Here is a 65,631-nt window from a genome sequence, read left to right as displayed (position 1 = left end):
TTTTGAAATTGAAGACAACTTTCCAAGGGAACTTGTATCTCAAGTTTTAGGAAATTGTGTGGATAGTTCGATTTTCGTCATGTTTATTGTTGTTTATTGAAAAAGATTATAGAATATCGATTTCTCTAATTGGTGCAATGAATAAATATTAAATAAAATATAATATTATGAAAAGTTCGTAAAATTTATTCATATATAATATTATCTTTTCAAAAATTATATTAAACTTTTTGTTTTTTCATAAATATTTTACGATCTTTTCATAATAATGAATATTGCACTGGTTAGAAAAATCGATACATATATATTATACCCAAAAATATAATATATTGTATATATGGTAAAGCATTTGGTCATCCAAGGCTGCAGTCAAACACGATCATATATATCTCCATTTGTGCTGTTTTGGAGTTGAAGTGATAAGTACGAAATGGTTCAATTTCTGGCAAATTGATTGTCCAAATTGAGGTTTCAATTTCTCAGAAATTGAAAGTCCAATTTGAGTGTTCAATAGCTCCCAACCCATAATAGATAACAAGCTCACGAGCTTTTCAATTTCTTTTCACAAATCAACTCAAAGTTTACTGTAATTTTTACCCGTAAAACAGTTTTTGCCCAACTCTTCTCTTTTCGTGTTTTTGTTATTGGCATCCACTCCCGCTGCTCCAAAACTCCATCAACTAGTATCAGAGCCGACAATACATTTCTAAAAGATAGTTCCTGAAAATTCAGCCGATAATATTTTGTACTTTTGCCGAATTTTTTCTTTTTAATAATATATCAAAAATATTGATTATATTTTTCTCTTATATTTTTATAAATAAAATAGGATTGCATCAAATATTTCAATTAATTAAAGTACTGCGATGAATAATAACATTTCACGTGAATTAATCAGCAGCATCAATAGTTCTAGTTCAAGACTTCAAGAGTCGGATTCTCCCTAATTTGTTTTTTAAGATAAATTCTTTATTTATTTTGAATAGTCATGATTTAATTCTGATGAAGAGGATCGCCTCAATTAGAATTTTAGTTATGAATGTACTTGATTTGCAATTAACTAAGAAAAAGGAATATATCCAAGGCGAAGAACATGTGGTTGAAACTGACAAATGAAATGAATGAAGATGAAGTTTGTTGTAATTATGTATATATGTTGGTCATAAATAAACTATATACACAAAGTTATATATTTTACAAGTGATTGTAATGTAGCACGAAGTTTCCTTCTATCTTCAGCCGGAATGCACCATCAAAATCTCTCCTATAAATTGCTTTAACTACCTGGTTATATATATTTTCTATCTCTCAATTTCTCATGCAAACGATTCGTGTTAGTATTATCATTCTCTCTCAAACACAACAACAATAATAACAATAATAATTAGAAAAATGATGAAGAATGGCGCAACGACAGTTCATCGACAACGTCTACCTCCGGTAAGAGGGAGAATAAAGCGCAGGATTTTTGCTCTGCTCTACTTCAACCTCAAGAATTTTGCTCATCTCTTTCTTGATCATCTCATTAGTAAATTACCATACAGTTAAACTACCATATATACTAATTATATATATATGTAAATTAAATTGGTGAGATAATATTATGCTCATTATATATATAAATATATCTCATAATTCCTTTTATTCCAACTCAATGTAAGAAATATGGCTTTCAATAATTGGACAAATACGATTTTCAGAATCAATGGGAAGAAGTTTAAAGCGAGTTGATATGAGAATTTCATTCATCGTTATATAGAGATATCTCGTACAGTATATAGTTTGGATTTTTTCTTATATATACTAGGAGTACTTGTTTCTTCATTGTAAATTAATTATGATGTGCATGGGGTTATGCATATAGTACGATATTTTATCTCGACTATGAATAATATAGTCTTTCTTTTTCTTATCGTATTGACTTCGAACTTTTACAAGATGATGCATCTTTATCTTTTGGTGTCCCAACCAAATAGTGTCAGATTCCAACTTCTTTTTATTTGTAGTTGTAGACGCGAAAATAATCACAAGAATATTAGGTTTGCAGATTATCCGCAATCACAAATTATTGATCGAAATCAACATATTTGATCAATTCTCAAAGCATTAAAAGTACGGTTACAACCTCTAACCGATAACCCTTGATTAACGCTAATTCGAGTTTGTCTTCTTCATAGCCTTCTTAGTGCCGAACGGTATGAAATAGCTATAGGAAAAGAATCAAGATTTATGTGTAATAGATAGAAAAACAGAATATTTTATCTGTTGGCAGCCCTTTCTTTAAAATATCAGCAGTCAACTTCAAAAAAAAAAAAAAAAAATATCAGCAGTCTGCAGCTTTCCTAAGCTAACAATTAAGAAACTGAACTTCGTTTTCAGCAATAAGCTCCCTGATGTAGTAATATTTGATTTTCATGTGTTTAGTTCATTACCGATGCACCGGATTTTCAGCAATGACTATATGGATGGCTTTGAATCGCTGAAAATCATGACACATTCATTGGACAGTTAGCCAAGTTCTTTCAATACCTTTTTCATATTACTTTTGAAAAAAAAAATTACATATTAATTTTCTAAGTATAAAAAAAGATATTATGTTATACTCCGTAGTAATATACTTGTGGGTCAAAGTAAAAGAAGCAATACACTGCAGCCCATATCCATGTAAAAGTACAAACACGAAATCTCAAAAAAAAAAAATTACAAACACGCTATTGCCGAAGCGCGGAGCTTCGATTTCACGACTGAATTGACAATGAAGAAAAGCTGGAGGTGGTGATGGGCGGTAGTGGCGGTGGTAGCGGTGAGAGTTGGAGATACGATGGTGCTTTCATCTGATTCGGAGAAAGAAGAAGAACACGTTCTTTTAAGTTACTGCATAATTGTTTTTAATTAAATGATTTTTTATGGGTTCGGTTCTATTTGGTTTTAAATTGTCTCGAATTTATAAGTAACAATTGTCGTTTGGTTTAATTAGGTGGAAGATGAGTAATCATTTATAAAGGTTCGTCCATGTCAGCTTCATTTAACTGATTTCGTTATTTAGGACTAACTTTCCATTAAATTTAAAACAATAGGACGAATTCGGTTCGTTAACTTTCTCGCTGCTAATTCGTTTTAAGATTAAAACGGTTTAAGTAAGTGGTCAACCGCTTCGGTTCAGGTGAACCCGATTCATGGTTTGTTGAGTAGATGCTTAGTGGACAAATGACTCGATGGTTAGTTGACAATTTAGCCATGTCAGTTTCCATGTAAATTGTTTTAACGGAGATTTAATAATAGGGACTCGATGATTATGATTTATATAAATTTAAGGATTCGATCATTAGAAGTTAAAGAATTTATTGGTTAATCTAAATAGAATTTAGGGATTTATGAGGATATTTTTTTTTTTTTTAAAAGAAAACATTTTTTTTTTCTAAAAGAACAATAATCAATCACGTTAAATTGTCTTCTCGTAATAGACATACAATTGAAAAAAAATAACTCAATCGATTAATCACCATACCTCTCTGTAAAATTGAAAAATCTATTCATTTAACACAACACACGAGAATCAATCAATATTCTCATGAAAAAAGAAAAACTCAACTCGTCGTTTATAAGATAAATTATTTATGAAGTGTTATTGCTTTACTATTTTTAATTAATGAGGCAAATATAGAGTAACAAATATGCATTATTATCGGGTGTAGTTATTTTATATCGTAATAGATGCACAACTCTAAGAGCTGAATTATCGTTAATGAGATAAATACAGAGTTATTTTGTTGTGTAGTTTGCCTAAATCCAAATGATGCATTCTTAACATTTGTAAGCTAAAGTTAATTCGGTGAAATTTATTCATCAGATTTTACATCCAATGAAGTTCTTGCTCTTAATAATCAATTGGAGAACTATATCTTAACATGCGATTGCATAAAGACTTTTCATATCTTAAAAGGGATTGAAGCTCTTGCCGATATTAATGAAAAAAAAATACATTGTTTACCTTTTAGTGTATCACATTGTGAAGCTACATTGATTTTTTGGTGGATACAACAACCGTAGAAAGAATATTCTCTACAATGAAGATGAAAACTCGCTTAAGGAATCGAATTAAAAATAAATGGATGAATTATTGTTTGATTTCATTCATCGAGAATAAATTTACTGACATTGACACAAAAAAGATAATTCAACGCTTTCAGAAAATGAAATATCGTCATGATCATCTATAAATATGAATTCTATGTCTAAATATTTAACGATCTTAAGATAATATTTTATTATTTATTTTTTTACTAATTGCACATATTTTTAACACCATAAAATAAATCCCAACTTCGCGACAACATTGTCAAACCTGAATCGATCCTGGCCATACCTTCACCACACGGTTCAGTCCCGTTTGATCCAGACTCAACATAAATACATTAATGAAGGTTTTTTTCTTCCAAAACAGTGCTTGCAGCTCAAAAATTATTCTTTTCTGCATTTTTCTAAGCTCATTCTTCTTTTATTTCGCACCATTATTCTTTGTATTGATTCTAGAGCTCAGCAAGCATTTAATCACTTCATGGTATGTAAGCTTCATGAAACAAGTAAATTTAATAGTTATAATATAAACAAAACGGACCAATGAAATATATGCAATTTCCAAATATGTGTTATATATATGTGCATAATATATTTTGTGCCTGAAGAGTGGTGGTGGTAGGTGCACTCAATTTCGGGAATTGATTGTTTGGGTGTGAAAGATTGATTTATCGTTTTAAAGATGTGTACCTCGACATTGTATATTATTGATTCTTTCTTGCACCACTACAATTGTACACTTTACAAGAGTTTTAAAGAAGCATACATGACCTAGCTTGAGACTCATCGGTCGGTCTCTATCCGTCGTCTCCGTTAAACTCCCTACATTTCCAAAAATATTGGATTCTGTCGGGTGGTGGTCGGGGGTGAAGAATCCTTTCCTCCTTCGCCACACTCGTTGCCATCCAAACTTGGATCACAAATATACCTTTTTCTTTTATAATTAATGAGAGTTTTTTTTTCTCTGATTTATTGGCTTGTATGCTTGTTTTTCCCTCTTTATACGTTTTTTGGCAGTCAATTGGTACTATGATGACCCGAAATTAGTGCTTTTCATTTCTCCTCATCGTGATAAGAATCAACTAAGAAGATTGTATATTCGTTTTGATTGTTAAATTTGTATGGCATGAATGAAGAAGAAGATAACAGAATTGAAGAAGAAGAAAGAATAACGTTGAAGGAGTATTGGAAAAGTCAAAATTCCCTTTGACTAGCTTTTGGATCAAGTGGGCTTGTCACATAGTGGGCCAAGTTCTTACGTTTGGGCCTCTATGATGTCGTGAAGCCCTACAAGTCTAAATCATCAGCCATGTTCTCTCAAATATCAGACATACTTTACCAGTCATTTCTTTTGCTTCACGCCATTGGAAATTCAGGCCATTCTGGCCTGACTTCCCACCATACCATAATCTCGTCTTTTTCACTAATTTTTAATTGATTTTGATTTGATTAGATTATGTTACTGTTTATTCAACAACTCTTAGAATAAAATCCAATGTAAAATTCTACTATAAAACAACTTGTACATGCTTTGCATTTTTCAATCGAAGTTAATAGAAAACAAAGAAATTCTCTCATCAATTGTGTTTATTTTCATTCTCAATATGGTACTAGAGCCATAAGAGATTTCTCTTTTGCTTTTTAACTTTCATTCACAATCAACATTATAATTCACTCAACTCAAAAATAAATTCTTTTCACTCAAAAATGTCTACATGATAATCTGCTCAAACTTTGGATCTTTCAGCAACCGCGAACTACTATGTCCATGCCAGCGAGAGTCTATCTCTTGTATTGGTTTCTCCTCCTATGGATGGTAACAACTACCATTCCTGGGCTCGCTCCATGAAAATGACGTTGCGCTCGAAAATCAAATTCAAATTTGTGGACGGAAGCATAAAAAAACCAGCAACCAATGATGACAAATTTCCTCACTAGGATCACTGCAATATCATGGTTTCATGCTGGCTAATGAACTCTTTCATCCCTTCAATCAAACTGAGCATTTCGAGGTTAGAAACGGCTCAAGAAATGTGGAAAGGCCTACACATTAAGATTTGCGAGGGGAGATATCACAAGAATAATAGATTTGCAGCAAGAAATATTCACTCTTTCACAAGGACACTTGAATGTCATAGACTACTATACGAAAAATGAAAACACCATGAGACGAGTATGAAGATTTAAGGCCAATTCCAGACTGTTTATGTGAAAAAACATGCAGTTGTGAGCTAATGCCAATCATGGTCTCATACTATCAAGCAGACAAGGTTATAAGATTTCTAAAGGGACTAAATGGAGTGTATGCTCACTCAAGATCTCAGATAATGATGATGGAGCCATTAACTTCATTACAAAAAGTCTTCTCGACCATATCACAGTTTGAGAGGCAGAATGTGACTCTCTCCTAGTAGCCAATATCCAGTCTTGCCGCCTACTCTTCTGCAAAAACTCAAAACCAGCAAAGCAACAATCAGACACAGTTCGAAAGGGCACCAGATGGCAGGCCAATATGTGCTCATTGTGGAAAAGTTGGCCACATTATCGCAAAGTGTTACAAAAAAGTTGGCTTTCCGCCCAACTTTAAATTCACAAAGAATGGGTCTGTAAATGCTGCAGATACTGTTCAAGAAGGTAACAATGAAAAGACCACAATCTCCATCTCAAAAGAGGAGTATGAGAACCTGAAAAAGCAAGCTCAGATTTCACGAAGCCAGACATCCTCCTGTAACATGGCAAGTACCTCACAAGCTTTCAACGATAAGTTGAATATTCTCAGTTCTCAAAAATCTATTTTTTGGCTATTAGATACAGGAGCTACTGATCACATTTGTTGTTCCAAAAATTCATTCAAATTTTTAAAACCTGTCTCAAATCATAAAATTCAGCTGCCAAACAAAGAGTTTATACCAGTAACACACATAGGAACCATAGTCTTAACACCAGAAATCACACTTCATAATGTTTTATATGCTCCTATTTTTGATTTCAACTTGATTTCTGCAAATAGGTTAACATATGATTCTAGTTGTGTGATAATGGTATTACTCTAAAAAGTATCTTGTGCAGGATTTGAAATCAATGAGGATGATTGGATCAGCTGATTAAAGGTAGAGATTATATTACATGAACTTGACAGAGTCTTTTGGAAATCATGATAGTTTTTTTAGTAAAAAATCTTCCTCTGTCAATGTAGTGTGTAATGAAATTAAGAAAACTTGTGATGTATGGCACTTTAGACTAGGACATCCGTTTAATGCCAGATTACCTTCCTTTAAGCAAATTAATGAAAAGATAAATTACAATCATGATCATGTGTGAGGTATGTTATTTTGCTAAACAAAGGAAGTTATCATTTCCTATCGGTCAATATATTGCCAAAGAATCTTTTGATTTAATTCACATGGATATATGGGGGCCGGTTGCATCTTCTATACATGGATATATATATTTTTTGACTATTGTTGATGATTTTAGTAGACACACTTGGATATATTTAATGAAACAAAAATCAGAGACAAGAGCATTGATTTCATAATTTTATAAAATGATTCAAATCCATTTCAAGAAAAACATCAAAACCATCAGAAGTGACAATGGTAAGGAATTTAATAATTGTGAATTTTATGCATCAAATGGGATTTTACATCAAACTTCTTGTGTTAAAACCCCTGAATAAAATGGGAAAGTTGAGCGAAAGCATCAACACATTTTAAATGTCGGGAGATGTTTACTATTTCAAAGTAAATTACCTTTGAAATTTTGGAGCTTTGCCATTTCACATGCAGTTCATTTAATAAACAGAACTCACACTCCTCTTTTGAAAAATAAAAATCCTTTTGAGCTTTTGCATAACAAAATACCTGACTTATCACATCTGAAGGTTTTTGGTTGTTTGTACTTTACATCAACTTTGAACAGAAATAAAACCAAATTCACTTCAAGATCATCTAAGTGTGTACTGCTAGGTTATCAATAAGGAATAAAGGGATACAAGGTTCTAAATCTAGACAATCATAGTATTCAGGTCAGAATGCATACCATTTTCTATGAGCATATTTTTCTATATAATGGACCTCACATGGATCTAGATAATATAGTCTTACCTTTTCCTTCAGTAGAGTCCAGTGAGTCATATGGAGATGACTTAGAAAATATTAATGCTGATTTCTTGTCATCCTTAGGACCTCCATCTGAGAGTTTGCCCGAGAAAACACATAATGCATAGAGCCTGTAGAAAATGAAAGTGAGCAACCACAAGTTAGGAGATCGACCAGGATTATATTCACACCTAGACATTTACAGGAATATCATTGTAATCTAATCAAAGCTTTGTCTAAGCAAGATCATCTTTCAGTCCTCAAGGATTCCAAATCCATCTCAATCATAGGTAATCCTCATCCTATTTTCAATCATTTTTCTCATTCAAAATTGTCTCGTAACCATCTGGCTTTTAGACTCAAAATTTGTTGTGAAAAAGGCCATACACATACAATCTAGCAATGGAAAGTGAGATTTGGCAGAATGCCATTGAAAGTGAATTGAGGGATTTATCTAACAATGGACATGGGAAATATTTGACTTGTCTAAGGGTAAACATGCTATCGATTGTATGTGGGTTTTCAAGCTTAAACACAAATCAGACGGATCAATAGAAAGACACAAAGCACGTCTAGTGGCAAAGGGCTATACTGAAAAGGAGGGGTTGGACTATTATGAGACATTTTTTCCAGTGGCGAAATTCATTAAAATTCGTGTACTACTCACCATTACTGCAATAAAGAATTGGCATCTTGCCCAACTCGACATCAACAATGCTTTTCTCCATGGTGATCTAGACGAAGAAGTATATATAAAGCCTCCTCCTGGATCCAACATCCCACTTGGAAAAGTGTGTAGGCTAGTTAAATCCCTTTATGGATTAAAATAAGCCAGCAGACAATGTAATTCCAAATTGACTCACTCATTGATAGATTTTGGCTACACACAATCAGGTTCTAATTATTCTCTTTTCATCAGAATTACAGGTCAATCTTTTACTACTATTTTGGTCTATATAGATGATTTAATTATAGCTAGAAATGATGATCATTTTATTATTGAGACAAAGGCATTTCTACACCAGACATTTAGCATAAAAGATTTGGGAGTCTTAAAGCATTTTTTGGGATTTGAAATTTCAAGATCTAAACAGGGGATACACATGTGCCAAAGAAAGTATGCATTAGAGCTACTTATTGAGTCTGGTTTTTTGGGTTGCAAGCATCTCCCACACCTATGTTACATTCACTGGAATTGTTAGAAAATTCTCCATCATTGGAGGATCCTTCTGTCTATCGAACACTGATCAACAAGCTATTATACCTAACACACACAAGACCAAATATTTCTCAGTCTACTCAATTTTTTATCACAATTCCTGCCAAATCCAACTCAGGCACATTTACAAGCAGGAAATAGAGTTTTGCGTCACCTGAAGAAATGCACTGGACAAGGTATTTTCTTCCCTGTCAACAATGAACTCTGACTCAGATCATACTTTGATGTAGACTGGGCAAAGTGCCCAGAAACTTGAAAATCCATCATCGGATTTTGCGTCTTCCTCGGCGAAGTTCTTATTTCCAGGAAATCAAAAAAGCAATCAACAGTTTCTAAATCATCAGCAGAAGCTGAATATCACGCAATGGTGATGACAACCTGTGAATTATAGTGGCTCCGCTTCTTATTGCAAGAATTCCACATCAGTCATCCTCACGCCGCAATTTTTTTTTGTGACAATCAATCGGCGATACATATTGCTCGCAATGCAGTATTCCATGAGCGGACAAAACACATCGAGATTGATTGCCACATTGCCAGGAATCAAGTAAAGGCTGGATCAATTCACCTAAAACCTATCCCGCCATCACTGCAAATTGTCGAATTCTTTACGAAAGCTCAGCGTGGACCGACGTTTAGGTTTTTCATGTCCAAGCTCGACCTTGTGGACGAATCCACGAATCCAGCTTACGGGGGGTGTTGAATTTGTATGGCATGAATGAAGAAGAAAATAGCAGAATCGAAGAAGAAGAAAGAATAACGTTGAAGGAGAATTGGAAAAGTCAAAATTCCCTTTGACTAGATTTTGGGTCAAGTGGGCTTGTCACACAATGGGCCAAGTTCTTGCGTTTGGGCTTCTATGATGTCGTAAAGTCCAACCAGTCTAAATCATCAGCCATACTCTCTCAGACCTCATACATACTTTACCAGTCATTTCTTTTGCTTCACGCCACCGGAAGTTCACGCCATTCCGGCTTGACTTCCCACCATACCCTAATCTCCTCTTTTCCACTAACTCCAGTTGATTTAGATTTGATTAGATTATGTTAATGTTTATTCAACAACTCGTAGAATAGAATCTAATGTAAAATTCTACTATAAACAACTTATACATGCTTTGTATTTTTCAATCGAAATTAATAGAAAATGGAGAAATTCTCTCATCAATTGTGTGTTTATTTTTATTTTCAATACTGATCATGACATTCCTTACATGTTAGGAATCTTTGTAGGAACATTGCTGAAATTCCATAACGTACACTGTACTTGTGATTCGTTAGGATCCATTTTAGTTAATTAGGATTTTTTTTTGGAAATAGTTAATTAGGATTCTATTCGTTAAGATTCTATTAGGGAGTATAATACTATTTCTGTCCCAAATTAAATGCAAATTTTTACATATAATTTACATGTAAAAATTTATATCTAATTTAGGCCGGAAGTAGTATATATACTTTCCTTTTGTTTTCTTTTTAATTTTCTTTTTGGAAGTAGTTAATTAGGATTCTATTAGGGAGTATAATATATACTTTCCTTTTTTTAATTTTTTCTTTTTAATTTAATAATGACACATTGTACCAGATGAAAATGAGGACCGATCAAATCTGGAAATATAAAATTGCCAAATTTAAATAGGGAAACAAAGCGATTAATTTGCCATAATCAATGCCCTAGTCAATTTCAGTTTGAAATTAATTAATACTATTGCCAAATATTTAAGAACCCCAAAGTGACCAACAAATCACTATAGTTATAGTCTCCATGGGAAAGTAAAAAGATAAATGGAGTAGCAGAGAAAAAATGGGTGAGAAATTTTGTCTGCGTAGAGTTTTAGCAATAATATTCTTGTTCATGTTTGTCAGGAAAGCCAAAGGTGGAGGTCCCGTTAAGTTTTTCGACGTTACAAAATATGGTGCGAAAACAGATGGCAAGACTGATAATACTCAAGTAATTTCTTCTCTCTAAAAACTTTACTAAAACTTGTCTAGCAGGTTTTTTCCCTTTATAAAATGAATCAATAATATCGATTCCGAAAGCAACGTTTGTAAGAATTGATTACTACTGATTTGTGATCAAGTAGCTGTGTTGTGATGATTTTCCAGGCGTTTATGAGAGTATGGGAAGAGGCATGCTCTTGGAAAGGGAAGGCTAGGTTTTTTATCCCAAAAGGAGATTACCTAATTGGCCACGTAACCTTTGTTGGTCAATGCAAGGGTTCAATGACTTTTTTGTTAAGAGGGAGACTAATAGCTCCTCCTGGTCTAGCTTCAAACGTTGACCATTGGATTCAATTCAGATACGTTGATGGTTTGATTATTACTGGGGGTGGAAGTTTAGATGGTCAAGGAAGTACAGCTTGGTCTTTCAATGATTGTAGTAAAAACCCTAATTGCAAACAGCTCCCTATTGTAAATCTCTCAAGCTAATATTCAATTATCTTCACGAAATTAATTGATTGTAAAATTTGTTTATAGATCTAGCACGATTTATTGGAATTGGTCGACATTTAATTTAATTTATGTAATGGGCAGTCTATGCGATTTGAATTCGTGAATAACGCGAGGGTGAAGTACATTCGATCAATCAATAGCAAGAATGGCCATTTCTTACTCTTTGGTTGCAACAATTTGAACATCAGCAATGTGAAAATAACCACTCCAGGTGACAGTCCAAATACAGACGGAATCAAAATCGGAAGCTCGACAAAGATCCAAATCACGGAAACTATAATCAGTACGGGAGATGATTGCATCTCTATTCTCCCTGGAACACGAAACTTGGAGATATCTGACGTCACGTGTGGGCCCGGTCATGGAATCAGCATCGGAAGCCTAGGAAAGTCCTTGAATGAAGATGACATAACGGGAGTACACGTTAGGGATTCCGAGTTTCGGAATACAACCTCGGGCGTTAGGATTAAGACATGGGCTACTCCTTACGCAAGCACGGTCTCCGATATCAAGTACGTGAACATCGAGATGATAGGTGTTCAGGTCCCTATAGTAATTGATCAGAAATACTGCCCACACGATGCTTGCGATCCCAAGGTAAACACTATCCATGACTATTGATACTAATTGTATTATTCATCCCTAGTTCGTTGTCCATTGTTGAAATGTACACGATATTTGTCTTGCAATATCCAATATATATTGATTCATGGGTCTTATATATGGAGGTGTATGTCCCGATTTCTCTGTGATTGTGAAAGTCGTCGCAATCACATAGAAATTGGGATATTCTATATATGTTGATGATAAGTGATATTTCTATCCATGGGCTTGATTAATTATTTTGTGGATTTGTAGGGGGAGTCACACGTACAATTGAAGAATATAAAATACGACAACATATGGGGAAGTTCAAGCGAGGAAGTAGCGGTAGAATTCAAGTGCAGCAAAAACGTCCCGTGTAAAGATGTAGAGCTAAGGGATATCAATTTAAGGTACGTAGGACCTCAGAAAAGGAAGGCCACTTCTGTTTGTTCTAATATTTATGGACGGACTTTTGGTGGACAAAATCCTTCTGCTTGCCTATAGTACTTATGTAGTTTACAATTTGGATGAGTCTTAATTTGCACCATCCTTTCTTTTGTAAAACATTTCTAATTCATCGAGAGTAGTCTAAGCTAGCTTTAAGAAAGCAAGAACTACTCCTGCTTTATCTTGGTGATCATTTCTTGAAACCATTTTACTATTGTAATCAAATAACTATTTTCTAAGCATTTACATGCTCTTTGGTGTTAATTTTGTCAATGGTGATCATTTACAATTGATTCAGTTACCTACTGATCAATCATATAAGAAAGAAAAAATGACTTAGAAAACAACTTCTAGCTACAAACACAAACACAAACACTAGGAGCTTGCAACACGGATATCAAATTTAAAAAGAGGTTTCTATAACGTACTGGTTAGAAAAACCGATTTACAATATATACATCACACATTATCGATGGAAAAATCGCATTTTGTCAAGTACACATACTATATCTGTTAAATGAATTCAAAACTGTCATACCTTCAATCTTATTAACTCATCACTGAATCTATAAGACAATCTATCTATTTATCAAGACAATGGGTCGAAGAACCAAAAATAAGCTGCAAATCGAAATTCAAAATATATGTCGCTATACAATTTTTTATAAAATGACCAAAAAAAAAAAAAAATTTTAATAAATGGAAACAAGTGAGCGCTGCGTCGCATTAAGCAAGTGCATCACAAGCATATATATTTTAATCGTAGATAACTTTTAATAGATAGTTTCATATATATAAGATAAATATATTTTTGTTCTAATAAGGATATAAAGATTATTTATAGAAATAAGTAGTATGTCTTTATATTATATAACATGATTTATTATATCTATTTTATTTTCGTATTTGATAGGGGAAGGATTTTCGCGTAAGACCAGCCAGTCAGGCAAGGCCCCGGCAAGACATGCGCCCGACAAGAAATGTCGGGCACACCTATTAGGCACGTTCTCCCATGTAGTCAAGGTCGTACAGTCAAGATTGTACAGGTCTCTGCAGGGCATGCGTCAGTCTCCCACTTGGGGGCAAACTAGTCTTTAGGGACAAAATCCGAGTGTTCTACTATATAAGACTAGACTTGACACTTGAGAAGAGATTCATTCAGACACCTTTCTACACTTGTCACAACTGATTACACATCAGATATACTTGAGTAGCAGATTTGAGCTTTCTCTCTCTACTCGAGTCGGGATCTCATCTAAACATGCCTAACGCCACTTGAGACCCGTAGGGCTCGTGTTGTGCCTCGTAGGTCAGGTGCAGACCGAAGACGCATAAATACTCCGAGCGAGTTCCTTGTTCCACGTAGATCCGTATCGCAACTTCAATAGCGAGAAGCGCGTGCTTCTCCACACTCTCACACATCCATCTTTGGATGAATCATTTAGCACCGACCATGGGGAGACGTTCTAAAGGTTTTCTTGTGTTTCTTGAAGCTTTGCTTTGCCCAGATCTGCCTTGCATTTTCTAGGCTTTGCTTTACTCAGATATGCCCTGCATTCTTGAAGCTTTGCTCTACTAGATATGTCCTATGTTTTTGAAGCTTTGCTCTATCCAAATCTGCCCTGCTTTTTTGAAGTTTTACTCTACCCAGATCTGGTTTTCTATCCAAATCTTTCTACTTTTAGAAATGCCTCCCAGGACACGCTCGGAGGTCGAGCCTTGTCGGGCTCCCCCTCCTTTGCACAGGCGTCGTGGTCGGCCTACTACCGATGCTGATAAGTGTTCTCAGACTGCTACTACCAACAATGTGTCTCATCCTCATGAAGACAAGGACCGACCACCACTATCTTGGTGGGATCCCGTTAATGCTCGTGTCGGGCTCTCTCCCAGACCAACCGAGAATGAAGTGTGTTCTCTTAGGACCAACCCCTTCAGGCAGTTTATGGCCGGAGAGTCATCCCAAAGTCCTCCCCCCATCTCGCCGATCAGAGAAGACCATCGCGACGATCTCAACAATCGTCGTCAGGAAGGCCTTCGTAATGAGCTCAACTAGCGCCGTAGAGAAGCCTATCGTGACGATCTACTTGACTTCCTTACTAAGTGTCGTGAGAGAGATGGAAGGTTACCAGCTATCCATGACGCGCATGGCCACGTGAGAAGGTTCGACGACTTGCGCGAGAGGTTGATAGCGAGAAGTCATAGGAACAACATCCTTAATGACCCTCAAAATTATGGTGATCTCAACGTGGAAACTGTTGAGAGTTGGCCACCCCGCTCTGGTTATCTCTGACATAGCTTGAGTCGTAGTCGTCCTGCCCCGTCTATCGCACGCTCTAGACTCTCGGATACTATTGATCGACTCCTTGAAGAAGAGATTCAGAGAAGAATCCGTAGCCGACCCGATCTACCCTATCTAGCACCACTGCTGCCACAGCGAGCTCCTGTCGGGCAGACCAAACTTTCCAACAGTCCGCCGCCCTGCCCTATGATCCCAAACCGTTGCCTATAGTTCAACAAGTGCTCCTATTTATTAGTAATAGCCTGTCTACGATAATATCCTAGCACCTGTAAGGGCAAATCCCTTGACGTTGGCAACTCATGCGTACATGATGGCCCCGTCATCTTTTACCCAACGGGTACTGAATGAGCCAACGCCCGATAGTTGACAAATGCCCAGCATTAAGTAGTTTATGGGTTCAGGACATCCTAAGAGCCACATCTTAGTTTTTGAGTCGGCGATGAGACTAAACGGAGTGTCCGACGCCATCCGCAGTGGGGCATTCCCAATCATGTTGGAAGATGCAACCCATATTTTGTTTCGTATGATACCACCAAACTCGATCGACAACCTCACTGACCTCGCCAACCATTTCTTGCACCGCTTCGTCAGGGGGCAGGTGCAGGGAAGGAGCTTGACATCACTATTTCTCATCAAGCAGCGTAGAGGCGAGAGCCCCCAATATTATGTAGCTTGTGTTATGGACGCCTGCAACAAAATTCCAGTCTTGGCCTCAGAAGTGAGTGTAGCCGCAATGACAACCGGTACAACAAATGAGTCTTTTACAACGGCTCTAGCGAAGAGACCTCCAAAGACAATGGTTGAGTTGTTGGCCAAGACAGGCGAAGAGATGTTGGTTAAGGATGTGATGCAAGAAGCCGACAGGGACAAAGATGCTAACAGGAAGCGGTAAGCCCGACGGCAAAGGTCAGGGGTAGAGAAAAATTGAGAAAAAGCGTAGGGATGAAAACAAAGACTCTAGTCAAGACATAGATGGTGCCCGATTAGAATATCCAACACGATATGCTCACACCCCTCTCAACGCACCGCATAGTTGGGTGCTCATAGCGATTGAAGAGTCTAACCAGTACATTTGCTATTCGAAAACCATGAAGCCGGGAGCAAATAGAAGCAACTTCGACTCCTTCTGTCAATTTCACAAAGACTATGGGCACACGATAGACGAGTGCAAACAACTAAAGAATGAGATTAAATATCTCATTCAAAATGGCAAGCTCGACAACTTCAAAGAAGGTCGCGACAATCGAGAGAAGGGTAACAACAAGTACAATGGTGGTCAACGAGACAATCATCGTAAAGGAAAGAAGCAAGACAACAAAAACAAGGATAAGACATCTCATAATGAGCCTGACATGCCTAAGGGAGGAGGTGTCGTGCATATGATTGTTGGGGAGGAGTTCCGTATGAGCAACAAGAAAAAGAAGGACAAAGTCAGGAAGGTGATGTCCGTCGACATACCTAAAAAAAAGAGAAAGGTCTCAACGAAGATACCAATCATCGGTTTCTCAGACGATGACCTCGAGAATGTGCTCTACCCCCATTCCGACCCGTTGGTCATGACAATGTCTATATCTGGCACGAACGTGTGGAGGATTCCGTCGACGATGGGAGTTCCATTGACATCCACTACTACCATGCCTACAGGAAAATGGGATTTGTCGACAAGAACCTAGCTCCTTCACCCGTACCAATCTCTGTCATCAACCAGATAGAAATGCCTATTGTCGGTACCATCAAATTGCTGGTGGCTTTAGGTTCATGCGATTGACGAGTCACCCAGTTCATTAATTGGCTCGTCACCAAAGGACCAACCCACTGCTTTTCGTGCGTGAAGGCATCACTGCTTTTCGTGGAGTACCCTCATTCTTATATCAGGCCTTTAAGTGCCCTACTCCCAATGGCATCAGCGTGGTCCGAGGAAACTAGCGAGCAGCCCTACAGTGCCATCTAGCCACCTTCAAGTCCAACGAGCACCGAGAACAGCTCGAATAGATCAAGTCGGGCTCATTTGTCAAGCCGACCGACGTATGACTGTCGGGAACTAAGGGAAATACAGTGAAGATTGAGTCCATCCGGTCCTCGAAAGGAAAGTAGAAAGTTGTTGGTTGCACCATGGCCATAGATTTTGATGCTTGTGATGACTTCACGACCCCTCGTGCCGAGCCCATAAAAGAGTTGGTCGAAATTCAAGTTGTCGATGGTCGTCCTGACAGGGTAACTTTCATCGGTGCTGAGCTAGAAGGTAAACTCAAAGATAATATGATCCAGTTTCTCCGAACCAACAATGACGTGTTTGCTTGGTTTGCTGAAAACATTCCAGGCATAGACCCGTCGATCATGGTACACAAGCTCCACGTCAACCCAACAAGGAAGCTTGTGAATCAGAAGAAGAGAAGTTATGCACCTGCCTGACACGTTGCTATTGCTCAGGAGGTCGACAAGCTTATGCAAGTAGGTTTCGTGCAAGAGATTGAATACCCCGAATGGCTATCGAACCTAGTGATGGTCAAGAAGGCTAATGGCAAGTGGCGCATCTGTATCGACTTTCGTGATCTCACTACCCCCTGCCAAGAATCGATATTTTGAGCTTTATTGACGCCTTTTCAGGCTATAATCAAATCCTAATACTCATGTCCGATGTCCCAAAGTTTTCTTCATGACCGACAAGGGGTTGTATTGCTATGTAGTGATGCCATTTGGTCTGAAGAATGCAGGGGAAACCTATCAAAGGCTTGTCAAAAGGATTTTGAAGTCGCAAATTGGAAGAAATATGGAGGTCTACATCGACGATATTCTCATCAAGAGCGTTTGTGGGGGAGGACCATAACGCCGACTTAGCTGAGTCCTTCGACGTCCTCTGCAAATACAACATGAAGCTGAACCCATCCAAATGTGCTTTTGGCGTGAAGTCGGGTAAATTCTTTGGCTTAATGGTGTCCCAACGAGGCATAAAAGCTAATTCCGACAAGATCCGAGCTATTAATGTCATGATGGAGCCGACCGACATGAAGGATGTCCAACGCCTCACTGGTCGGGTAGCTGCACTCGGGCGCTTAATATCACGCTCAGGCGACAAGTGTCTCCCCTTCTTCAACTCTTTAAAGAAAGCATTCGAGTGAACACTTGCTTGTCGAGAAGCCTTCCAAGATTTGAAACGTTATTTCGCTTCGCCCCCACTTTTGACGAAGCCGACGGAAGGCGAGCCCTTGTTGGTCTACCTCGCCATGTCGTAAGTGGTCGTCAGCGTCGTGTTGGTCAAGGAGGAAGGACAAGCTCAGAATGTCGTCTACTATGTTAGTAAAGTCCTACAAGGAGCAGAAATAAGGTATTCGAAGGTCGAAAAATTTGTCTTAGCATTGGTCACGGAAGCTAGGAAGTTCAGGCCCTACTTCCAAGCTCATTCAATCAGAGATCTCATCAAACAACGCTGCGCAAGATCCTTTACAACATCAAGTCGAGCGGAAGAATGATAAATTGGGCAGTGGAGTTAGGAGAGTTCGACATTTCCTACCATGCGCACCCAGCAATCAAAGGCCAAGCTTTGGCAGATTTTTTAGTCGAGTGCACTATCACAAATAGGGTGCTTGACGAGACCCAGCCCAACAACCACCCAGGTTCATCCAAGGAAATCATAATCTCCCCGACCGACTTGCCTATGCCCGACGTTGAGTATTGGAATTTATACTTCGACGGATCGTCCAACAAGTCTAGCAGTGGAGCAGGTGCTGTTTTCACTAGTCCCAACGGCTTTCGCGTCGAGTATGCTCCCGCTCTTTATTTTGAGTCGATCAACAACGAGGCCGAATATGAAGCCATGCTTGCTGGACTTAGCTTAGCACAAAACCTACAATTAAAGAACATTCGCATCCACAACGATTCTTAGCTAGTCATCAATCAAGTCTCAGGAGATTATGAAGCTCGAAAGGAAATAATGTCTAAGTATTTAGCTTTGATAAAGAACTTGCTCAACCAGTTTGACAACTACCAAGTAGTGAATGTCCCAAGAGATTAGAATACCCAGGCCGACACCCTTTCAAAGCTGGCGTCGGGCGACCTGGAGGATATCGTCCAACCCGTGTATGCAGAAGTGCTGAAGAAGCCATCCATCGACATACCTATGGTTGTGCCCATCAACTGCCAGCCCGACTAGATGATACCCATCCGAGAGTATATCGCCAAAGGCACGAGCCCGACGACCGGGAGGAAAGAATCAAGTTCATCTGTAAAGCTGCTAAATACACTCTTGTTGATGGGGTTCTCTACAAGAGGTCTCTGTCGTGTCCATTCCTTAAAAGCTTATCTCCGAAAGACGCTGACTATGCGCCCTACACGAGACTCATGAAGGCATCTATTGTCCGTACCAAGGTGGTCGGTCACTTGCTTATAAAATTCTTTGCCAAGGTTTCTACTGGCCAACAATCCATAAGCATGCAATGGAGTTTGTTAAACCGCTGTGAATCGTGCCAATGATTCGCCTCAATCCCAAGGCAGCTTGCTGAAGAGATCGCTCTGATTGTGTCTCCAATCCCTTTTGACATTTGGGGGATCGACATCCTGGGACCACTACCGTCGGGCAAGGGTCAGAAGAAGTTTATGGTAGTGGGTATCGACTACTTCACAAAATGGGTAGAGGTTGAGGCCTTGTCGACCATCACAACTGCAAAAATTGAGTCGTTCGTTTGGGAATCTATCATATGTCGTTTTTGTCTCCCACGCTTTATCATTTCCGATAATGGCAAACAATTCGATAGTACTCGATTTAGAGAGTTTCTAAAGAAGTATGACGTCGAGCAGTGATTCATGTCGGTAGCACACCCGTCTGCTAATGGTCAGGTCGAAGTCACCAACAGATCCATTGTTGATGGGCTCAAGAAAAAGTTGTTGGACCTACCAAACAAACAGTGGGTCGACGAGCTTGCAAAAGTCCTTTGGGCTTATAGAACAACTTACAAGGTCGCTGCAGGCGAGACTCCCTACAAACTGACCTATGGGACCGACGCCATCATGCCCCTTGACGTTAGCCTTGGCTTCCTATCGAATTAAACACTATAACCCAAGGCTGAATGAAGGACTCTTACTCAACTAGGATCTCATCGACGAAGTCCGTGATAATGCTGCAATCAAAATTGCCGAGCAAAAGTTGTTGACGGCTAAGTTTTATAACAACCGCGTCCGCGGTCGGGCTTTAAAGTAGGAGACTTCGTACTTAGAAAGATGGAAGCATAAAAACCACTTGACCTGTCGGGAAGTTGAGCCCCAACTGGGAAGGACCATACCGCATGGTGCGAGTGTCCCGACCAGGCTCATACCTCGTAGCTATGAAACTCCCCAGCCCATGCGGTCTTGGGTCGAGTAGGGCCGATACCTTTTGGGTAAGATTGTGAAACACTAACTTTTGTGATGAAACATTGTCATTCGGTCCCTTGAGGCAAAAACTTTAAGTATGTAAGCCCTGTTGTGGCACTTTGAATATTTTTTAAGTTTGTGTTAAGCCCTGCGAGGCACCTTTTGTTAATTAATTTGTGAGCACTACCACCTCTTCAATGGGATCGCCTCAACCCTTAGCCCAAAATGGACCCAAGAGTGTTAGCTAAGTGGCTCTCATCCTTAGCTTTTTAGCTAAACTCATGGAAAAAGGACAGAGCCCGACAAAGAGAGGCTAGGGTTCATCGACCGACAACCTACTAGAACCTTAGTCGCTCTGACGTGAAAAAGTTAAGTGCCCGACTATAATAAGTTAAGTCGAGACCGATAACACGCAAAACTCCTTACACTTTAGTCGCTCTAATTTTTTACGTATTTCCTTAAAAATCCACGGAGTATGAAATACCCAAGATGTAGAAAGTCGACGCGACGGGACTAGTCTAGTCATGTCGCCACTTTTCGTTCGGGCAACAGCGCGCGTTTATAACTTATACTCATCAAAATCAGTCTGGCCCACTTGGTCTGGCTCCTTTCGATGGGGGCAAAGAAAACAAACCAAAGCGCAAAAATCAAAGTCCCAACATAAAAAGCCAAGTCGTCAAGCATATAGCCGACCACTTCTTTTTGTTCCAGCAACTAAATCAAAGTCCTAGCGTGCAAAAGTCAAGTCGTCGGGCATATAGTCAACCACTTCTTTTTGTTCGGGCAACTACCATGCAAAGAACGGAATAACTTGATGCAAAATTAACTGAAATAAAAGGAAATTCATGCAGCGCAAATGAGGATTAAATCCAAAGAAATCCAGCAACATAGAGATAAAAGTGCAGAATCAAAGCATAAAAGTCTTACAATCGTCCAACAGAAATTAAAGATAGTTTGACAAATGTTCAACGACAGTGATAAAGCCAACAGAGCAAAGAGAATGCAATGGCAGTCGGGAGGCAAGGCTCAAATAGCGATCAAACAAGGGTTGGAGGATCCGAGCTCAACTTGTCGGGATCTTGGTCATTGTGGTAGCGCCTTTGCCGATCAAGGTCTCGTCAGGCTGGATCTCCTCCAAACGTGTCTGCCCAACGCCATTTGGGTCAACAACCCCCGCCTCAGTTGCTTCCTCTTCTAAGTCTTCAGCTTCCTCTTGAACTTTCTTGTCGACGTCGGGCAGCTCTTCTTCGTGAGCAAAATCGAAGTCGGCATCCTCCTAGATGATGGAAGCATCGGACACAAAGTATTGATTCATCACATTTGACTCAACACCTATGTCAGGGAATGCTTTCTTCACATCCTCAAGAGCCTCGACATAGATTTCCGACGCAATGCGAGCCCTAGCCTTCTCACTCAATGCCTTAACGTCAGCCTCATACTCCTCTGAAGCTTTATAGGCCTCGATAACATTGTCGGCCCCAGCCTTTGCATCTCGTAGCTCTGCCTTGAGATTGGCGACCGACGTCTTCAGCTTTTCGACCTTCTCTTTGCTCTCTACAGCTCCCTGTCAGCCTTGTTCTTAGCCAGCCTTAGCTCGTCGGCCTCTTCACTTTTCAGCTCTAGCTTCCTCTCGGCGGCTTTCAATTACTCTACCCACTGTTCATGATCTCGACGCAGAGCCTCGTAGCGAGAGCCCAACTTGTAGGTGTAGTCGAGCGCCTATGTAAAATGTCAGCATTAGATAAATCAAGTCATCAAGCTCGACAAAGAGAATATAACGCTCAATGAAATAAAAGAAAAGAAAGGAGACTGAGCACTTTTCTAATTCCACAAGCATGTGGGGGCATGTCCTCATCGATAATCATCGCCATCTTGGTTATATTCTTGGAGCAAAACTCGAGGGCCTCATCTAGATTTGACATCATACGAGTTTCGTTGTTGAAGGGCAGACTGATATTTTAGCAAGGAGCGCTAGCCTTCTTCAGTTTCTTGGAGGAAGGAGTGACAGACAAGGGAGGTTGGCGGAGCTAGAGGGCTCGACAGTTTTCCTCTTGAGTCCGCTAGACTCGACAGAAGTGGTCGCAGCAGCAGCGCTGTCGGGCGCGTCCCCAGCCTTCTTGCTATCATTCATCTTGAGCATTCGATCAAAAGCTTCTCTTTAGATCTGAGCCTACTTTTTCAGTTTGTCATTATCAGCAAGAAAAACAACGTTTGATCAAATTTTAGACGCAAAATAAGCACAATAAAAGAAATTTAATAGAACGCGACAATAAAAGAAAAACAACGTTTGATCAAATTTCAGTTGTCGGGATCACCCCACGGAAAGGAGGGTCCCGACAACTGAAGAAATGTTAGCGTATTGTCGGCGCTTAGCTGATCAAAGGACGAAGACCGACTCAATTCAGGTTCGCTGATTAATGGGATGAGAACCGATCATACCCTCGCGTAGTGCATATGAAAGGGAGTGCCCGACACTTACCTAGGTCGGTCACTCTTCTTCCCAACTTAAACAACGACTCTTCACTCAGCAAGGTTGTCTATTTCTCATTAGGCCAATATTCTTCGACAGAATGTAGAGACCTTTCCTCTCCGCTTTACTCAGTTCGTGCTCAGCTACAAACTTATCTTGGGGATTACTTCTGAATGTTCCTCTAAAGAGTTGATCAAAAGGGATTGGCCCCTTGAGCATGAGGAATTTGGAATGCCACTTTTTGGAGTAATCTTTCTTGATGAACGACATTAGTTGGGACGTCCCCTTCCTCTTCTCGACACCCAACCATCCCTTCCATGGACGTGCTCATCGGCCTTCTTGCCGACTGTCTCACTGCCCGACATGGTGGTTTTGCCCTTACATTTTTGGTCGGGTTTTGCATTCTTGATCCTGTCCCTGAACTCGTCGGGCTCCTTAGGATATGCTTTCACTAAGGCTTATTAGCTCTGAAACATCCTATGAGTAGGTACCATATCATACTTCAAGAATCTTGTCAGCTAGGCCAAGCTGCTTCCCGCCAGCCGCGGGAAGGGCAGGAGTTGTATTGGTCCCGACCTTTCCCTTGAAGGGACCTTTCTAAGCTTGTGTCGGGCGCACCTCCAGAGGCGTCGAGCCCTTAGGTTCCTTGATCTTGCCTACTGTGATCAACAACAACTGTTGGGTCAATATATCACCCACTCCAATCTGGACAGGAGTTGGGACCGAACTAGGCTGACGGGTCTTGCTTGTCGTCGTATTTTTGGGGTTTTGTTTCAGAGTTTGCTCCTCAAGAGATCGGCTCGACATATTCTTGGACGGAGAAAGATCGCCCGACAAGGAACCTTGTGGTTGTTGGGATCTCCTAGAAGACATGATTGGTTGTTGGGACGATGAGGATTGAAAGATAACAGCTGTCGAGATCACTGAAAGCTGTCGGGCAGATGATATAGCAGAGGACGAGAGTTTGCTCAATTTTGCTAAAAAAGTGAAAAATGAGAGCATCCTTCTCTCCTATTTATAGGGAGCGAAAAACATGATGAAATAACTTATACAAAAAGTGGAAGACGGAGATACTCGGTATATCTCATTAATACATGTATCCCATCAATGCATGTGTCCCATCAGTACCTGTACCCCATTAAAAGACACTTCACTAATCCCGAACTGCCTCTCCAGCATGCCTGACCTGAACTGGTCCAACCGATCGAGTCCGGCTCACCCTAAGCCAAATCGCTCCAATTAAAAAAAAATCAATTAGGTTCGCCTCAAATTCAAATTTGAAGAACGAATTTCCAAGTCGATATAGCCTCCCTCAACACATGTCGACATCCCTTTAGACCCATAGCCATATGGGCATAATCTCGACAGGATGCTCGGGGGCAACATAAATCGATGGGAATCCTGTTATACATTGGCATCACTCTCAAAGTGATCAAATCAAGCTCCGACGGGTTAAAACACCTATAGCACCTTAAAGGGATTAAAAACATCCCAAAGAGTCCTATGCATGTTCATTTCTTCCACGAAGAATACTCTTCGTACAAAAAAAGGGGGCAAATGATAGGGGAAGGACTTTTGGGTAAGACTGCCCGACAGGCAAGGCCCCGGCAAGACATGCACCTGACAAGAGATGTCTGACACACCTATCAAGCACGTTCTCCCATATAGTCAAGGCCGTACAGGTCTCTGTAGGGCATATGTCAGTCTCCCACTTGGGGGCAAACTAGTCTTTAGGGACAAAACCCTAGTGTTCTTCTATATAAGATTAGACTTGACCCTTGAGAAGAGATTCATTCAAATACCTTTCTGCACTTGTCACAACTGATTACACATCATATATATTTGAGTAGCAGATCTAAGCTTTCTCTCTCTACTCGACTCGGGATCTTCTTTCTAGAGTCGCCACTTGAGACCCGTAGGACTAGTGGTGTGCCTCGTAGGTCAGGTGCATACCGAAGACGCATCAATACTCCGAGCGAGTTCCTTGTTCCACGTAGATCCGTATCGCAACTTCAATAGCAAGAAGCGCGTGCTCTCCACACTCTCACACATCCATCTTTGGACAAATCAAGACTTTATACATGATATTATATTATATGACTTATAATATAGCATCTGACCTACATACTACCCTTGAACTTAAATGCGATGATTCATATAGCCGACTCCACTCAATGAAATTGAGGCTAGTTGGATTGATTTGGTATGGTTTAGTTGACCATCAAAAATTTAATATCGAACTTGGATCTCTGTTGTATATCTTCAATTTAACAATTTTTTTTTTCCTTTTGAAGTTAATTTAACAATTATTTAAGTTTCCTTGAAAGAAAATACTTTAGAAAGAGTATAATATAGTTATATAGGAGTATTATTTTTTATTTCGTAAACTTTACATTAATTTTTTTAAATTAAAAAAATAAATTTTGTCGATGTCGAGTCAGTTGCGGTTCGATCAAAATGTGATTCAATGGACCACTCAGACCGATCTGGGGCTGGCGGATAGCTATTTCCAAAGAAAACGAACAGAACAAGAGAACTTACTTAATGAACCGGATGAATGTCAATCCAATCCGCCTGAATTTAGTTCGAATCGATTTCTATCGATTCAGAGTGTGACGGACCGAGTTCGCACTTTTTTTTTAGCTGCCGGGAGACATTTTGGCAGCAAAAATTACACTAAAAAAGAAAAATTATGATTGTTTAATCAATTTATTTTAGCAGGAAAAACGAGTGAAGATATTCTCATTTTCCAGCTAATGAAAGAAAGATCTAGTATTTGTTTTTTAGTTCAAAGTAAGTATTTCGTTTTGTCAAGAGTTGCTTGCTGCTAATTAGCTTGCTAAACTAATTCTTCTAATTACTTGCTGAATCACGCTACAAATGATTGAACAACCCAGTTGTTGAATTCTTCAAATCGTTGCAGCTTCTCCAAAAAAATCTTATTCAAAGAAAATCACCAAGGTACATTTGCTTTGACCTTTCTTGAAATTTTCAGTTTTTTGTTAAGAGTATTGTGTTCAATCCATTGCTTATCGCCAAGTGCTTGTAGATTTTTGCCGAATTTTATGGTTTAGTTTGTTTATTCTACCAAGAATGAAAGTTGGGTTTTGTTTCTTCAGACCCCAAGTTTCATTATCTGAGATTTAGATTGTTGTTTCTGTTCTTGTGACTGATATATCTTTCTTTGCTTGTTATGGCTATGCTTAATCATACTTATTATGCTTCTTAATTAACAATTAGCTAACTGGAGATTGATATATCGATGTTTGCAGATTTGTAGTCCGCATAGGAAATTTCTGTTTCTTTTTAAACATGCCTATGGGGGGGAGGTATTCTCGAGTTGATGGGAGGAAGTCATCGAATTACTGTTCAATGGTGACGATAGTTATGTTTGTGTCCTTGTGTTTAGTTGGGGCTTGGATGCTAATGTCAACTTCGGGCATTCAAGCTCCAAGTTTTGATCGGTACCAAAAAATAGTTATCAACACTCTGAAAATGGTTCGGGTGATTTATCTGATAATTCAATAGATGGGAGATGGTAAAACCAATGGTGATGTTCGAGATGACCAAAATGGAGTTGAAAATGATAGCGAGAGTATTAGTGAAAATAATCGACTGAATAATTCTGAAGAGAATTTTGGTGATAGGAGCGAGTCTCAAGAGAAAACAAAGGCAGTGGTAAAAAAACAATGGGGGAGATGAGACTGAAAGCAGGGAATTCAACACGGGAGGGACTGACGCTGAGACTGGGGAAACTAACAAGGGTGAGGACTCAGAGGAGAGATCAGATGAAACTAAACCTGATTCTAACGAGGATGAAAAGAATTCGGGAGTCAGGGGAAAGAGGAGACGACGAGAAGATTGATGCACATATCGTGAAAAGTCATGGAAAAGACTGAGGGTTCTAATGATGGTTTGCAGTCTGAACTTTTGGAAGAAACTAATCCCTTGTCAACTCAAGCTGAGGAGTCACAAAATGGAAATGAAACACCACAATCTAAACGAAATATCTATAGCTGGAAAGTGTGTAAAACCAGTGCTGGACCAGACTACATTCCTTGTCTTGACAATAGGCAAGCTATTAAAAAACTCAATAGCACAAGCCACTATGAGCATCGAGAGAGCTGTGTCCTCAAGAGGCTCCCACCTGTCTTGTTCCGTTAACTGAAGGATATAGACGATCAGTTCAATGGCCTATGAGTAGGGATAAGGTATATTTGTCAGGTGTCTCTCAAACTCAGGTATAATAGATTAATTAGCTTATACTGATTTATTCTTCTTTTCGGGTTACGCAGGTATGGTACAACAATGTGCCTCATACCAAGCTTGCTGTATACAAGAGTAGTCAAAACTGGGTTAAAGTTACTGGTGAATATCTCACTTTTCCCAGGCGGTGGAACTCAATTTAAGCATGGGGCTCTTCATTACATTGAATTCATTCAAAAAGTAAGCTCCTCCTCCATGGTTTTTCATATTTCTTTACTGTTTGATCCACGAATGCTGACATTTTAATATCACTTATTCACTTATCTATGAAAAGAATTGTAAATTAGTGTGTTTACTTATTATTTGCTCTGTAGGTTATGTACATATTACTCCATTCTTCAGTCGATTTATGCGAAATTCAATTTCTTATCTCACTTTAATTAATTCTATTACAGTCCATCCCTAAAATTGCCTGGGGGAAAAGAAGCCGTGTAATACTGGATGTTGGTTGTGGAGTAGCTAGTTTCGGAGGTTACCTTTTCGAGAAAGGGGTTGTTGCAATGTCATTTGCTCCCAAGGACGAGCACGAAGCACAAGTGCAATTTGCGCTTGAACGAGGAATACCAGCTTTCTCATCAGTTATGGGCACCAAGAGGCTTCCTTTTCCTAGCTCAGTTTTCGACGTTGTCCACTGTGCGCGTTGTAGGGTTCCTTGGCATGTTGAAGGTAACCGTCTTCAGCAGTTACTCTCGAACACTCTACTCTACATTTAATTCATCTGTGTGCTTATGCAATTTTTTGTTTTGTTGCAGGTGGTAAACTTCTGTTAGAGCTGAATCGAGTTTTGCGTCCTGGTGGTTACTTCGTCTGGTCAGCTACTCCTGTTTACCAAAAGCTGCCGGAAGATGTTGGGATTTGGAAAGGTTGACTGCCGCTTTTTTCAGTTTATGAGTCTGTAGATTAATTCTAACTGGCCTCATGGTTTAAATATTGACAGCAATGACTGAGCGAACTAAGTCAATGTGCTGGGATCTGGTGGTGATTAGAAAGGACAGACTAAATGGTATAGGTGCTGCAATATACCAAAAACCAACTTCCAATGATTGCTATGCTAGGAGGCCCAAAAATGATCCCCCACTCTGTGAACAATCTGATGACAGGGATGCCGCCTGGTACCTACTTTTTCTTTTTACCCCGTTTCATGGCATTGGTGATTGATTCTGGTCATATAAGTGCAAAAACGTCTGAAATACAGAAAAAATTTCAGGTTGAAGGTGGCCTCTTTTATACCATATGCATAATATCTTAGGTTCTGAAGAGCACTCATGCTTAATTGTATGTCTATAATATTCCAAATTACTACTAATAATCACCACAACGGCCCATTTTCTCAGGAATGTGCCTCTTCAAGCATGCATGCATAGAGTGCCGACAGGGGAATCAGAACGTGGGTCCTGCTGGCCTGAGCAATGGCCTCAAAGGTTGAAGACACCGCCTTACTGGTTAAATGGTAAGGATGGAGTATATGGCAAACCTGCACCTGAAGATTTTGCTTCAGACTACAACCATTGGAAGAGTCTCGTCTCACACTCTTATCTGAATGGTTTGGGCGTTAACTGGTCTTCAGTGAGGAACGTCATGGACATGAGAGCTGTATATGGAGGGTAGACAATTCTTTTTCCTTTTCGAATCACAAAATCTCCCCTCATTGTGAATGTATGGATTTTCTGTATTTTTATAATGTTTTACTCACCCTGTGCCACTATTTAGGTTTGCTGCTGCACTAAAAGACTTGAAGGTGTGGGTGATGAATGTGGTCCCCACAGACTCACCCGATACACTGCCCATAATCTACGAGCGTGGATTATTCGGGATGTACCATGACTGGTGCGAATCATTCAGCACTTACCCGAGGACCTACGATCTTCTCCATGCAGATCATCTCTTCTCCAATATCAAAAAGAGGTATGTAATCTTATTTCACGTTAAAAGTATTGGATGTACGCCCTCCGTGCCAAAAATACTTGAAGCTTTTCCTTGCAAAATCCTGGTTGTTAAAATATTCTGTCTGTTCTGGTCAATAGGTGCAACTTACTGGCAGTTTTCGCAGAAGTCGATAGAATTCTGAGGCCAGAGGGAAAACTTATAGTCCGGGACAATGCCGAATCATTAGTGAGATTGAAAGCATGGCTAAATCGATGCAGTGGGAGGTCCGTATGAGCTTCTCGAAAGACAATGAGGGATTACTTTGCGTTCAAAGACGTATTGGCGGCCGAAGGAGACAGAGGCAGTGAAATCGGCCATTGGTTAGATCATTCAACAGTTCTCGTCTTGGACAATCATTCTGCTCACAGCCGGAGTTCAATGTTTGGAGGAAGATATGGGATATTGGAATTGAACCTTTTGCATGTGGGTACGGACTAGACTTATGTACTTTGACAATCGTTCTGCTAACCACCACAAAACATAATATTCTAAGAAGTTCATACACTACCAAATTTTTACCCGGTAATTTTGAAGTGGAATAATTTTGAAATTTTGTGTTATTACTCCAATTATTAGGAAGAGATGGGACATTGGGAATTGTAAATTTGAGCGTCCAAATGACAAGCAATTCTGTAGCTTTGTAAACACGTCAGATAGTTTTCCAAATTTCCTCTGAAAAATAAAACCTTGCGAACATTTCATAGTCATGATAAAAACTAACAATAACCACTTAAATAAACAAAAGAAGAAGGGGATTTGAGAGAGAAAAAAAATTCAGGTATACAATCCAACACATGATTGAAATTACCTGAATACATAAACAAATACTCGATAAGTTCTTAAACTTGAAAACAATAGCTAGCACTCAACTAGCTAACTAGTTGTCGACGACAACTTGTTCAGCTGGATTAACGCCAGGAGAGGATCGGAACCATTCTGTGAACCTTTCAAGATTGTCTTGTTCGCTTCGGCAAACATTTTGAGTGAAATGGTAAAAACTGGGACCAGGTGAAGTCAGGGGAACATCCTTATTCCATCTTGGAGCACAATTTCATCAGGTGCTCTAACAATCTTGTCTTTCTTTGGGTTCAGAAAGAATGCAAAATGATTTCCTATCCTTTTCCTTATTCAGCCATACCCTATGGAGGCAGCTCTTGTATCTTCCATTTGACAGTGCCTGCATGTATATACAACCCTCATTACCTAATTATATACTCCCTCCCTCCCCATTTAATTGTCACTTTTTGATATTTCAAATAGATTAAGGAAGCTAGGATAGAAGTAGTAATTTATCAATATAACTTTAATGAAGTTTAACATATGATGTATATACAATACAAAATGTGTTAAAAAAATTGGTGGTCAACCTAATTTTGACCAAAATTTTCCAATAAAGTCCGTTCTTTATTTTGTCCAAAACAACAATGAAACGTGTGTTTATGTATGTAGATGAATATTATATATTCACTTATAAAATTTGACTGTAAAACGAATTAAAAATTATGTGTTCAAATAAATTGTTTAATGTATATATAAAGTGCAAAGTGCACATAATTATAAAAGTTGATAAAATGGATAGAATATGTCATTCTTAGGTGACACTTAAATAGGGACGGAGAGAGAGTGTACCTATACATAAAAAAAGTAATTATATATGTATGCATTGAACTTACCGCGAATGTGTCACCAATGTTAATGACAATGGCACCAGGATGAGGAGAAACATTTTGCCAGTTGCTATCAGCGAAAACCTGGAGACCTCCAACGTCGTCTTGGGTAAGTAAGGTTAGCGAAATCGGATCTCGGTGAGGTCCGACTCCGAGTGTAGAGTTTGGATCCGGGCATGGAGCATAGGAGATGCATGTCATTATGGCTTCACTATCTTCAAAGAATTCTCTGTAGTGACGACGATCAACTCCCAAGCTCATTCCCAATAGCTCCATTATTGACAGCGATAACCTCTTCATTGCTTCACAATACTTTTGAAATATCATCCTAATTAAATATAACATATGTAATCAAGATTATAAAATGTAATATATTGTACACTAATTATTACTTTTTTTCTCGATAACTACACTAAATATTACCAGTAGTTAAGATAAATTTTTTATTTTTTTCAATTTTTAGTTTTTCTTCAAAGAAATTAGCACTCAACAAATAAAAGAATAAAATAAATCATACAAGTAATTAATTTCACGTAACAACAAAAGCAGTTTCAACTTTTTATTTATGAAAGACACAAATTGACAAACAGTGTCATGTAACGCAAATTGGATAGCGACGAAATAACACGCGCAAGCGCAACGCCGGTCGGTTTAAGAAAACATGTTTTATTCTATATTTAATTTTAAATCTAAAATTAATTAATAAAATCTAATCAAAATTACTTTGGCTATTGATTTGAAATTTTTCAAGAGATAATAAAAATAATTTTGCGAGTTATAATTTCATATTTATGTCACCTTTTTTCAATTAAAAAAAAAGTAGTGAATGATCACTTTCACTCACAATTCAGTAAAAAATCACCGGGACACACTGTAACTAAATAAAATAAAATAAAATCATATAAAGTTCAAATAGTACTAAGTTTTAGATTTGAAGTAATTCTCTCTAAAAAAAAAAAGTTTGAGGTAATTAAATATCGACAAATTAATTAAATTTTAAGTTGTGCTGGCTATATACCGTTTTTTTATTTACACCATACACCATTTATGTAACATGCTGTGCACAAAAATGAAAAATATATAATCTTACCCAATTTCAAAAAAAAAAAAGAAAAAAAAATTAATCTTACCCATGCTGTTCATAATCTTTGCCGAACTTTGATTTGAAGAATTCAACAACGACAGGATTTGGAGAATTCTGATAAAAATTGAAATATAAGGTTTCCTTCCATGGCAATCTGGATGGGAAACGTGTTTGCATGTGCTCCATCATAGCCGGTACGATCTTCCGGCGTCATCTTGAACTTTAATTTCTCTCTTCAAATGGAAGCTTAAAGAAGTTTCCTGCTTTTTCATAAGCACTTCCAATGAGATTAGCATCAACTCCATGATTAATCACTTGGAAAAACCGTGGCTTAAACAAGCCTTGTTAATTTTTCTCAACAATTTGCTTTGTTGATGCTTCATCACCATTGAAGAAACCTTCAAGGTCTACTATTGGAGCATTAAGCTCGCCAATAGCCGGGATTAAGTCGGTCTCCGGCCAACGAAACTGAGGGGGTACGTTGTCTAATTGTTGGGGAGAGATATCAAATGAACCCATTGCTATATATAGCTAGATTAATTTTGTGTTTTCTCAAGTTGAATAAATTTTCTTTTACGCATGCTTGATATTTATAGATGTAATACTTAATTGTTAAGAAATTCTTACATGCACCAAGTGCATTCATATTCGAGAGATTGACTGCTTACTCATGGTGCATATATTTTTCGCACCAAGTGTATGAAAATCTAAGGTAAGAGCACGATGAGCTTTGCTCATGACATAATTAATGGGTCCCACTAAACTATATTAAATTGCATAGGGTTCAAAAAGATTAAATGGGGATCTCATAATTTTTGTGTGTTTAAAATATCGTATTGATAATAGGGATATTTTTAATTTTTAATTTATTTTAATTATAAATTTTATTATCAAATTAACATTCGATATATAATATTTTATTAATAAATATAATTTGACATATATATTTTTGAATTTTAAGTTTAATTAAGTTTTAAGTTACAATTTTAAGTCAATAATTTTTAAATGAAATTCTATCAAATATTTTTTTTTAATATAATAATTTTATTCCTAATAAATTTTTTATTTATTAATTAAAAAATATTCCTAACAAAATTATATACTTTTTTTTTCTAATTTTCTTATTAAACAATTTTTTTAATTAAAATTTATTATATTTTTTTTTATTCTTAATTAAAACAGACATATTTTTTTTTTACCATTCACATGAACATATTGTTTAAAAAAAATTATTTATGATTAAATTATAATTATTATTTATTTTTAATTTTTTAATTAAAACTATTATTTTTAATAAAAAATTCATACTTTTTTCTTATTTTTAATTAAACGGACGTATCTTATTTTTCATAAAATTAATAATTTTTCTTAATTAAAATTGATTTTTATTTTTCTTTTTGTTCCTAACGAACATATTATTAACAATATTATTCCTAATCAAAATATAATATATATTATTAATATTTTTAATTATTTTATTAAATTATTATTCTTAATAAAAATTCATTATATTTTTTTTCTTATTCTTAATTAAAAGGAGCGTATCTTATTTTTCAAACAATATGAACAACTAAATTGATTATATACAATTATAAATTTTATTATGAAATCAAGATACGTAAATTTTACTACCTGTGTATTTGAATAGATGGCACTTGACACTTTTTACGCATACCAATATCATTGATTTCAGTACATAAATTATCCTTACTATATAATTTATCCATTTTCTTTCTCTATTAAAATATTAATTGCATGTGTGTAAAGTTAGTGGAGGAATAAAAATGAAGAAATGCATTGATATTATCAAAATGTTAAATATTTAAAGACAAAAAAAAAAATACGTCATCTATTTATATACAGAAAGAATATTTTTTACTATATTTATTATTTTCTAAAATAAAAAAAAAAATTAATTTTAGCATTATAGATTTTCCCGTCTAACAGACGAACCCTTAGACTTGTGTATAAAAATTACGAAAGTGAAAAGTTAATTAATTGTATCATTTTTGGATAAGAATAAGTGCACTTTACTCTCTTAGGTTCAGAGCATCTCAATTGCATGGCCTAAGAATTCTATATCATTTAATTTGGGACTAAATTTGTGCTTTTTATATTTTTCCAATTTTTTCTTTGCTTCATCATGTTGATCCTTCATTATATAATATTCATCTACCGTTTGATTCTAAAATTTGTGTCTAATCGATTTGTTTTTGAAGAAGTTCAGTCTTTTCTTTCAGTTTGTCATGCTCATTTTCCAATTTGTAGTTGTCGACAATTATATCCTTAAAAACGTTCTTCAAACGAGGAATTGATAATCTTGAGCTGCTCTTTTTTGTTGGTGAAGTAGCTTGATCTCTTCAATAACATAATTTGGTTCATTGCTTCTGGTGTAGAGATGTGAGGCTATATGGATTCAGCTTTGGACGATGCCTCTTCAGAATTTGTAATTACAAATGCAAGTTATCCTCGAACATATTCATTTTTTAGGACTTACAAGTTTATAAAATCAAATTGTCTGTCCTATTCCTATCATAATCGAATCTTAATTTTTAATTTCTTTTTACTATGAAATCATATATATTTATCAAATTTAATAATATAACCTTCATCACATAACTTCCATACACTAATTAGATTTTTTTATATTACTAATATATACTCCCTCCGTCGCAAAATAGATACAAACTTTTTAATGCAAATTGTATGTAAAAATTTGCATTTATTTTGAGACGGAAGTACACTTCTTCAAGTACATCATTTGTTGGGAATTTTACCATTAAAGTCCTCCTTTTCCAAATTATGTTTGTATTTCTATCTCCATTCATTTGGCTTTCGTATATTTCAAGGAGTTGCAATCTTTCAGGTTATCATTGATTTTGAAAGTGTGTGTGGTACATGAATGAGTTCAGTATAAAAGCAAGTATTGGTACACAGACGGGTGTAGGTATATGGTCGAGGATAAGGCATGTAATTTTCATTTCTTTTTTAACAGTATTTAACTCTACATTCTTCATCTATATGGTTAATATTTCAACATTTAATACATTCTTTCATGATAATATTAAAGTCATTCCATTTTTGATTTTTCATTATCAATTCTATCTTTATATAATTTATAAATCTCCTTTTCCTTTTCTTTTACTATCTCTTTCTATTCCACGACTTTGAATTCTACCAGAGTGACTCTCTGCCAGTTACTCTTCTACTTCATGAATCTCATCTGCATGATAATTTCTTTGTCGGTCCAATATGTTTTAAAGCTCTTGAATTTTTTTTCATATGTCTTCCTTATTTTGTTGATTCAATATGCATTTCAGTCATTTATCCGTTTCTCAGATTATCGATTTGATTTGCCATGGACTCAAGTTGAATCCTTAGAAAATGTTCAACTTCTTTGGGGTCAGTTTGACCATCTAACTTTTTAAATTTCCGAGGTTCAAGAAATCTTATTCCTTTGCTTGAGTAGTATCCTTAATATCAAGAGAAATAAGATCATGTATTCTTCATCATTCCAACATGAAACAATACTCTTTGAGATATCTGAGTAGTAATACATATATAGTAGATTTTCTATCCTCATAGGTAGGACATGACATATCTAAACTAGTTTCATCAAGATAAGGATCTTCTATATCCGAAAAAATTATGGATACAATATTGTCATCTTCCATTTGATATGATCTTGGCACATGAAAGTTAATGGGTTCTTATGAAGAATCGCTTTCATTATCACTATCTTCGGAACAAAAAATATTATATGCTCACACTTTCCTATTTCTTTAAATTATTAGGACATTTGGTTTTTAAATGATTGAAGCCTTTACATTCATAGCATTGTATATCTTTCGTTTCTACTTCTTCTTGCTTGACATTTTCTTTCTTATTTTCGTATTTATTAAATTTTCTAGGCATTTAATTCTGTTTGAAAATTCCTACTAAAATTCTTAGTTAGGAAAGCTAAAGTAAGATTATCAATGCCAGTATGTGTATGTGTATCCACATGGTTGACTAGAACCTGGAGTATCTGTTTTAAATACAAGATTTCTTTCATCATGGAATTGTTCGTTATGAACTAATGAATATCATATACAATTACATCTCTAAATTTAAGTTATTAAATATCACTACCTTCTTCTAAAACGATAAGTTTATTTGCAAATTTTTTAGAAACCCAACGTAAAACTTTATATACTAGATTCTGATCTGGTATATCTCTCATGGCATGAAACTCTCATTTGCTATGTCTATGATCCTGGAGTGATAGGAAACCATACTTTCGTCCTCTGTAGATTTTCAAACCTTGTTGACATGAGTTATTTATCTTATCTATTCATTTTATTGCATCTTTGAGTCTTTCCCACGCACATACAGTTCTACAGGTTGGGATCATTTTATAAACTTCTTCATTGACGCTACAAATTAAGAGAATTGCATTAAGAATTACAATATTTGTTCCTAAAAGTCTATGATCTTCTACCGTCCAACCTTGCTTAATTTTGTTATATGTCTTCCATTAACAACAATTGTGGGTGCAATCCATTTCTTTGATTATTACATCTATGATATTTAAGTCCACATATTAGAGAAATATGATCATTCCCGATTTCCAGTACCTGTAGTTAGGTCCGACTAGTAGTGCGGGCTTTATAATTGAATTTCCACCCCGCAACATTGGAACCATCCTCAGTAGATCTCATCAAAATATGTCTTGATGTCCGTTCTGACACCAGTTATAAATGTAGGAGGCCTGAATTTTGCTTTAAATTAAAATGGTGAATTATAAAGTCCAATTATATCGATATTAGAATGTGTGGATAAAGATGCTTATTAACGAAAATTGAAACTTTATTTAATATATAAAAGTGAGATTTGTTTAAATGTAAAATAAATTTCTTTATAAATGAGAATAATCTTTTCAAAAGTAAAGGTTGTTCGTTGAACAACTAAGAAATTTATAATATCATTGAACAACAAATAAATAAAATTTTTTACTGAAAAAAAAATTACAATTTTGACTGTGGGTGTAATATGATAGATGCTTCTAAGAAGTGATTACAAGACAGTTAAAGTGAGTGACAACCTATACTTACTAGATGGAGATAAACGTTGATCATAGCGAAGTATAATTTTGATATCATTGTCCCAACATTCCAGTTGTATTTCAATGAGATTTAACCTAGAAGACTACAACCACACAACGTTATTCGTGACACATTCATCGTGGATGGATTAATTTGTCTCTCCACAAACTCATAGTACGGTTATGTGATATGCCGAGAGCGAATTTTTATATATATATATTGAAGATTTAGATTTTTATTTCATTACAAAAAAAGAACAAAACAGATGATCCAAAATTCGAAAATTATACATAAAGTATCGGGATGGGATCCTAACTGTAGTCGAATAAAGGATAAAGAGCACACAAAAGTCCTAGACTAAAACCTTCTTGTCGAAAGACAAAAAATCATGGTTATGTCCAACATTCCCTATCCAAGATTCGGTTGCAACACATATCTCATGCCTAATTAATCCATAGTATATGACTCCCCCTCAATTCTAACAATGCCTTTTAGAGTTATTCTCTAATATATCATTCCAACTAACAAATACGGTATTCTACGCCCTCTTCTCACTCGTTTGTGCTGGTAAAAAACGAGAGGCTTGCTCTTATTTATAGGCGGTCTTCTGTGATCGAGTCTATTAATTAAAAGTGTTCATTAATACTTGAAAGACACTCCGCCAATGATCAAGATAGAATAATAATTGGAGATTATTATATGCACACGTCTATGATGGAGAGAATGGAGGACTTGCAAGTTAAAGACCTCATAAACAAAGATGCAACAACTTGGGATGCCACAATGATAAGAGGAATTTTTTGTGATATTGGTGCCGACAGAATACTAAGAATACCTCTCCCAAGAGTTAATTGCCATGATCGGTTATTATGGACAGAAACGATGAATGGCTATTACTCGGTGAAAACTAGGTATCGATTAGCTGTCCAACATATACGCCCGTCACTAGCTATGGAAGAAAGTATGATGCGGAGACAAATATGGAGGATGCATATACCTCCAAAATACAGAGAATCCTTGTGGAGAGCTTGTAATGGAATTTTTCCTTCACGAGATTCATTGTTACAACGAGGAATGGTAGTATTAGAAAATTGTGTATCTTGTACAGAAAGGGAGACGATTTTGCATGCTTTGTTGTTTTGCAGGAACGCGTCACAATGCTGGGAGACATATGGCCATGTACTAGAAGGAGATGGGCTGCCAGAAATCTTAAAGAGTTTACTACATGGACCTCAATCAATATTTGAGGAAGCTTGTTCGATCATGTGGCACATTTCGAAAGCGCGGAACTTTTGGAATTGGGAGCAGAAAAGATTACCACCTACAGTTGTGGTAAACAATTCGATGAGAGAGACCTACAAGATTGGCAGAGAGCTCTGGCTAAACCTTGACAAGATGATCGGAAAAGCATACTGGTGAACAGAGATCAGGAAAATAGATGGCGTAAAAGAATCCTTAAATGTAACTTTGATGGGGCAATACCTGAAATCAGTGAAAGATCAAGCTACGTGGCAGTTGTAAAAGATGACCAAGGATGATTGCAAGGAGGACTTTTCTGGATACCTTGATGTGCTTCTTTCTCCAATACTCATAGAAGTTTATGCTTTCAGAGAGACTATGAGATGGCTTCTTCTACAAGGATACACTTCAGTCATACTTGAAACGGACTGTCAGAACCTTGCTAATGTATTCCATAAGATTGACAGTGGAATTAATGAAATAGGCATGTTGATATCAAAACGCAAGATGATGGCTTTGCAATTTGCATCTTTCTCGTTAAGATGGATCCAAAGACAAGCAAATATGGTAGCTCACAGTTTGACACAGGTTGCAGTATTATATAATAATAACAATAGCTGTAACGACTTACCAGCAATAATTGTAACAATAGCTTTATTTGATGTACAAATTTTTGATTTGGAATAAATAATACAGCAACTTAAAAAAAAAAAAAAAAAGTATATCACGATCTTCCTTGTCTACCACTCGACCGTAGGATAAGTATATCACGATGTTTTATGTACAAATATTCTATTTTTCTTTCAAATAACACACATTAATATACATATTTTATTATATAATAATATATTAAATTTAAAAATTAATATATAATTATTTATTCATTTTCCAATCGTATATTTCTTACTGTATCAAATTTCTAAGGTATTTACTTACTTGATTTTATCTTTTAAAATATAAAATATCTTATGATATTGTTACAAAGTGTGCAATATATTATAAATATAAATATTATTAGGCATTGACTTTTGTAATTACACACATTTTTACAAGTGTTATATGTGCATATAAAACCATGACTGTTATTTTAAACATATTATTAATAAAATTTTTATGGATGGATATTATTGTTTCACGTTTATAAATTAAGGAAAAAAATAATACATTTTTTTATATAGAAAGAATAGTATTTAACTCACTTTTAATGTTTTGGATGAAAGAGGACATTTTATCGTTGTATTGTCACCTATATTCTTTTTCTAAGTATCAATCTAATTTTCTTTCACAAAATATATATTTGATAGAATATTTTAATTTTAGATTTCTCTAAACAGGATTGAATTTTTTATTTTTTTTCCAATTATAAATAACATACTTCTTAATTATCATAGTTTTAATAATTTCACATTTATTTTTTCAATGAATTTCATGCCTTAGCATGTGTCCCGACACTAGTAGAAAGAATAGGAGAGGGTGGACGGAATTAAATTTTTACTCAAGGGGCCGGAAACATAGTTTGGCCATCTATAAATCAGAAAAGAGCAAACTATGCATACAAACACAACCCACAAGCCCTAATAAAATAGAATAAAAAAAGAAAAAAAAGTTAATTGGGGAGCATAATTAAAAGCAGGAAACTAAGCATACAAATTTATACAACCGTTACACAACGGCCAACCAAATTTGAATAAAACTTCAAGAAGATAGAAAAGCACAAAAGCAAAAGCCACTGGTCCACCCGCCCAACTAATAACAACTTTCTCTTGTCTAAGTGCTTTTTTCCGAAACTTCAAAATAAATACTATTAATCTCTGCCATATGCTTCTCTATCGATTAACCCCTAGTCAATCTCTCTCAAAATGGGGTCATGTTTTAGCACATACAAACCCAAGAAAAAGCCCTTGGAAGAAACTAATCACCTCAATTTTCTTGAAGACAAGCTTGTAATCTCACAATCTCAAGTCCCCAAAACTCCCTACCAATTACCCAATAATTCTGAGAAAATCTCCCCTTCTCTTCCTTCACCAACTAGCTCAAATTCTTTTTCATCGATTTCAATGTTCGCTTGCTCCAAGAATAGTTCAAGTAGTAAAACCTCGAGCTCATATTCATCAACAAGTACTATAGGATCATCAGTCTTGAGGAGCGATCTTTCTCCAATGACTATTTGTTGTCTTGTATTAAGGAAAACCCTCATGTAGTTCGTATTAATTCAATTAAAGAGTGTTCTATTGCCCTCAATCATAAACAATTTCCTACTTCACAAAAGCAAGAGCCTAAGATTACTGGCATCACCACTCCTCCAAAGAGAGTTCGTCCAACTTCACCGTATGGTAATTCTCTACATAGACAAAAGAGTTTCCGAAAGGATTCCGAAAAGAGGTTTAATTCATATTCTTTCAGGTCATCGCCATCGGCCAGTCGAAGATTTGATGGATCGAGCAGTTATATTAATAATAGTGTACGTTTAAGTAATATTTGTTCAAAGGGTGTAGCTGGTTCAAAATTAGGCGAAGACAGAGTCGATCTTAGTACTTATTTACCGTCTTCTATGAGAAAGGAAAAGTTAAGGACAGTGATAAAATCGCGTATGATGATCAATAAGGAGACTAACATTAATCGTGTTAGTTCTAAGATTGATGAAATTGAAGTTGCACAAGCTTTTGGTCGCCATGACAGTGAGCCTCTTCCCTTTGAAGATATTGATAATCCTCTCATCTCATTGGATTGTTTTATCTTCATTTAAAGGTTAAGAGATCACTAATATATGTATATAGTGATTTTAAATATGTGGTGTGCATAGTCATAGAGTGATTCTTTATTTCTTACATGTATTTGTTGCCCCAGTTTTTCAAAATTTTCCGATTTTTTTGCTTACAATATTTATTTTTTGACTCCAGCCTAATATTCATATTGCATTTTACATTAAAAATTATAAAAAAGTTAAGTGTATTTTAGGACTACGAGTATTTATGTAACTTAGAATTTACGACCCGACTTATGAGTTATAATATTTATGTGAAAAACATATTTTTGATATATATAGAGGAAAAACTTTCCTCCAGCATTAACAATTTATTTAATCTATAATCAACCGTTATATAAAATTTGAGATGTAATAATTGTTAATTTATTATTTTATTTTTTGATTAAAAATGTATTTGATATATAATTTTATTTGATATATTTAATAATAATTTTAATATAATATTATAAGATAAAAAAATAATTTATTTTATATTATTTTATTCTCAAAATGTAGTGCTGAATTTTTAATGAAAAAAATATTGAAAAATACTTAAACCAAATACGTTTTTATAGTTAAAAACAGAAATTACTACATGTCAATTATTGTATCTTTGTTTTTTTTTTTTAAACTTAAAATGTATTTTATTGATGATAGAACAACATAAACTTATATTTTACAATTAATATAGGTAATAGAAAAAACATAAAAATAAAATCACAAGGATATATCGATCGGGAAGGAACTGCGATAAGATCCGTCAGATATAGAAGCACCAACATCGAATAGAATCTTAGGATAGTGGAAGCGATTACATATTTGAGGATACTCTGGACAAATAATAATGGGATAGCTTGGAAAATTATCGAGGTAAAAGAATAGTCTTCGCCTTCCAATGAATAGAAACTTGGTCAAATCACCCTCAAGTCTTCCAAGAAACAATATCATCAAGTAGTAACAACTGCTACAAACATGTCTGAAAACCTCAATTCCAATCTCAGGAATATACAACCAACTACAAATCACCATTATTATGTGCAAACATAAATAACACAAACACAAAAACATAGTATTTTAATTCCCACAACAAACCTCCACCGATCTAACAGCCACCAAAACCACAAATCCTCCATCATCACACATAATCAACAACCACTAGAAAACCCCCAAACATGATAAGCTTTGAAACCTCCTAATTCTAAGAGGTACGAAAACCTGCCAATCCTTCGACGAGATCGCACCGTTGGAGGGTTGTAGGCCACAACCTAAAAAGATTTGAGGAAGGAAAGAGCACCGCCATTGAAGACACACCAACAAAGACTCCTGACCACCTCGAGATCTGGCATCCACAATCTTAACCCCTCCCAACTTCACAGGATCGCACCATCAAAAAGAAGAAAACCAATTCGGAGTAGATCTGAGATAGACAAGACAAAAGTTGAAAATTTGAGAAAGATGAAATTGGAGGTGAAAAAAACAACTACATTATGATGGACGTAGGTGACAAAAGAATAACTAAAATTAAAACATAAAGTATGGGGTGGGCGGCCACAATAAGAGTAATGAAGGGAAGTAGGATTTTTTTTGTGTTATGGAGAGAGAGTTTTAGAGAGAGAGTTTCGTAAAAAAAATTATTATTATATCGTTGTTGGTTGTTGCTTAATGTAGGAGATAAGTTTTTGCCTATAAATAATTAAAGAATTCTATTTTAAGATTTTTTTTAAATATTTTAGGAAATTTTCTATACATTAAAGGTTGATGAAATGATATAATAATTAATTAATTTTAATAATAAGAAAAAAATGTTGTGATATGTATTAAGCTTTATGTGTTCAATCTGTTAGCTAATAACATTTATGGACTCGAAACGATCTATTAATTACTTTTTTTAGCTCTATAAATATTACGTAAAATTCATGAAAGAAGTTTTGCTATTTTCTTACGAGCAGCAAAATGTTGTACACCAGTTGAAAATAGACATGTAGAAAAATAAAAATGTTAGTATAACACCATGTTTTTTGTATGCATTTTTTACTTTTCGAATTTCGGTATTCATAAAAATAATGACACATTACTATATCCTATAATGAAATGGTGAATCCCGAGGAAAAGTATTAAAATTATATATCTTAAAATTTAGATACGAATCTTAAAAATAAAGACCAAACAAACAAGTCCTTAGAGCATCTCCAATAGGATTGTCAAGTGTGACATGGAGTGACAAGACCTTGACCCTCCCTATTGAAACAAATGTAAAAAATGAAGTGTCAACTTGAGAGTCTCAAGTTAAAGAGTAAGGGTCAACTAGTAGGTCCTACGTATAAATAATTTTTTTTTTAATTTCTAGTGTTTTTATATTAATAAATTTGATTATTGTATTTAAATACATTAAATTTTGATGTGATATTTTATAAGTTGATCTTCGTGTAGAGGATCATCTATGGGTGAGAAATGGAGAGGTGAAGGTCAACTTTTACTTTTAATGATACATTGATTATGTGGCGATGATGTGTTCAAGTTGTCTTGACTTTGGGCTTGGTCCTATTATGGATGTTCTTAACTAAAAAAATTACAGATTTTTCTTCTTTCCTGCATAACAACTTTTAATTGGTGGGAGCTGCTATTATTTTTCAGAACTCATTATATTGTTATTAAAATTAAAGTTTAATAGGTAAAATTTTTAACCCATCAGATATTCTTAATAATGTATCATCCCTCCTAGTTTTATAATTAATTTAATCCATATTTTACAAAATAATATAATATTATCCCATTTCATCAAAACAAAAGCCCTTTTTCACTGTTTCGGGAATGAAAATTTTCAAAATTGACAAAATCTCTTTAAACCTATATAAGATTATGAATCTCATGGATGCTATTTTAAAATTCAATAAAAATTCTCTGACTCTAAAATCCAAATGAGTAAGGAATGATTTTAGAAACCTCTCATTAATATTAATCGTAGCAACCTCAAGTGTCGGAGTTTGCTCAATTGGAAGAGACATTGACGATGGGATTTGTATGACCTAGGTGAGAACTAGGTTGTTGAGGTTGCGTCAACTAGTAAAGACAATTGCGTCACGATGATGGGTTGGGTCTGTCTTGTTGATTGTATAGTTAACCGAAAGGAAAAAGGTATAGGTCTTGGTGTCCGTGAACGTGTCATTTAAATAAAAGGATAAACTTGACAGTTCACTTAAGTAGCACATTAAGACAGAAAATTCAGCGTGCTAATAAACACACCCTTATTTGAGGTGCTAAACCACTCAAATAACTTAGAGATTTAGGTATACATTTCTGACAAATTAACACTCTCTTTATATAAGAATAGATGACGTTTTCGATGATTTTTTTTGTATTTAAATAGTTGAAATTTTTAGAATTTCAATGTGTTTTTCTCTTTTTTTACCCCTCCATTAAATTCCTTTTCACACTCTTTTCACACAAATAATTAATAATTTAATAGGAAGAGAGAAAAGGTAAAATTATAAAGTAAGTATAATTAATGTATTGGAATTGATGATTGAAATTTCATAACCCTAACTATTTTCGATTAAGTCACCTAATATGACAACTCAATGAGATACAACGTAAACTTAATATAACAATCACTTATATATTATATCTGTTTTATTATAGTGATTAATTAGATGTATAAAATATCTACTTAGAAATAATCTAAACACGATTAAGATAATCATATTCTTAAACTAGATGCTGAACAACAACGGATAATAAACCGGTACTAACTTAAACAAATTACAGTTAACAACTTGAATGTAATTCTAAGAACAATGACTGTAAAGTAGTAGTACGGTATTGTTTCGACTGGATTCGAAACGAGATAGTAGTGGAGAACACGCGCCTTCTTCCGATTAGTCTTGGCGTAGCTTTAATGACTTAGAATAGAATGGAGGTTGAAAGTATTTGAACGTCTATGGCCTGAAGCTGGCTTGCAAGGCTCACCACGAAGCCGAGGGCCTCGTGGAGTTATCAAGTCTGGAGAGGGAAGTTTCATTCTTCTAGAGAGAAGTTTACCCTAGTGTATTCACTGTATATCTTGTGCCTTGTCTTGAGACGTTCAAGACGAGTATTGTTGGAAAGCGCCGATGAGCAAAAAGAAGACCTCTGACCTGCTGGTCCTTCTAGTAACAGGTACTCCCTCTAACCCTCTTTCTAGATAGAATAACAGGTACCGGAGAGGGGGCCTGTCACGATCTAAAACCCACCCCGGCTATGACCGGCGTCTTAACCTCCTCAATCCGAGATTAAGACCTGCCTAATACAGTTTACGAACTCACAAGTATTAAATTATTAAATAATTTATCAATTTACTTAACAAGTCTTTACATTTTTACAAATCCGCTCTACCATCATGGAGTTTACATCTATCCGAGAAATAACAAAAGATTATATAACAAAAAAAATCGAAGTCTTCACGTGCTTCCTCGAATCGCTTAAACTATGCACTGCAAGAAAAAAAATACGTAGTATTTGGATGAGTGACAACGCACTCAGTAAGTACCAAATACAAAATATAATAATATAAAGATAGACTAATAAATTATACACCCACAGAAGTTTCAAAATCGGTTAGAGGTTTCACAAACTCGGTTTCTTCCCAAAACAATGTGAATAAATTTATACATATATTTTCAAAACCCAACATCCTGACACTCAAACAAACCCATGAAAGTTCAAAAGTTTCTCAAAACCCAAACACAAACCAACAAAGATTCAAACAACCAGAATTTCCTTACCAAAATCCAATAGCCCGACACTCACCGAATCGAAACCAACTAGGCATACAGAATGCCTAGAACACACAACAACCCGATACTCTTACCCAATCCAAAGAAAACTCCGACATTTAACCCGGTCAGTCGGGCGGCACGTGGTACCTAGATTATGTCTAGGTACTGTAACGATATGCCTTACCACGTCTTTTGGTTTGGTTAGCACAAAGCATACCTCGGCCTCACCGTAGGCCCGTTCGTTGCCAATGTCACTCTACCCTCAATGATAGACAGTGATGGGACCCAACAATAGATAGTCCCATATAATCGGTCTATGGCCATAACCTACACATGTTCCTGAAAATCAAATCACAAACACATTTGCGTTTTCCTAATCCAGTTCACACTCAATTCTCACATCCAACTCATAACTCCATATTTCAAACCAAATTTGAAATATATATATATAATCACTACTCAAGCCAATTGACAATTGACATTTTATCAAACCAGTTTCCCGAACGCACTATTCCCTTAAATATATATGTAAATATATTTATGAATACTAACCAAGGATCTACCCAATTCTCATGACCCCATATATCCAGTCAATTGACACTAACAATTTATATCAAAACAGTTTCTCAAACACATTATTTTCAAAAATATAATATAATATATTTATAAGTACCAACCAAGGGCCTATGGTTTATTGGTAAACCGTTATACTAGTATATCTTGTACTTGATAATTTCAAAAATCAGAATCAAAAATTGGTTTTCAGAAATTTATATGAAAGCCGCTTACACCATAAACTCGAATTTATTTCCACAATCATTTCTCAAATCATTTAGAAATCATTTTTCATTAATTAATATGAAATTCATGGATAAAATGGCTTTAAAGTCAATCAATTAGTGAAAACGGAAAATATCAATTCACTAATTATATTTTATCAAACCACACTCGAAATATTATTTAAATAATCAAATCGATACAAAATCATTAGTTTCCACAACAAAATTTATCAAACATATTTTTCAAGTATATTTCTATATATATTTACCAATCATAAATATACGGTTTATTAGAGAACCGTTATACGAACATATAGTATATCGGGTATTTACCTTTTCCGCAACGCAACTCCTATATTTACGAAGAGCTCGATCTCAATCTCCACCACAATTTATATAACCTAATGGAGGACGGATACGGTTAATTGATAATTTCTAAAATGATGCATGATGTACTACATGCCAATCTTACCAATACGCACACATGCCAATATGTATAAATGGACAAAATTCCTAGAAACCACATTCCAATATATTTTACCAGAATAAAGTATTAAGATACTATTTCCAATATCACATGCCATCATTAATACAACAATGATATATTCATATAACTCTCAAGCACATCCAATTTTGATTATAAATCTAGATTTCACCATAAACCCAATGTTTTATTTTTCACCATCTAAATCATCTCATGGAATTTGTCTTACATTCTCATATAGGCACGCATTACAGAGTTTCATTAGCTTGATAACTAGTATTCAAAATTTTATAACTGGAGCTATATAAATTATCCTGGCAATCTGTTTCAACCAAAATGGTGTAGACACAATTATCGTGTTATACATATAAAATACAAATAACCAATCTTTGGATTGTCAGCATCAGAACAACACAAAAGAGTGAGCACAAAACAGGACATATTCTTAAAAATTGAAATACCTTTTTATAATTTATTCCTTATATTATTTACTGACCATTCAACTAATTATTTGGATAAAAACAAAGTGAATAAAGTTTTGATTTCATGAAATTTATATACTCTTTCCACCATGAGAGATATTAAAAACATTTTATAATAAAATTAGAGGAGGATTAGCCTTTCTTACCTGAATTTGTTAATTGATTACTCCGATTTGAATCAATCTCTCATAACCTTTCAAGGTTAATTAATTTTTATCTCCTCTCTCTCACAGGTCTTACCTTCTCTTTCTCTCAATTTCTTTTTCTTAATATCTAATCTAACGTAATCTATGACACTCTCTCTCTCTCTCTTAATCTCTTATTCTTTTCCTTATCTCGTCTCCGGCACTTTCTTTCTTCGTCATATCCTTAATTAATTAATTATATATATTATTACTCTTTGATCGATTGAGCTTTCTGGTTTCTTGAAGAAACAAACTCAAAATTTGCTATTATATACTATCATCCCTGAACATTAGTATTTCACCCATTATTCTTCAAACTATTTCTATTTGTTAAATTTTATCCATAATATTTATTAACTTACTAATCAGTCTTCAAACTAATTAAGTCATACTAACTATGTCCAACCTTCACACTTTCAAATTAAATTTACTAATCAACAAATCACGACATATTGATGGACCTTTGCGAATGATGCAATTACATGACTTACGTATTTTATCGAGCTAATCAAATCAGGGTGTAACAGGGCCAATGACTCGACTTGTTTTAGAGAGGCCGGTGATAGCGACTTCTCGGATCTCCCTTCAAACCAAGGTGAAAGCAGAGGTGATGAGGTCGAGCGCAATAATTTTTGCGGGGAGAACGATGAGGCCGACAATGAAGGGTATTCTCAAGTCGGGGACGACTACAGACGGAGTGAGTCTGAAGAGGACCCAAATGATGATGGCGAGGGGTCGACTGGGTCTGAGACCGAGGATGAGGATTTCAAACATTTGACCAGCTTCGATTGCACTGAGAAGTTGCATTTATGTGATTCCTTTCCTGACGTGGATCGTCCTGGCCTGTGACTCCCAATACCGAGGATGAAGACATGTCTTGGGCTGATGTGGCCGATTGTGAATCATGTTACACCCCGAATTATTAATTCATTTTATGCACGATTATAATTTAAATGGATATTGTGACGTGTTATGCTTTACATTAAAAATTAATATACGTAATGACTGAATTATAGTTTGTTAAAACTTGAAAGTAAAAATGATTAATTAATGGAAGTATGAGGATATTTTTAATGTTAAAACAAACTTGTGTTCTACAAGCTTCCACGGATCGGTGGAAGCTGTCCTATCTAAAGGAAACTTAAAAAAAAAAAATATATTCAAAGAGGGAGAGACGAGACGGGAGGGCTTCATCAATCCAAGTAATACAACTGTCCACTTTAACATACAAAGGAGAAATCTAAGCTAAAATTCTATACAACCATGCTCTACCGGAAATCGATTTTTCGTCAGCAAGCCAAGCTGACGAAGCCTGAATCACCAGAACTGAGGAGAGTCGAACCACATACCTCGAGATAGGGGTTGACCGCCTCTGGAAGAACCACACTTTGGTGAGCCGTGACCGAGCCAAGTCCGGCCGAACTCAAAACAGCAGAAAATAGACAACAAACGAGGAGAAGGAGAGAAAGACGACAGGCTTATCTTACTCGACCAAACGCCGCCGCTGTGAAAGAACTCCAGCGAGCCCTATTGACTCGAACCGAGGTCGATGAAGCCGAGTACCATCGATCCAACAACGAACGAGGAAGAACCAAACGGAATCGACTAGCGCCGCTACATCGCCGCCGCGCCGAAGCTTCAAAGTAAGTTTCTCGTCGTTTTACCAATCAAATCACATCAAATTTGACATTAAAACACTTAGAATTAACCAGGAACAACATACTAGAAGATTAGAATGAAAGAACGATTTTTTAATAAGTGGAAACCGAACCTTTGAAGCTCAGATCCGTCCAAAAAGTTTAGATTTTGAAAAAACTAACTTCGGATTTGGATTCATCACGTCGTAAGCTTTCGGAAAGTACTAGAATTATCGATATCCAGCGACCAGCCACGCGGAGTAGCCGTGCACCGCCGCCGGAAAGTCAAAGATTCCGGCGAGTTCAGAGAGCTCAAAGAGAGAGAGAAACGGAGGAGAGAGAGATGATATGTTCGAATGAATAAACCGAACCGGTTCAAGCTACATATAATTCGGTTGAATGTTAAATGACTATTTTGCCCCTCAGACTTCAAAATTATTACGGAAAAACCAGTCTCTCCGTGTGGTCCGAGAAGCCCAACAGGCCTCGGTCACTGTTCACCCGAAGCTGATTTTCCCAATCCTAAACTGAAACCCTAAATTCAATCTTTAGTTCATCTAAACCACTCCGAACCAGTCAAACCTTCGTCCAAACCTAATTAATTTTAACCGAGCCTAAGTTATATTAAGATGAATCATTATATCTAAAAATTTGATTAAATTAAGATCAAGCTACTTGAAATTGGTTAAGTTGCCTTAAGAGAAATTAGTTTAAGCATGGCTTAACAAGACTTATTATATAAAGTGCAAAGTAAAGAGTTAAATGAAATAAAATATTTAAAAGTATAATTTATTTCCAATATACGAAATATTAAGCACGATATTAATAATCGTCATTTCGAATCAGGTGGATGATGTTGCTACGATATTCGGATGAACGTGAATCGGAAACAACTTGAGGTAAGTACTCGATACACGATATACTAATATAACGGTTTTCTAATAGACCGTATATCTTTGGTTGTTATATATATATATATATGCTTGAAATATTTTTGAGAAATCTGGTTATGGAGAGTTAATTATAGCGCATTGAATTAATTGATAAAATAATATTTTGTGGCTGGTGTCATAATATGTGATTGTTGAATTAAATTTTGAAGTTTTGTTGATTAATGGGTTTTAAATTCATTTCACCCATGATTTTCTTATTAATTAACAAATTAAGAACGACTTTTAATTGGATTGAGAAATGACCGAAAATAAATTTTTAGAGATAAATTCGAGTTTATTGGTGTAAATGGTTTTCATATAAAATTATGAAAATTAATTCTGATTTTAGTTGTGAGACTGGGTTCGTGATTATTCATCGAGGAAAAGTACTATTACTTCCCATTGGCACACGAGTAGGTTACGGCCGTAGACCGAGTATATAGAGGAACTATTTAGTTTTGGGTTCCTGTCATTTCTAGAGTGACTTTGGTAACGAGGGCGGGCCCACGGTGAGGCCGAGGTTGGCTTTGTGCTAACCAAAGCCAAAAGACGTGAAGACGGATCGTTACCGTTTCCGTAACGATGACGGGCCCACGGTGAGGCCGATGGTTGCGCACCTAAGCTAATAGACGCAGTAAGGCGTATCGTTACTGTATCTAAACAGTATCTAGGTACCACGTGCCAACCGACCGACTTGGGTAAATGTCGGAGCTTCACTGGATTATAAACCATTTCGATTTTGTTAAATTCTGACTTGATAAAAACTATTTGATCCACTTCAAGGAGCTCGAGTCTTTTCGAAGATGGATTTGAGATCCGGCTATCATCAATTGAAGATAGCTAAGGTGGATATTCCGAACACGACATTCAAAACTCGTTATGGTCATCACGAGTTCGTGGTTATGCCTTTTGGCCTGACAAATGCGCCAGTTGCTTTTATGGAGTTGATGAATCGAGTTTTTTAAATCGTTCCTCGATAAATTTGTCATTGTCTTTATTGATGATATTCTTATCTATTATCGTAGCATGGAGGAGCGTGAAGAGCATTGAGACTTGTACTATAGATGTTGAGAGATAATCATTTGTATGCGAAGTTTAGCAATTCTATTTTTTGGCTCAAGAAGGTAAGCTTTCTAGGGCATGTTGTTTCTCGAGATGGTGTCCTTCTTGACCCAGCTAAGGTTGAGGCTATTCTTAATTGGTTGTGACCAACATCAGTGACCTAGATACAAAGTTTCTTGGGCTTAGCTGGGTATTATAGGAAGTTTGTTGAAGGGTTCTCTCGTATCGTGTTGCCTTTGACACGGTTGACACAATCATATGTAAATTTTGTATGGAGTTAAGCTGGTGAGGAGAGTTTTCAGGAGTTGAAGCAGCGTTTGACTTCAACACTAGAGTTGATACTCCCATCGGGTTTAGATGGTTTTGTAGTGTATACTGATGCTTCTCATCAAGGTTTGGGCTGTGTTTTGATGCAACATGGGAAGTTATTGCTTATGCTTCGCGATAATTTAAGAAACATGAGCAAAACTATCTTACTCATGATTTGAAGCTTGTTGTAGTGGTCTTTGTGTTGAAGATTTAGTGACTTTATCACTATGGCACAAAGTATGATATTTATACAGATCACGGAGTATATAATTACTCGGAGTTAAATTTGCGTCAAAAGAAGTGGATTGAGTTGTTGAATGACTATTATAGCACGATCTAGTATTGCCCAGGAAGGCTAATGTTGTAGCCGATGCTTTTAGTAGGAAGTCTTCTTGCACCTTAGCTTCTTTACAAGCTGATTAGAGGAGTTTGAATGGTACCTTGAAGCTAGTAAGCGCGAGTTCATTGTTGGCTTATTTGTATATTAAGCCCTTGTTTCTTGATCAGATTAAAACTAGTCAAGCGCATGATCCAGAGATCGGTGAGGTAATTAGAAAAGTGAAAATGGGAGAATGTTCAGAGTTTTCTATTGGTGATGATGGAATTCTTAGATTCAGCTCTAGAGCTTGTGTTCCTATGGATGATTCTCTAAGAAGTGAGATCCTAAAGGAAGCTCATCAATCTCGATATTCTGGTCATTCTGGTACGACTAAAATGTACCAAAATTTGAGAAAATCTTATTGGTGAAAGAATATGAAGGAGGAGGTTGCGGATTTTGTTTACTCGTAGCTGGGTGTGTCAACAAGTATAAGCAGTGTGTCAGAAATCTCATGAGCTATTGAGCCGCTGGTCTAATATCTGCCTTCGAGGCCCAATGCCGTAAGATAGGTGTCATAACCTTTTACTGGATCTTCTAGAGTCAGTGAGAGTTTGTGCGGATGGAACCTTTGAGGACTGTACGTCCCGAGGAGGAAAGTGAGAAACTGAAGCCTAAGGATCTTCCTGACGTAGGCTGGTTGAATTTCAGGAAACGTCATAACACTCCTTCGCTTCTCCCTTACATTCGAAAGAGGCTGAACAGTTCGGATCGAAGCAACTTTGCCATCCTGACCGGGCCTTGTAACTACGCTCGAATTTACACTAGAGGTACCGTCACGAAGTGGTGGATGTCTATGTCCTTGGAGGTCTACTGACTGACGAGGAGCCAGATGCTTTGCACAGGCTTCGTCAAGCTTGTAAAAGGAACAAGAAAGTGAAGTGGCTACATCTGGTAGGAGCAAGGGCATTGTTTAGGTTGGGATGACATTCAGGGACCCTAAATGTACATGCCATGAACTCTTGGGCTTTATGCTTGATTTCATTTTTTCTTTCATTATGAGTTAGTCGACTATTTTTTTTATAGTATTTCAGCCAACGAGGTGTTGCGAGAGTACGCCAAAAAGTAGGAGGAAAAGAGCGAGACCAGGAAGCAACGCAACAAGGCTAAGGCTAGTGAGAGGAAGAGGCCTGTGGCCGTAGGGAATTAGTCGGCTCCTCCTTCCCAGAGGTCGAGGAAAAATAACCTCGGCCGCAATGAGCTACTTACTCCCATCTGCTCCACCATCTTGGTTTCCGAGCTACGGGGCAAATCCTTGGCGGCGGACCCAAGGCCGGTCGTGAACTGGACTCGTATGGCCATTGCCGAAAGTGACAGATCGGCTTTAGCTTCGAAGGACTAGAAGGGGCTGGTGAGGTCCGTCCTTACCCACTGCAAGGTGGTAAGTTGTTCTCTTTTTCCTTACTTTTCCATTCTTTTGGGTCTATTCCCCTAATGTCTTGGTAACTTTTCCGTTACAGGCTGCCGATTATGTCTTCAAGGTGGCCGAAGTGGCCGAGATTAATGCCAGTGAGTACGGCTCCATGAAGGCGGATTTGAGAGCAGCCAAGGAGGAAGCTGCGCAGAAGTAAGAACTGTTGGCCGCTACTGAGGAGCAGTTAAAGGGGGTCGAGGAGAAACTGACATCCTATGACACAATAGACATAATTAAGATATTTTCTGAAATCGATATGTAGGTAACTTTCAACAGCAACATCTATGAACGGTCCGGTCACATATGAACACAGCATTTTGGTGGTCCTCCAACCCAATTACCTAAAAGTTTTAGTCAAGGTTACACCTTTTAATTACATGTTTTTGTTAGTAATTTATGTTCTATATATGCTATTGATCACATTTCGTCGCTAAATTTATATAAAAAAGACGAACTAAGATATTTAATGAAATTTTCTTCAGGATTTGGAGAAGCCTTGCGTGATATGAAACCTGGAGGCCATAGATTAATCATCGTTCCACCTGAGGTAATTTAGTTAATTAATTTGTCATTCTAATAAATTATCGGTAGCCTGTTTCTCATGAATTATAGAATTCAAAATGTGACGACATTAATATTAAAGTAATTCTTTAATTTGCCTTTGCAGCTAAGCAGTTCTGGAGAACATAGACTCGTGGATGTGATACTACAGAGCGTAGAGAAACACAGATTTTTCATAGTAGTAAACTCTAATCGATCGAAACTGTTGTCTTGTCTCATATATATTGCCTTGGTGCCAATAAATCGATTATTTAGTTCCAATTTGTCACTACGTTAGTTATTTTTTCCCTCCCAATGTATTATTGTACGAAATAATATTAACTATTTCTAATTTTATTTTTCCTACTGTAATTTTGTTAGTTATTTCTCCCTTTTGCTTTGGCAAAATTTACATACTCCCACCTGTACTTTCAATTTTACGTTTTGCAACTTGCACTTTACTTAAGTGTAACACCCCGTGTTGGGAATCACATTATGCAATAGATAACATGAATGTCAATTATCCACAAGAAGGAAAAAACAGAGAGCACGAATATCTGGTAATATAGCACATATTTCAGTCACTAATAATGTTATTGTTATAGGCCCATGAGAAAAATGCTAGTACTTGAGTTATTAAATTTGCATCACAGTAAATGGCGAGGAAGGTGCATCTACCATTCCTAGTTTCTTAGATGAAATAAAAATAGTTGACCTAATTATTTATAGTTGATCGAGTAGGTCAATTCATATTATTATTTTTGGGCCTCCTGGCCTAGTATTGGTTGGTTTGATGCCAATAACTTGATAATAACTTATCCAATCTTGATATACTATTCGTTGGGGACTAAATTTATTTAAAGAGTAAAGGACATTCAAAGAAAATATCGATTAAACAGTACGGAGCACGTAAAATCATATTTTTGCGATTGGCACTAAGTATAAAATTTTGATTTTGTCACGGCTTGATAAGCATGGCCTAATGTCAAAAAATCATGGCAGAGAAAATAGATCACGATTTTTCGACTTTATGCCACAGATTTAAATCGCGAAATTTGCTGTCGTGACCTTTAAGTATACGGCACGGTTTTCATCCATTTTCCACCACAGTTAAAGAAAACCGTGGTGCATAAAATCCATGCAGTTAACTGTTGGAGAGTTCGTTTCTCGATTGTAGCCATTGAAAAAATCGGATTGATGAAGGCGGAGAGACTGTTTTGAAGATTGCAGAAAATAAAAGAAAAATTATTTTACAGTCAAAAATACTGCAAAGTTGCTGGAAATCGTGATGAACGGCTGAGACTGAGGGAGTGGAGCTCAAGCAACTTATTTTACACCTCTAAAATGAAATATAAATGAAAATTATGTGATTGCTCTTTGTAAAAGAGAAAGTGAGTGTTTTTTCCTATATATAGCTTAAGTTGTAGTCGGAAAAATTAATGAAAAAAATATGGGTTATTCAAATCTATCAAAATGTAGATCCTTAAATATTTTTGTGTTTTAATTTTCGTTCTTAGCATAAATAAATTGATATGTTAGGTAGTTTATCATTTTAGTTTTTGTTTACTATCAAAAATCTCACCTTTTTCTTACTCCCAATGTCATTCACGACAACTCCTCCCGTGCATCTCTTTCAAATCTGTTTTTCTAAACCCATAACTCGGAAAGGAAAGAAAAGTTCTTTGTTTTTCGTTTTTCGTAGGGATGAAAATAAAATTTTTAAAAGTTTTGTCGATGAACATCATCTTCTTCATAAAATCAGATATCAAACAATCATTTTTGGAAACCTTGCCAAGTGATCAGTTTCTTCCTCTTGTTAGGGGATTTGGGTCTCTAAGGTTTCTAACATTAACTCTCTATTCCCTTTTATGTCACGGCTCGCTGGCCGTGGCCGTTGTTTGCCATGGTTATATAACCGTGGTCTTTTTGTTGCCACAATTATACAGAAATTATTAGAACGATTTTTTACAACCGTGATTTATTAATATAGCACTCCAGCCACATAATTGTGGTCCCGATTCTGAAAACACCTCCATTTTAAATTTTTTCATAGATCGATTCTGTCAAAAATAGATTCATAACTATCAAATGCAAAATACAATTTAATACAAATTATAAAAATATAAATAAATAATTTACATATAATTAATTCCATTAGTACTTAAAACTTATCACAAAAGGTTATTCACAAAAAGGTTAATCTCATATGGAGTATAAGTAAATCTTATTATGTACAAAAGGTGAATCCATGCATTCTGATCAGCTCACAAATTAAGATTAATTCAAAACTCTTATACCTGCAAAAACAAATAATCAGATATATGATTTCCAGTAAAACTTATGAAAAAATTGAAATCCAGTACATGCATAATGAGAATGTAATACAATTCATGTATCTTCAATCTCACTAGAAAACAATTCAACAATAATACTTATACAAGCTATATGCTATATTATTTCGGTTTGTATATAGAGTAATCAAATTTCTAATATATTAATACTCACTCAATGGGATTTGGATCTTCTCTACTGATCATCTTAAATATTGGCTGTAGTTTGAGAATTACTCGTACGAACTTCATTCCCTCCCTTCTTCATCAGGTGTCAAACAACATAATTGTTCTACAGAGCATATATATATATATTAAGTAGAATTCAGAATATAATTCATATATATAGCCATGCATCACCAAACATACTGGGTTCTAGCGACGAAAGTCTGTTGTGTACTCGTGGACGATCCATGTGGATTTAGTCTATGATTTGGGTTTGCATTTGGATTTGGATAGACCTTTAGTACTCTTGTATGAAATTTTACGTAACTGGTAAGACAATATATTCCTTACACCTTTAACACCTTCTCGAGTTGTGAGCTTTTTAACTTTACCAGTCAGTTTCCAATAAACGTTAGGGGTAGTCCTTTTAAAACCTTCACATTTTACATCTTTTTGCAGCTCACAAGAGAAGAACCAGTTGTTATCCAACGATGTTTCAACTGAAAGACCTGAATACATACACACATTTAAGAAGAAAATAATTAATTAATGCAAAACTAATCCAACAATGATCACCAAATACATATATAGAACAAAATTATTAAGTCACTAACCATCTAACTCCTACTATTCAAACTTGTTACAATCTTCAATGGTGACAATTGTTTTGTCGAGCTCATTCAAATGGTCCCCGATGACTCTGTTTCTTAGGTAGTGATCTATCAACTCGTCAATGGTTGAACAGAACCTTAGGCCAACTTTACGCTCCATATTAATTAACAAGAAGAGTATCAAGGTCTAGAGAGAGAGACAGGAAGTATTAAGAGGGTGACAACCCGTACTGAAAAGGTATGTGGAAGACGATGAGCTAAAGGAATTGATTGGTTCTATCCATATCAACAATTTGCAACTTATTTTCGGAAGCTCATCCGTAGGAACTCCAAAGTTAAGCGTTCTTGGCCTGGAGTAGTCCTAGGATAGGTGACCATCAGGAAAATTTTATGAAATTTCTCGGAGAGCGTGCGAGTGAAGATAAAGCACGCTGGAAAGACGAGTGTTGGTTTGTAGAGACAGACCTCAACCCTATGGTGACACTGTGCTCCTCGTGCCGCCGGTGCCGGTGAATGCGATAAACGGCCAACAGGCCGGGACGGGGCCAGGTTGTTACAATTTGGTATCGAGCCGATCACGTACGCTTTCGAGACAATGTTAGGGGATGTTAAGGCCTCCTCATCGAGGACGTTGAGTCTTAATGAGGGGTGATTGTGACAAACCGCATTGGAAAGGTTTTATCCATATCAACAAGTTGTGACTTCTTTTGGAAAGGTTTTATCCATATAAATAAGTTGCAACTTCTTTTCAGAAGCTCATCCGTAGGAACTCCAAAATTAAGCGTGTTTGGCCTGGATCACTCCTAGGATGGGTGACCATCTGAGAAGTTTTCCAAAATTTCTCGGAGAGCATGTGAATGAGGACAAAGCACACTACTGTTGGTCTATGGAGACAAACGTCAACCCTATGGCGACGTCGTGCTCGGCGTGCAGCTGGTGGCGGTGAGTGCGATAAACTGCCAAAGGGTCGGGTCGTTACAAAGAGCCTAACACAGAGAGAAGAGCATACCAAATGTTTAGTACATATATAGTAGGAAAATTACCATAACAAAATGCATAAATCAATGCTAGCTTTAAAGAAAAAATGGTCATTCTACATAATTAAAAGTCAATGCTTTTCATCAAATCGCAATTATAATCTTCTATACGTTTTAACATCAAGCCACTATGAGATTTCAGCTTAACTGTGCTAAACAACATACATATAAATTTGACATTGCCAACGAATCTAAATTCACTACACAATTCAAGTTGTGAATGATCAAAACATCACTATTCCAAACAAAGAAAGAAAAAAAATTGAAATATCTATGCAAAGCTTTAAAAATCAATTACAGCTAAAGATAATTACATTCAAAATCAGCAAAGTATCCAATTCTTATTACCAACCCAAAGATAAGCTAAAAACATCTGAAATTAGTTCTAAGACGAGCTCAAAAAATCCTTAAAGTTACTGCGCTCTTTCAATAAAGCAAGAAATGGTTATCTTTAGATAGCTTTAACTGAGATTATCGACTTTCGAACCCTAATGTAGAGCTTGGTGATTGATTGTCGAGCGTCGATCGGCGATAACTTATTTGAAAGTCGAGTACTTCATGATTGTGGAGCTTCAAAGAGAGGGTTTATCCAACTTCAGAGAGAAGTGAATTATTTTTTAAATAAAAAAAAAATTAATTAACAATGAAAGGAACTGTTGATTGGCGCGCGTGCCATATTTTAACTTAGCAGTTTTTTTTTTGAAAATACCCGTCACTAAACGACGACGTTTTACTACGCCACGGTTTTTAAGTATAATCCAGCACGGGTATGTCACGATTTTATGTCATCTTATGCTACCACGTTTTCTAAATTATAGCTAAACACTATGCTTCAGAACAGAAATCGATCTAGTTTCTATCTCGAAGCTACCTATATTTGATTATCCTTCGATTTCAGTTCGAATATAATATCATGAAAGAACATAATATAAAAAGACAAACTAAATTACATAAGAAATTTTATTTAATCTTATATCCATAAAACAAATCTGAGATGATCAATAAAGGTTACACAAGCTATTAGCTTTGTGGGATCTTTCGTCATCGTTTCTTCGACAATTCTGGGATCTTCCTTCATTATATTTCTTCATTGTTTCTTTGACAATTCTGGGATCTTCCTTCAATATATTTCTTCGATAATTCAAGGATCTTCCTTCATTAGAAACTTCTGATACATGTTCATCAAACCAAGCTCATTTCTTTGATGGAGACCAAAGTTTCAGTCTTCATTCTCTTATAATCAGGGTTGCTTCCTTCAGAATCTGGGTTGCTTCCTACTCATTCCTCCCGTTCATCCCTTTTTTTTAAGGGATACTAGAAAATCACATGTGGACATCAAGAGGTGTACTTAAAGCTGACTCCAGCTAATCTCAGACCTCTAATTCATCTCATTCATCCTTTTGTTGGAAGACGAAGTAGTTGAGCTCATCGATCCTAAACAATAAAAGGATCACGTGTATAATTGACCCCTCCAAGTTGTCGAGAACCTACACGCTGGCGTACAAGAAAAAACTGATGATCTTGGATGCAGACTTTCTCGATTAAGCCAATTATGCAAAGAAAAATATTGGGATGAGTGGTAAAGAACACATGGATCGAAATGGAGTACTGGCATATATTTGGAAACATCACACAGTTTACTGACTCGAAATGTGAAGTACCATAAACTGGGATGATGTCTCCAAACGTACGCCAATACTTCACTCGACCTCTGCATCCTTTATAACTCATCGCCATATCTTCTCTTAGCATAATTGACCTATTCGGTCTGATATTGTCCCATCACTGTTGCTTTTGCATGGCTACGATGACAGAAAAATGTGAAGGTCAGTGTTAAGAAATGTGAATTAGATATGATATCCAATTAAAATATAATGAAACATAAAGAAAGCAATATTACTTACCAAATATGGTACATTACACTGTAATACAATCCCAAAACCAGGATGAGTAGCCTTGAAAGAATTTAAGAGCTTCATGTACCGATCTTCACCTTAGTGAATGTATGGTTGTAATGACAGAAAAATGTGAAGGTCAGCATTAAGAAATGTGAATTGGAGATGAAACCCAATTAAAATATAATGAAACATAAAGAAAGCAGTATTACTTACCAAATACAACTGTCGCTCATTTGAATATGATTGAAATCTGCTGTTTGGAGTAATGAGCTGTAGTTGCCTCTCTTGAAAAAGTGGATAGATGGCTCATGTACCATACCCCAATGCCTCTTCACACGATGGCTATTTGGGTAACAGGGAAAGAGTTGATGACTATTGATCCAGCCTTTGGATAAATTTTTTTATGAACTCTATGTCCATCCCTTTTAACCTACTTTGCCCTACCCCAATACCTCTGCACTCAAATGGAATGAATGTAGCGGCTGCTGGCTCCATTAAAAGAAATGTAATTTTCTATTTTGAATAATCGAAGATGTGGACCTATTGACCTACTTTCAGAACCTTAGCGAGGAAGACCATGTATGGCTCTGAGGTCATTCCAACCCATAGCAGTCTAAATATGTCCCCTACTGTTATTTCCTCGTCCTTATAAAATAATCCACACTCATGGCCTGATATATTGCTAGAATGATTGTCCTCCATCAGTGTTACTTAATTCGTGACTTGGTGCACTATGCGACACGAATTCAAGTATGCGGTACGTGAAATATAGGATTCGCGGTTCGTTAAAGTATCGAAAAGAGATGTATTTTTTCAATACGTAATTTGTTGAAAAGGAGTACATAATTCGTTTAGAGGGAGTACGTATATCTCCACTAATTATTGAATTAATATGGAGAGGATTACATTTTTTCTTACTTGACTTTATTAATTATTATAAGTAAACTCGATTCTAAGTTTAAAAAATGTATACAAACCCACATTGCTCAGGTTAAAGAACGTAAACTAATCTGATCTCCATAAATATCAAGGTAAATAGCATGAATGTAAGTGAGGCCTTCGAATGCATCTTATCTTTGATGGGCTTTTACATTTAAACGGCCCTTTTCGTAAATTTGTTTTTTAAATTTGGCTCATAATATTTGGTTCGGCCAAAATTCCGAACCGGTCGCGAACCATATTGCGATTCGATATGACCGAACTAGTTTGGAGCTCGTACGACATCTGACCGAATTAAGTAACATTGTCTTCCATACTGACCTTCAACTCACATCTATAAATCCTCGGCCTGGAAAGAAGTCGAACTGGAAAGACCCGATCAACAATAAGTGATAACTGTTGGAGCACTCTAGGTCGGAGCACCTGAAAAGAAAATAAAAATAAAAATAAATATATTAAACAAATATCAATGGTATGTATACGTAACAAATCAATTAATAAGAAAGGATGCTAAAAACATACCAATAGTCCTTGTTCTAAAACATGTATGTGGGTCACATAACCACTGAAGAAGAGTTTCTTCAAAGCCTCTTTTAAAAGCTGTATCTCATTACCGTCGAGATCTCTCGTAATAGAGTTCAGGTGAAAATCATTTCAGGTATGGATGACTCATTTTGCCAGGGAGTCCCCATGGATTTATAATATCCATCTCACTCGAGCAAGTGAGATTCTCACCTTCCACTGCAAAAAAATTGAACAGAAGACTGAAACCCGCCTTCAGGCCATGTCCTTTAACGAATTCTAAGAATTCTTTAGTGGATAATCTAGTACTCATGCCTTTAGAGCTTTGAAGTTTATATAAACGGATAGGATATGGTCCTGGACCTGACAAACTGGGGAGAATATGTGTTGCATTTTTACTGCCTTGAAATTTCATTCAGCCAAGCCATTGGCGATAACTGAAATGCAATGAGATAATACAAAACAAAAGTAAAAGGTTCTAGAATTAATATATATACACCAAACGAAATGTTCATGAATTATTTATCTTACCACTGCTTCTTTCGTATAACAGATATTTTCTTGGTACTGTGAAATAGTCATCTCAAAGTGTTGCACCATTTTGTGGCCTGAAAAGAGAGTAAACCAATATATGAGAACTCTTTTTGCAATCCATATATAGCAAAATAGAGTTCTATTAACACCAAATCGATAGAAAAAAGAGTGATTCAGAGTAAATACAAAGAAACTAAACCAACAACAGTTAATCATAGAGTAAGTCGACGAAAATAGAGATTTCTGTCTAGTTCTTCGATCCAAATCAAACAACATGAGAGTAAATCAAAATACTTCTAAAAATGTCAATTATTATACTAACAGAAAGATATCTTTTTCCATTCCTTAAATAGCAACTACATGCAAAGTTCTAGTTACTCATCAAAATCACAAACTATCATTAAATGATCATTCATCCACAACACTGACAACAGAAAATAATTTAAAATTAAAATCCAAATTTAGAGGCAAATCGTACCTTTAAGGAAAAGCAGAGCTTCGTGGAAGAAAATAGCCGCTTCTTGGAAGTAAATTTTGAGAGAGAATGAGAGAATTTCAGAGGATTTGAGAGAATTAGGGTTTGAGAAGTGAGAAGTGAGAAGAGAGTTGTGATCGAGATGATTTAACTTTGATTTTCGCGTGTTTTCAAGACGATAAGGGGAATCTAAAATTTAATTAATCATGTTCACCCCTATTGCCACGGTTTTCAAACCCTGGAAATAAAAAACACTCTGCACGGTTTCAAAATCGTGGTGTATTATCCTTTTACACCATACCTTTTTATCGTTGTCAAAAAATCGTGGCGTAAAGTAATTTAACCCATGGTTTTGTATTCTTGGAAGAGAAATAATATCACGCTTATAAAACCATGGCCATAGAAAGTTTTAGTCACTGTTTTTTGACTGTGGAGACGCCTGACGTGACGCTAGTCCTATTTTCCAGTAGTGTGGCCATGATTCGTAGTTAGCTGTGGTAATTTGTATATACACATGGAAATTTCCTTTTTCATATTCTAGCACCTTCAGTTTGAACTATAGGATCATAGTAGTATTAATTTTATAAAAACAACTAACTATTAAAAAAAGTTTAAGGAAAGATTCTAAATGAGTTAAAAAGGAAGAGACAAACCTCATAAAACAATTTTTTTTTTTAAGAAAAAAAGGAAACCTCATAAAACAATAAAAAAATCAACCAACTAAATTGGAGAAAATTTTTATTTATTTATTTTTTTAGTGAGAGAAGAGGAGGGAGAAAAGAACATTTGCATGAAGGTGATCAAGAATGTTAAAGTCAACAATCCTCGTTTCTCCGGATAAAATTTGGGGGTGATTAGTCAAAAATTATACAAGAAAAATGATAGCATGCTCGTACAGGTTGAGGCAAGTCTCGATTACAAATAATGTTCAACATCTTAAGAGTGGCGAAGCCAGAAAATAAAGTTTGGGTGTTAAAGTTTCAAACTAATGTATGTGAAAGCGTTCACTAGATAATAATATGAATATGTTAAAAATGGACTATGAACTTCACATTTATACCACCACGTTTTTTATGTTATGAAAATATAAACATATATATATTTTAATATGGACGCAAATATCTTTCTCAATGTATCTAATCAAACAATCTGTCATCCATTTATCTGTAAACCGATTTCACAATTTTTCATTGCATAAATATTGATTGAATTGACTTAGCATAACACATTTAACTATATCAAATGGTATTTTTTTTTAAATGTGAGAAAATGAATTTTCTCCATCAAAAAGTTATAAATTTTCTGACAAATTAAACTTTGATCGAGTAGAGGCTAAGAAATAATAGAGGATGAGAAATGGAGATTCTTGAAAGAAAAAAATTATAGGATATATATATTTTTTTATAAAGGAGGATGAAATTATTATAAAGGTTTTTCAATGGTCAAGTTCAATCGTGTCAATTAATTGATAGTCTCTGGATGAAAGATATAATCTTCCAAATTAAATACATATCGTAGGTGCGATAAAAGAACATCGTCTACAACCGGACTTTCGAGACGAATTACGAATGTCAAAAGTACTAAAATCAAATTCGGACATAAGCTATCTGATAAAAGGCTAATACAAAATTATAGTATATAACCTTAATCATTATGATTCCAATTGTTGATTTTTCTTAATGCAATAGAAATTCTTGATGGATTGGACTTCTTTTTAAATTTGATGGATAGAATTTGGGCTTAATCTCATGTACCTAAATAATTTAACTAAAAAAGTCCCTAAAGAATGGTATTTATGTGCTTGTAAAATGATTTGGAATAAAACATGTTCGGTAATCTGTCTAAATTGAAATAGCTGCTTTTACTCTCTGCAACATTGTAAGATGTCATGTTCATTTTAATATTTGTTGCTCTTTTTAGAATGATCGATCTAAGAATAAACAAACAAATAAAAATGGATTTTGATCACTAAGAGAGATATGAAAATATGATTGACTACATAAGAAGACTTAGAATATGCATATCATGGTTCCAAGAGCTTGAAGGAATTTATGCATTTGAACTAGAGAAATTCTGACATGCCTTGATCTTGGTTGAACAAAAATGATTAGAGACGAGTATGTTTACTTCTTTAATTTTTCTTTTTCCCGATTCTACTTTTGTCTTTCTTTTTTCATAAATACATATATATATATATCTTAATTAAGTGATGCAAATCAATATCTTTAATTAAAGATAGCCAATATAAAAACAAGAAGAAAAACTTCACTTGATCATTGTTGAGTTGAGAAAGAGTATTTTTTCTTTGCAAGATAAGCTTACAAAAGAAGAAATCGAGAAGTGGGTAACAAATCTTTATTTTATTGAATATTAACATTGAAGTTCTTTTTAATAATATATTTGTCTATAGAGATACTCAGACTTTATTAGCTATAATTAATACTCAGACTTTATTAGCTTTTCTTTCAGAAGAAAAAATATATCTGTTGGAAAAAAAATATAAACTAAAAAATATTTCTTTTTAATTCGCAAGCAAATTTGGCTTCAACGAAACATATATGAACTCTGAAAAAAATAATTCTACTTCCTAACGGTTGGAAAACAAAAGCCCTCTGATCATCTGAACCATTGGCAGGAACATTTCCTTCATAATTAGATCTTGAAAACTGCTAAAGAAGGCCCTCCCATCAAGGTTTTTTTTTACTGTCATTATGGCTTGTATAGTTTCTCCCTTTACCCCCCCTCGCTCTCTATCTATCAATCTCTCTCTAGCCATACGGTCATTTTCTTTTTATTATATGGTTCTATATATAGATACCTCATTCACATCATATAAATATATAAAGAATCATTCATGTCAAAAAAAATAAAAAATTGGAAGAAAACCTGAGTACTTAATTTAATTTTAAGAATGATTCACGGATGTTTGTTTAAAGTTTAAAGCAAATAAACTGATTGACAAACATAATACAAATGCAACTTATAAGAAGTCTCACTACACAACTGCAAATTAAGGAACAAGCCACATCTCATGTAATGCAGCTTATTTGTTTAATTTATAATAATTCCTTGTGCAGTACTTGAACACGAGGAGAATCACAGGCTCACCAGATCAAGTCTACAATTCCCATTGAACCCCCTTATAGTAATGGAAATTCCTA

At 35.9% G+C, this 65,631-nt stretch overlaps 4 protein-coding genes and 2 pseudogenes across 4 annotated transcripts; 5 read left to right on the top strand and 1 right to left on the bottom strand.

Annotated features, from left to right (window-relative positions):
• The first annotated feature begins 8,689 nt into the window (after window positions 1-8,689).
• On the top strand, window positions 8,690-14,931 carry LOC139881674 (exopolygalacturonase-like). The gene is made up of 8 exons (XM_071866111.1): window positions 8,690-8,923; window positions 9,627-9,763; window positions 11,259-11,343; window positions 11,499-11,804; window positions 11,928-12,443; window positions 12,705-12,875; window positions 13,792-13,824; window positions 14,479-14,931. Exons 1-8 carry the CDS (start codon window positions 8,690-8,692, stop codon window positions 14,929-14,931), a joined length of 1,935 nt encoding a protein of 644 aa, XP_071722212.1.
• Window positions 14,932-15,616: 685 nt separating this feature from the next.
• On the top strand, window positions 15,617-16,850 carry LOC139881672 (uncharacterized). Its single transcript, XM_071866110.1, has 2 exons — window positions 15,617-16,065; window positions 16,118-16,850. The coding sequence occupies exons 1-2, from the start codon at window positions 15,617-15,619 to the stop codon at window positions 16,848-16,850; spliced, it is 1,182 nt and encodes a 393-aa protein (XP_071722211.1).
• Window positions 16,851-26,305: 9,455 nt separating this feature from the next.
• On the top strand, window positions 26,306-29,510 carry LOC139881671 (probable methyltransferase PMT25). The gene is given in 15 exon segments (XM_071866109.1): window positions 26,306-26,470; window positions 26,522-26,588; window positions 26,692-26,825; window positions 26,828-27,116; window positions 27,119-27,204; window positions 27,289-27,375; window positions 27,377-27,439; window positions 27,655-27,925; window positions 28,012-28,122; window positions 28,197-28,371; window positions 28,594-28,863; window positions 28,970-29,164; window positions 29,284-29,363; window positions 29,366-29,458; window positions 29,461-29,510. Coding segments are annotated over 15 exon segments (2,136 nt in total).
• A 622-nt stretch (window positions 29,511-30,132) lies between these two features.
• LOC139881670 (gibberellin 20 oxidase 2-like) lies at window positions 30,133-32,455 on the bottom strand (annotated as a pseudogene).
• Window positions 32,456-37,734: 5,279 nt separating this feature from the next.
• LOC139881669 (uncharacterized) lies at window positions 37,735-38,439 on the top strand. Its single transcript, XM_071866108.1, has one exon. The coding sequence runs from the start codon at window positions 37,735-37,737 to the stop codon at window positions 38,437-38,439; it is 705 nt and encodes a 234-aa protein (XP_071722209.1).
• A 1,679-nt stretch (window positions 38,440-40,118) lies between these two features.
• LOC139881668 (uncharacterized) lies at window positions 40,119-41,005 on the top strand (annotated as a pseudogene).
• Window positions 41,006-65,631: the final 24,626 nt, after the last annotated feature.

The sequence above is a fragment of the Rutidosis leptorrhynchoides genome, unplaced genomic scaffold, assembly GCF_046630445.1.
Source record: "Rutidosis leptorrhynchoides isolate AG116_Rl617_1_P2 unplaced genomic scaffold, CSIRO_AGI_Rlap_v1 contig181, whole genome shotgun sequence".
NCBI lineage: Eukaryota > Viridiplantae > Streptophyta > Magnoliopsida > Asterales > Asteraceae > Rutidosis > Rutidosis leptorrhynchoides.
Note: the sequence above shows the minus strand (reverse complement) of the source record. Positions and strands in the feature narration are given on the sequence as shown.

What these genes read in the sequence shown, in the direction of transcription:
- LOC139881672 (XM_071866110.1), top strand. Translation starts at nt 15,617, where the DNA reads ATGAGACTAAACGGAGTGTCCGACGCCATCCGCAGTGGGGCATTCCCA. An exon ending in AAAGATGCTAACAGGAAGCG is followed by an intron (nt 16,066 to 16,117) that starts GTAAGCCCGACG and finishes GAAAAAGCGTAG; the next exon opens with GGATGAAAACAAAGACTCTA.
- LOC139881674 (XM_071866111.1), top strand. Translation starts at nt 8,690, where the DNA reads ATGTGGGTTTTCAAGCTTAAACACAAATCAGACGGATCAATAGAAAGA. An exon ending in GCAAGACTGATAATACTCAA is followed by an intron (nt 11,344 to 11,498) that starts GTAATTTCTTCT and finishes ATGATTTTCCAG; the next exon opens with GCGTTTATGAGAGTATGGGA. An exon ending in ATTGCAAACAGCTCCCTATT is followed by an intron (nt 11,805 to 11,927) that starts GTAAATCTCTCA and finishes TGTAATGGGCAG; the next exon opens with TCTATGCGATTTGAATTCGT.
- LOC139881669 (XM_071866108.1), top strand. Translation starts at nt 37,735, where the DNA reads ATGGAGAGAATGGAGGACTTGCAAGTTAAAGACCTCATAAACAAAGAT.